At 33.2% G+C, this 56,527-nt stretch overlaps 3 protein-coding genes across 9 annotated transcripts in view; all 3 read right to left on the bottom strand.

The window, feature by feature from the left end:
• The window catches only part of LOC114282945 (uncharacterized), a 9,327-nt gene extending 3,271 nt beyond the window's left edge, over positions 1 to 6,056 (bottom strand). Inside the window, exons 1-7 of one of the 5 annotated variants that reach the window (XM_082899498.1) lie at positions 5,787 to 6,056; positions 5,558 to 5,679; positions 5,257 to 5,392; positions 5,099 to 5,157; positions 4,788 to 4,983; positions 2,362 to 2,475; positions 1,907 to 1,984 (exon numbers count right to left, since the gene is read on the bottom strand). In XM_082899498.1, the coding sequence (XP_082755624.1) occupies positions 2,366 to 2,475; positions 4,788 to 4,983; positions 5,099 to 5,157; positions 5,257 to 5,392; positions 5,558 to 5,679; positions 5,787 to 5,847 (684 nt within the window). In that variant the 5' untranslated portion in view covers positions 5,848 to 6,056 and the 3' untranslated portion in view covers positions 1,907 to 1,984; positions 2,362 to 2,365. Of the gene's footprint in view, positions 1 to 1,896; positions 1,985 to 2,361; positions 2,476 to 4,787; positions 4,984 to 5,098; positions 5,158 to 5,256; positions 5,393 to 5,557; positions 5,680 to 5,786 lie in introns of all 5 variants that reach the window. The other 4 variants (XM_082899499.1, XM_082899500.1, XM_082899501.1 and 1 more) reach the window with 4 other exon arrangements.
• Positions 6,057 to 27,799: 21,743 nt separating this feature from the next.
• Positions 27,800 to 33,273, bottom strand: LOC145803794 (uncharacterized). Its single transcript, XM_082897143.1, has 3 exons — positions 32,614 to 33,273; positions 32,322 to 32,505; positions 27,800 to 28,410 (listed from the first exon to the last, which is right to left on the bottom strand). The coding sequence occupies exons 1-3, from the start codon at positions 33,151 to 33,153 to the stop codon at positions 27,800 to 27,802; spliced, it is 1,335 nt and encodes a 444-aa protein (XP_082753269.1). The 5' UTR covers positions 33,154 to 33,273.
• Positions 33,274 to 36,074: 2,801 nt separating this feature from the next.
• Positions 36,075 to 47,693, bottom strand: LOC114319236 (V-type proton ATPase subunit F). Of its 3 annotated transcripts, XM_082899504.1 has the most exons (6): positions 47,439 to 47,593; positions 43,871 to 43,951; positions 42,970 to 43,081; positions 38,008 to 38,089; positions 37,179 to 37,261; positions 36,075 to 36,490 (listed from the first exon to the last, which is right to left on the bottom strand). In XM_082899504.1, the coding sequence occupies exons 3-6, from the start codon at positions 42,991 to 42,993 to the stop codon at positions 36,326 to 36,328; spliced, it is 354 nt and encodes a 117-aa protein (XP_082755630.1). In that variant the 5' UTR covers positions 42,994 to 43,081; positions 43,871 to 43,951; positions 47,439 to 47,593; the 3' UTR covers positions 36,075 to 36,325. The 3 variants fall into 3 exon arrangements, with proteins under 3 accessions (XP_082755630.1, XP_082755629.1, XP_082755631.1); XM_082899503.1 differs by lacking the exon at positions 42,970 to 43,081 and having other exon boundaries at positions 47,439 to 47,693; XM_082899505.1 differs by lacking the exons at positions 38,008 to 38,089; positions 42,970 to 43,081 and having other exon boundaries at positions 37,179 to 37,283; positions 47,439 to 47,693.
• Positions 47,694 to 56,527: the final 8,834 nt, after the last annotated feature.

The raw sequence follows: 56,527 nt of genomic DNA on the forward strand, positions 1-56,527 counted from the left end.
TATTTGAGATGTTGGGCTTGGTTTGGTAATTTTGGAAAAGTTTTGGGCTTTTGTGTAATTTTACAAAAGTTGGGGTTTAATTCATAATAAACCTAGATGCATGTTTGGCATAGAAAAATGGAATGATTGTTGAATCATTGATGAAAATGGGACCAAAGGGTTGAAATGGTAATTATGGAAAATGGCCTAATTACATTGTTTAATTAATTGGGATAATTAATTGGTGAGAAATGAGGAAATGAAATGTTGATTGAATATCCATTTGTGCATTTATTTTCTGTTTTTAGAAATAACTGCTTTGGGCTATCGATGGAGGATAGTCGAGATTGTTGTAGACAATGCATGATGATTAGGTAAACGGAAACTAATCAATGGAATGTGTCATGGAACTTGACGGTTGATAGAATACATTAATTGTATGTATTGTGTGATTGTATATAGAACCAATGTGTTTATATACGTTATGTGTAGAGGAGGAGATAGGGATGTACTCCGCGGTTTAGGGGAAGATAGGGGATGTACCTCTAAACCGGATAGGTATTGGGAGGAGATAGGGGATGAACTCCGTAGACACAGCTCATATGCTTGTCTAGAGAAGTAAAGATAGAGCTCATATGCTTATCTTTGTGAAGTGTGGATACAGCTTGTATGCTTATCTGTGGATATTGTTGTTATACATATCTGTTGAGAATGTGGATATAGCTTTCATGCTTATCTGAATGTGAGATATAGTTTTTGTACATATCTGTGGAAATGACGATAGAGCTAGCATGCTTATCTGTTGAAAAAGGGAAAATGAAAGGTAACTTAGACTCATAAGTTGTATGACATAAATTTGTGATTTATGTGATTGTATCAGTGTTGACCATCTATCAATTGCTAATATTTTAGTCATTGTCCATGGTTGGTTTAGTGTATTTCTACTGGGCTGTGGCTCACCCTATATGGGAATATCATTTTCAGGTGCAGGAAGCATGCCACCCCCAAGGACTTAGCTGGGAGGCTAGTGGCGGACATACTTTTGTCGCTTAACTTTTGACGTATTACATGTAACTTCAAGCCCAGGGCTTAGTGTGTAATCGAGTTAGTACTCTTTTGTTGTAACCAAGTGTTAACTTGGAAAGCTGTAAGCCCGTACGGCATTTTGTTATGATGTTAACATGTAATACTTTTGTAATGGAATTCGAATGAATAAAGGAATGCGGTTAGTTTAAATGTAAATGCATGTCCTATTTGATGGGTTTAATGTTATTATTTTGAGGGCGTTACATAAATAAAGTACAATAAACAAAAGCGTGCCATCTGGCAAACCTAATCATCAAACTCAACACCACAGGCTACTCACCCTTAGAAAATTGGCTAAAAAATAGATAAAAATAAAAAATAAAAGTTTACCATATGTAGCAAACCTAGTCATCAAAAACTCAACATCCATCCAATCCTAGAAGGCCAGAGGCTAGAAAGTTCTCATACAAACTCCTTGTGTGGAACTCACATTTGAAATCCGGCTCGTAAAGAGAAGGTGCCCAAGAGGCATTATATTCAGAAGGCCAAGCCCCTTTTGTTCCGATGTGGGATCGCAACAAGTTCATATTCTTTTTCATGTGTTGAAATCACAAAGGATTCATTCATTAGCCATGAGCAATGTTTTTATCAAAAAAAACAAACCATGTCAACACAACTCTGTACAACAGGGTTCCACCAGAAGTTTGAAAAGAAAGCCAACAAAACCATCTTTTAATCTCAATTGTCAGTAGCAGCCTGTTTGATAATGTATGTCAGTTACCTATAAAATCATAGATGTGCAGTGAATGGATCTAGTCATACCCATCCGACTCATGCTTAACAAATTTTAATGATCATTTCCATTCTAATCCAAGGACTGAAATTTGCAACCTTCACTTACAGGCTTCGTCAATTCCAATTCACTGCAGAAGAAATGTGTGGGAGCTTGAATGCCAATTTTTTTTGCATAATGTCATTTCTGTTAGCAACAACATTTTCCATTAGAGTGATGGAAAGCCCAAATGCAATAAATAATGAAAAGACAAGTTGCTGTAAATCATAAACACACAGCTAATAACAAAAAAGAAAGTACCGGGTAACTTTTACTAAATCAATCCATTTTCCCTCTTTTTTTTTTTCTTTTTCTTCGGCAGATTTTATACCATAAAGTAGAATTATTCTTTTAGCATATGTTTATTAGCTTTCCTGATGAAGCAGAACTGTCATACACAGCCCTTCCCAAAGGTTTTAGAAATTCATCGCAGACATGTTGAGTTACGGATTCCATTTGCAAATGCTTACAGTCCAAAGACTCCAAACAAATGGGACTAGTGAATATGCTATAAAACAAAATACCTTTCTATTGACATTTTATTTGATTTTGGTGCTGCGCAAAAAAATCTTTCGCGTTACGTGCCACTTCTGCTTCCAAGATCGCTTCCAACATAATGTCAGACCCTTCGGCATTATCTGACACCAAAGTAACAGGTTATTTCTCTGTACAACAATGTGAATGCAAAAATGCAAGCACATGTACCATGCATAAAAAAATCCATCCATATGTATATAAGTTACCTGATGTATAAATAACATATGCACATACAGACACTGATCATGCAAACAAGCAATTACTGAAACAAATACTGCAAATGTATTAAGGTATGACATACTGTAGAATCATGAAAGTCTCATTACTATTGCAGCATAGATTGTACGCTACTGTAATGCCATATGTAACTAAGGCACACGAGCCCAGCCAATTCCTGAACTACTACTTACAGAATTTGATGACTACTTCTTACAGAATTTGATGTAATTTCCCTATACTACTTTTTTAATTCCTTAGTAAGTTACTCCCCTTCTATTTGAGAGGATCAAGAAATTACTTTGATGGAAGCATTAACATTTGAGTTTCCAAGCATGAGAACATGGATTCAAGTCTGAAGGCAGTCACTTCGTGCAAATAATGCAGAAGACTAGGTCCACCCTTCTCAGCACCATGCACTGGCAGGACCAACACTGGATAATAACCTTCATTCTACTTGAAAGACTGGAGGACTTGTCTTGAAGCATTTCCCATGTCCAGTTTCCAGATAACCAAAGACGTATAAGTCCAAGGATGGTGTCATAATCTAGGAAACTAAACTTCCCCAACCTTTACAGGACAGGCTATGGAGTTACTGAATCGAGTTAACTTCAGAGATGTCTGGCACTGTAAGATTAGAACAGTACAGTAGAGAATGCAATGCAGATGGTAAATTGGAGATCTTGTCGCCATTTGGCCACATTGAGTTTCAGCGGATTCTATTTGTGGTTTAATATGTAGCATCATGCCTAGAGACGGTGACCTCTTCATATATCCTCAAGAGACGAAGGCCACTACTACACGCGTAAATTTAGTTGTGTTTGTGATGTTCAATTTCTTCCCGCTTGCAGGCTCCACACAATTGTATGCATGCTTTGCTGTTGTATCAACCTTCTTTTTGATTTTTTTTGTTGGGGATTAGGGGTCTTGAGGCTCAAATTCATTTCAGCAAGAACATCTCCTATTTTCCATGAATAATTTGGGAGACTTCAGGGTATTTTTATCTTCAGAAATTCAACATTCCTTGTGCATACCCTACTAGATGAATATGGAAACATTTCCAGAGGTATTATCACTCTAACATAAACAAGCTTTCAATGAGGTGGTGAGGATCCAAATCTTGTCAATTATTCGTAAGAAATTGCAAACTTCTTCTCAGGTGGTTTTCGTTAATGGACTATAATATCAATATTTGCTGATGAGTGATAGTTGATTGATCCTTTTTATTCTTATGCGCTGGACAATAATATCAAATAAATTGTCTCTCAAACTAAAAACTAATTATGGTCAAATGATACAAGTGTTTATTGGTTTTGTAAAACAGTGATATTTGATGAACAAGAAAGAAATAGCACGAGTTACAAGTTGCAGAGTAATGAATTAAGTAAACTCCCACAAAACTATATATTCTGTGGAAATTTAGAACACGTGTTTGGTGCCACCACATAGTTGGTTCAAACGTCTAACTCAATATGGATAGTGATTGGGTGGCTTTACAGGGAGCAGGACTACTTTTCCTTCAGTGTAAAAATTGTTGAACTTGTAAAATAGCTTCAAGTTGAAATTGGGGTGAATGCTACTTTATATTTTTCTCAAGTCAAAATTTTAAGAGGCGTAATCAACTCACTTCTACAAAGGCTTCCCAATTTGTCCCAAATTGCAGCATCCCTTGAGATTTAGAGTATCATGCAGTGTTGCTTCACTCATCTAAAGGTCTAGTAGCTTTCTAAACACTATAAATTTTCCATCCATCAAAAATCCTCTAAGTACCAAACTTTCATGTGATGTCACATTTCCAGCTTAAAGGAGACATTAAAGTGCTGCTACTCGTCAAAGAATATTTTAGCTCGTTTAAACGGGAAAAAAAGAAAAAGAAAAAGAAAAAAAGGAGACTTCAAAATGGTCCAACACCTTAAAAAATGACAAAATATGAGCCCTACTTGATCTCTTTCTAGATTTTTCGATACATCACTTATAGAAACAATCGCAAGCATGAATTGCTTCAATTACGAGACACACAATTTCATAAATTCAGATATCTAACACATAAAAATTTATGAAATATCCTATTTTAAGAATCCCTGGTTAAACAAGACAGAAACTAACTAAACTATGACTAACAGTTAAACTAAACTAACCAAGAGGCAACGTGGTAAGACAAAAACATGTGATGCTAAATCTAATAGAAGGTTAGTACCCTTGCGATCTGGCAGTAATCCGGTGCTTTTGGCAGATACGGGAAGAACCATAATACCAGATTCATCAGTTAGCTCATTAATAACTTCATTACTTTCCACTGACTCAGAGTTTATAGCTGTTGATTCAGCCAATTTCGCATAAGTTGTTGCTTGGCTGTGCATATCAGAAAATCCCGAGTTTGTTGAGCTATAATTCTGGGAGAAAACAAATAATAATAATAGTAAAAGAAGTTAAATCATTATTGGAATAAGAAAATTCTACATGAAAAGAATGTAATATGCAATGAATGGTGATTCTGCTTAATAAAACCTTAGCGTCTGGGGTGGTTGATCTGTTCGCTGTGTCAGGTTTTTCAGGTTCATTATTACCTGAAACCCATAAAAAGAATAATCAATTGTCCCAAATTCACATGAGAAAAACATAGCCATTCAATTTAGAAATTTAAAGATCTCAAACAAATAGGATACCACTAGCAGCAGATGTTTGGTCAAGATTGTCCACTAGCCTCCGAGTCAATGGACCAGGAATCATGAAAGAGACGGTTCGAATTTCATGACGTATGGCTTCTAGTTGAGCAATTGTATCTTGCAGTTCTTTGTGCACCTGGAAGTTAAAAACCAAGAGAGAGTTAGAGGGCACCATTGTTCCAATATTTTGCACCAAAAAAACATTTGTAACATCTAATTAATGAAACAAACAAACAAAGAACAATACTAATTCTGCAGTTAATGGATACCATAATTGGGAGAGAGAGAAAGAGAGAGAGACCTGGCGAGCTTGAGTTTGGTGCATGATAGTATCGAATTGGCCGCGAGCCAATTGAACGTATCCGATGGCACGGCCAGCTAACTTGCCGGCGGTTCTGGCTATAATTGGGAGATCCTTCGGACCTAATAATCAATCAAAACCCTAATTCGGTTCAAACATTTCATAATTTTGTATATACGTGTATATATATATATATATGTGTGTGTGTGTGTGAGAGAGAGAGGAGTACCGATGAGAGCAGCAGTGGCTCCAAGTAAAAGGAAGAGTTCTCCGTATGAAATTCCAAGCATTTTGTGGATTCTTCTTTTTCTTCTCCGACGGTCGATGGAGACCCGACGAGGACTCCTCCGAGAACAGGAGCCGCAAGCAAGGAAGAAATACAATTGCTAGTATTTTCGTTACACTTTAGGTGACAATTGGTAGCTTCTATTCCCACACAATTTTCTTTCTCCATACAATGGCCTTTTTGGAGAACAACGTTCGGCTAAAATAGTCGCCATCGCCTCGTTTCAACCGGCTATTTTAATAATTTTTTAATTTTTCTTAATAAAAATGTGTAAAAAAATAAAAAAACGTTTGGTTGTGTTTTGTAAATGTGATTTGAGAGTATGAGTTGTATTTTGAGTTTGTGAGTTGTAGAATTATAATTTGAGTGTAGAAAATTTGTTTGGTTATGATTTTTAAATAGAGTGTTGAATTGTGTTTTGAAGATGTATTTTGAATTAAGTTTTAAAAGTTTGATGAGACATGTGAAAGGTGAAAATTTGTTTGGTGATGTGTTTTGAAAATAATTTTCAAAACTTAATTCAACTAATAATTTATCATCAAACACACAACTCATATATCGATATCCATATTTTTTATCAACAATAATAACCAAACTATTTTTAAAATACTGAAATTAAAAATTGATTTTTTTTGTCAATTATTTTTTTTTAGTAATTTTTTTGAATAATTGTTGTTTCGAAATAATTTTTTCATTTTAAAATAAACCGATGTCAATTTTTTTCTGCCAATTAATTTTTCTATCGATATCCATATTTTTTATCAACAATAATAACCAAACTATTTTTAAAATACTGACATTAAAAATACCATTTTTTTGTCAATTAATTTTTTTTCAAATCTTTTTTTTGAATAATTTTTTTTTTCAAATAATTTTGTCATTTTAAAATAAACCTATGTTAATTATTTTGTGTCAATTAATTTTTCTATTAATTTATTTTTTACGCCTGTACAAACATCTTGTAAAATATGTTTTTAATTTTTTTCTAAAATAATTGATAGAAAATCTGAATAAAATCTCACCTTTCTGAACCTTTTGAACCTCACATTTCTATAAAATAATTGATGCCAGTTCATCTTCAGAGATGAGGACAACCGGCCGGTCATCCCCAAGGTCTACTGCCCGGTCATCCCCAAGGTTTGATACAGATGAGGTTCACGTAAAACAGAGACGATGGAGGAGAAGGACATGGAAGCTTTTCAGAAATGTTGAAAATGGAGATACAAGCTGCCAAACGGATTTTCAAAATCTAATTTGAATTAACACGCTGAATCAACTTTTGAACATCCTATCCAAACGTGAAGCAGGAGTTCACATGTAGAATCACGTTTTGAATTCACAACCAAACACGTAAAACATATATTTCAATGTAAAAGAAACGACAAGTCATTTTTTTATTCATACAACTAACAAATTTATGATAAAAGGCAGCCAAGAACTATATGAATTAAAATTTTAAGGAAACATAGTGTAATTAATTATACCAAATTTGTGAAAATTACTGTATTTTTTCCAAACCTCAAGGAGATCTTTAAAATTTATCCATTTTTAATTTGGTACCAAATCTCTGCTTCCCCCTCCCTCCCCTTTTTTTCTATGTTTTTTTGGCAGTTACAAGCGGAAAGTAAACGACAAGGGCTGAAGAGACATACTGAGAATTACGGTTTCTGAGGGAATTTTGCTAAATACGATGACAAGATTATAATCAATCAAATATAATAATTTCTAATAAAAAAATATTGCTAAACGAATCAATATATATATATATATATATATGCGTGTGTGTGTGTGTGTATAAAATTGCAAAATGTTTATTGGTCTCTACCTGAAACTCATTACAGAGTTCTTGCTTCCCTACACCGAGAGATAACCTAGGACATAGAAGGAACCAGCGCATCCACCAAAATTTGGGACAGCAGAGCGTGTTCAACTTTTACTCTTTCTTTTTATCAAATTTAAATTTGATAAAAAAAAAAAAGGTTTAGACAAGTGCTCGTTTGGTTTTCTCCCTTGGTTAAAAAATTACAAAAGAACAAAAAAAAATCACAAAAAGACAAAAATTATAAAATAATAAAAAAAAAATTATCATTTCAAAGTCAAAGAGTTAAAAAATCCAAACAAGAAAATCAAATAAACAAAAAAGTCCTAAGTTAAAAGAGTAAAAAAAAAAAACTAAAAAACCAACTAAAAAAATTATTGCCAAACAATCTCTTATTACTTCTGTTAGAATAGTAGAGAGAGAGAAAATAATATATATTATATTGAATGTATTTTATACAATAGAAGGCCTGTATATATAGGCTAAGAAATAATATCATATTAGGAACCTAATTATGAGAAAGAATATCCTACTAGAAACCTAACTATGGCCATTCCTAAATATACCTAAGAAATCAATACCTAATAAATCTAGGAATACCACATATACATTAACATCCTCTTCGAACTCAAAGAGGATAAACATCTTGAACTTGGAGAGAGAAACTAAAACATGAAATAAAACTAAATAAAACAAAAGGTAAATAGATTGCAAAATTCGAACAGGAGCACAATGGGCGCTTGAAATAGATCAGAGGCCAGAACTAAAGTCGGGAAACAGTTTATGGTCATGTCGGACCATTGTAAGAACTGGCTGAAACTAATGCCAGGACAATTTAAGGTCGTGCTAGACCAATATAAAAACTAGCTGGAACTAACGCCGAGAGACAGTTTATGGTCGTGTTGGACCATTGTAGGAACTGGCTGGAACTAACGCCAAGACAGTTTAAAGGAGTCATGCCGGACCGATGTAGGAGCTAACCGAAATCAATGTCGGGACAGTTTGAAGGGGTCATGCCAAACCGATGTAGGGGCTAACCGGAATCAATGTTGGAACAATTTAAAGGGGTCATGCCGGACTGATGTAGAGACAGTTTAAAGGGGTTATGCCAGATCGATGTAGAGAACTGGATGTTGAACCAGCAAACATGGCACCCACATAACTAATGATGTGGCGCTGAACGATGATGGCATGCGCTAGGGGGCGACTTTGGTGATGCGCCAAGAAGACGGCTTAAAGAGTGCGACAAAAGGAGACGACTTAGGTAATGCGCCAATGGGGCGGTTTAGAGAGTGCGCCAAAAGAGACAGCTTATGGAGTGCACCAAGGAAACGGCTTAGATGGTGCGCCAATGAGACGACTTAGTGGTGGCTTGGGGCTTAGGTGTTTCACATAGTATATCACCATAGGGATGGCAATTTGAAACCGGCCCAACGGGGACCCGACCCCCCGACCCCAATCACAATGGTTTTTCCCCGAAAAATATCCCCGTGGGGACGGGGATGGTATTTGAAATTAAATCCCCGATTAGTTTTGGGCCGGGGACGGGGATAGCTTTCACAGCCCCGGACCCGGCCCGTTCCCGTCCCCGTCCCCGTCCTCGTCCTCGTCCCCGTCCCCGTCCCCGTCCCCGTCCCTAATTTTCTCCCCGAAATAAAATTACTATAATACCCCTGTCTGTATATATTACTCTAATCTCCGTCCCCTTCCTCACACAATCACACAAACACAGAAGATTCACGTGAGAGAGAGAGAGAGAAGAAAGTCACGGAGTCTGATCTCCTTCGCCGCTGTCCTCCGCCGATCTGATAGCACCGCTCCTCCACCGCCCTCCTCAACTCTCTCACTCGTATCTCCTCTCTCGACTCTCTCACTGTCTTCACTCTCTCGTTCTCACCTCTCACTCTCTCTCAACTCTCTCGTTCTTCTCTCTCTCTCTCTCTCAGCTCTCTCACAGTCACGGGGACATCACCGCCACCACCGCTGGCCCCGCCACAGCCACCGTCACCGTCGATCTCGCCAACACCGTCGATCTGTTAGATCTGTCCTCTCTCTCTCTCTCTGATCTGATGTTGTTGTTGTTGATCTGTACTCAGATCTGTGTTGTTCAAAATAATTTTTTTTAATTTGTTTAATTATCTGTATTGTTCAAAATTGATCTGTATTGTTCACAAAATTGATCTGTATTGTTCACAAAATTGATCTGTACTCAGATCTGGTTTGTTGATTTGTGATATTATATTGATTAGTCAGTGTTTTGTTGAACAAAATTCAAAAAAAAAAAAAAAGCCCGGGGATATTTCGGGGTCGGGGAAACTCGATCCCCGTTAGGGGACGGGGATGGGAGGGTGATGGGCTCCCCCACCGAGGATCGGGGACGGGGGCGGGGATTTTGTAATCTTCGGGGATCGGGGACGGGGAGGGTGGTCCCCGGCCCCGCCCCGGCCCGTTGTCATTCCTATATCACCATGCTCACCGTGATATAGGTATAATATCCCCCTTCAAACTCAAATAGGTGTAGAGATAGATACCTATTTGAGGTTGAAGTAGAGGGAAAGATAGAGTGAAGCAGAAGCACAAAATATATATATATATATATATGATAGAGATATTTAGAGTAGGAATAAACCAACGGATAAAAGAAGAGATCACCATGAAGCCATATTGACAAGAAAATATGACAGCGGAATAGGTTGAGCTCCAGCGGGCTGCCAAAGCAAGGCTGTCGCCTGCCGGTAAGGCGAAAACACCAAGAGCTTAACCTATAACTCTGATACCATGTTAGAATAGTAGAGAGAGAGAGAGAAAAAAAATAACATGTATTATATTGAATGAATTATATTGAATGTATTTTATACAATAGAAGGCCTGTATATATAGGTTAAGAAAGAGTATGCAGTAGGAACTTAACTATGAGAAAGAATATCCTACTAGGAACCTAACTATGGCCATTCCTAAACATATCTAGGAAATCAATACCTAATATATTTAGGAATACCACATATACATTAACAACTTCAACGTTAACCTCAAACTAATATTAAATTCACGATTTCTTATACTTTTCATTAAATTAAAGATGTTTGGAGTATTTTATCAAATTATTATAGATAGTCATAGGGACAATACACTAGACACCTGATCGGTTCCTTACTTTATACTTCTAGTAACTTTATTCTAATAAGTTGATCGGTTGGATATCCTTTCGGTTGACTGGTGATTTGATGAAAAACAAAGATTCTTATTTAAAACGCTTGACATTAGATGAATTTTTTATTCAAATTTAATGAAAAAAAATGTAAATATTGGAGACGCTCTTAGTGGGGGTGTTTGGTGTAGCTTTTTTGGCCAAAAATTATTTTGGATTGTTTGGTTAAATTTATTTCAAATATCTTTTGATTCTATAATTTATTTTAATTAAAAAAAACTAATTCTGATAAGATGTTCATCCATTATCAACTTCTAATTAAAGCAACTTATTTATGATTATGCTTTTAGATTTTTTTTTTTTTTAATAGAACAAGACCTAAATAGACTTTGGATTAGTTTTTTTTATTATTTAATTTTTTTATAGGAAATGTAGACTATTAGTTAATAACAAAAAATAAAAATTAATTTAATTTACAATTAAGAAAAGTTAATTTAATTTATAAATAACGGGGGTAAAAAGGACATTTATACATAAAAAAGTTATTTCACAACTTATTTATCAAATACTACTCAGCAACTTAAATCTACAATCTAACAATTCCACCGAATAAATTAACAACTTCTAATTAAAATTATAATCGTTAATCAATTAAATCATAATTTATAAATTGATTTTAATAGTTATACCAAAAGTCCCAATGAAGGGTCCGTGATAGGGGTGCAACTTGGTTGGGTTCGGAGATTGTCCAACCCTAGTCCAAGTTGTGCTGAGACCTATCTAGGCCCGAATTGTAACCCGAGGTTGCCTGCCAAAGCTCGACCTAAGTTAAACCCGAATTGCAAATGAATTTTAATTTTTTGACTTTAATTATTTATTATTTTTTTATTTTTTTATTTTTTTCAGTTACATTATTAAATTATTAAAATTTGACTCTATTTACATTTTTTTATAAAGAAAATCATTAATAACATCCAAACAAATAATTTATATAATGTAAAAGAGATGCTGCTATACTAATCTTTACAATTTATGAGTGAAAATAAAATAAAAAAAAGAGTAAGATTTTATGCTATTTGTATATATAATATATATTCAATATAATTTAATAACTTAAATTACTTTAATATCATGTAATGGTTAATAATGTATATGTATATTGGATATTTTTATATATCTATATATGTATAATTCGAGATTCGGGTTGCTCGGGTTATTTGACATCTTTACCCAAACCTATCCAAATTTAATTTGGACTTCTGAATTTTTGTCCAAGCCTGTACCGAATTTGAAAATATCTTGTCTAAATACTAAAAAAATTCGAACTAGGTTTGGGTTGCTCGGGTTAAGCCCGTCTAAATTACACCCTTAGTCCGTGATTGTTATTAATTGTAGGGTTGTAAAAAAAACTAAATTCTAACTTGTAATTTGAATTGTTAAAAATTGTTTGATATCCTCGAAATAAATTAAATTTGAATATATATATTTTTTAAAATTATAAGAAAGTTGTTTTAAATTAGTAAAAAATGAATATGTTTAGTTAAATTTTAATTTGTCTTTGGAAATTAACTTTAAAATTTTACAAATTATTTCTATTCAAAAAAAAAAAAAAAAACTCATAAAAAGAAAGGAAAATTACAATCACTTTCCTTGAGGTCTGGAGAAACTATAATTAACATTACACTTTTGACGTAATTGCACTAGCACTTTTTCTAATATGATTAAAACAACCAAAACTAACATAAATGATGAATAAATACTAAAATAAATAAATATAAGTATTCATTTTAGTAGGAAAAAAAATTATAATATAATTTTTTATTTATATGATTAACGAATTACTTATAAAAAAGTGCCCAAGTGTATTGTGAATTAAAAACTCGGAAAAAATTAGTGTAATCATATTAAAAATGTGGAACTAATTGTATTTTTCTCAAATCTTAGGAAAGTAAGTGTATTTTATTCTATAAATTATATGTGGTTTTTAAGATAAATTATACTGGCATCTCTAAGATTTAGAGAATATAGTTGGTCTCATAATTAAATTATGATTAATTCTGTGTGTATAATTTTGTAAATTAACATTTATTCTGGTCAGATTGGGATGGGATAGGCCCATTCCATTTATCCGTGTCAAGAATTGAGGCCCACATAGGGCCCATAAGGAGTCTCGCTTTGCTTGTTTCAAAAATTTGGACCTCAACCTTATTATTATGTGGGCTTTTCATGCAAGCCCAATTTCCCAAAACCCAATACTTATTTAGGGCTGGTTTTGAAATTACTTTTATTTATTTATTTATATATAGATAAAATTCTTGTTAAAAAAATGCTAAAAAATAGTTTTTATTATTAGGAAAATTTTAGGTAGATTGATTTTTTTTCACTTTAGCAATTTTTTTTTCACAAAATATTTTACTTTTTAAATCCTTCTAAATAGAAAGGTTTGAAAAATTAAAAAATATATATATAATGCAAGTTTTAAATTTTTTTAAAAAATGTGAATGTTTATTATTTATCAAACAGGTGAATTTTTTACCAATTTTTTTTTTTATTATTAAGTTTTAGCTAAATGAAATGTAACCAAATAACTAAACTATTTTTGACTTAAATAATAAAAAATAGATTTTTTTAATGTTTCCAAAAAAAATTCTTATATCAATATGTGTGTCATCATATGTTCTCAATGGTACAATAGCTACACATAATAATAAACGTTTTATAATACATAAATTTAGTTCTACTGTTATGATTATCCTTAAACTCTAGACGACGTAACTATGGCCAATAATGAGAAAAGTTGTTTAGTGTTCTTGTAGTAAATTTGTGTGGTATTATCAGTTGGTTTTCTTCGATTTAAAAGTGTACCACCTTTTATATTAGTTGTTAGAAGATAACACAAAAGTATTACAAATTGAATGGTCTAGAGCATTGTTGAAAGATTGCTTCAAACCAAACCAAATCTTAAGTCCCATCAAATGGGATCAATTACATGAATCATTTTTTTTCACGCGGCCTTATCAAATTAAGTAGATCCATATCTCTATTTACAACACTAACCAACGTTAATCTAGGCTTATTCCGTCTCCTAACACTTCCATCTACCGTTACAATATCGCATCTCTTCACTATTGTCTCTGTTGGTCTCCGCTGTATATGACTAAACCATCTCAATCGATTCTCTCTCAACTTATCTTCTATCGGTGTTACTCCTACCCATTCCCGAATACACTCATTCCTAATTCTGTCTTGTCTAGTCTTGCCAAACATTCACCTTAGCATTCTCATCTCAGCCACACTCATCTTATCTATATGTTGTTTCTTAGTTGCCCAACACTTCGTCTCATACAACATTATTGGTCTAATAGCTGTTCTATAGAACTTATCTTTAAGTCTAGTGGGTGTTCTTTTATCGCACAGTATCCCAGACCCACTTCTCCACTTACACCATCCCGCCTTGATCCTATGGGCCACATTTGCATCAATCTCCCCTACTATTGTGATAATTGATCCTAAATAACGAAAATGTTCACTCTTAGGCAGTTCTTGATTTTCAATCTTCACTTCTCCTCTGCTTTCATTATTACTGTTACCAAATTTACACTCTATGTACTATGTCTTAATTCTGCTTATCCGAAATCATTTAGATTCAAGAGCTTTTCTCCAAATCTCCAACCTTGTATTAACTCCTTCTCTAGTTTCATCCACTAGCATTATATTGTTTGCAAAAAACCTACACTATAGCACATCATCCTGGTTATTTCTCGTCAACTCATCCATAACTAAAGTAAAAAGATAAGGATTTAAGGTAGATCCTTGGTGTAACCCTACAGTGATAGAAAATTCATTTGTCTCTTCAGCAGGCGATCTAATAGTGGTCACTACCTCTTTATACATGTCCCTAATCACATCAATGTAACCTTTTATCACTATTTTCTTCGCTAACACCCACCATATTATCTCCTAGGGCACTCTATCATATGTTTTCTCAAGGTCGATAAACACCATATGAATGTCTCTTTTCTTTTCTCTATACTTTTCTATTACTCACCTCAAAAGATAAATCGCTTCCATTGTTGACCTGCTTGGCATAAACCCAAATTGATTCCCTGACATCTCTGTTACATCTCGCAATCGGCGTTCTATCACCTTATTTCACACTTTCATTATACAACACATTAGCTTGATTCCTGTATAGTTGTTGCAATTCTAGACATCCCCTTTATTCTTATAGATTGGTACTAAAATACTCTTCCCCCACTCATTTGGCATGTTCCTAGTCAACAAAATTTTGCTAAACAGCCTAGTCAACCAAGCAACCCCCTTTTTACCCAAACACTTTCAAGCTTCAATAGGGATATCATCTGGTCCTTAAGCCTTATTTGATTTCATCTTCTTAAGTGCAAACTCCACTTCAAAGTTCCTAATCCTAAGATAGAACCTATAATCTTGGTTTATTGTATTACTAGTTATTTTTTCCCCTATTGCCGCACTTCTATGTTCCTCATTTAATAGTTTCTCAAAATAGTTATTCCATCTTTCCTTAATCTCTTCATCTCTCACCAATACCTTAGAATCCTCACTCTTGATGCACTTAACTTGATTAAAATCTATTGTTTTCCTCTCTCATATGTTAGCAAGTTTGTATACCATCTTCTCTCCCTCCTTACTATCTAATCTAGCGTATAGGTCATCATAAGCTTTCAACTTAGCCTCTCTCACTACTTTCTTGCCCTCCTTATTAGCCTATCTATAGCTCTTAAGGTTTTTCTCAGTTCTATCATTTTGTTACTTTTTAAAGCACTCTTTTTTTGCCTTAACTACCGCTTGAACCTTTTCCCTCCACCACCAAGTTTCCTTAGAGCTGGGTCCCGTTCCTTTCGATTCTCCAAGAATTTCCCTTGAGATTCTCCTCATACAATTGGCCATCGAGTTCCACATAGTGCTAGCATCATCTTTCAAGTCCCAAGTACCTTCCTTATCCATTCTATTCTTAAAAATTTCTAATTTATCCCCTTTTAGGTCCCACCATCTCGTCCTATGACGCCAACTATCCTTCCTAGCTTGGTATTGCCCTCTAAAACATAAATATAGTACCAAAATCCTATGTTGAGAGGTCAGGCTCTCTCTAGGAATCACCTTACAATCATTGCATTTTAGGCAGTCCACTTTTCTCACTAAGAAGTAATCTATTTGACTCTTAACTGACCCACTCTTAAAGGTTATCAAATGCTCCTCCCTCTTCTTATACATAGTATTGGCCACCACCAGGTCAGAAGCCAACGCGAAATCTAAAATACTTTCTCCAGCCTCATTTTTGTCACCAAAACAGTATCCACCATGCACCATTTCATAGCCTAATTTATCTATACCTACATGGCCATTAAAATATCTACTTCTAACCAGATTCTCTCCTATAAGTATCTCTTGTAAGATCTCATCCATTTGCTCCCAAAATCCCTCTTAGTCTGATCATCTAATCCTACTTGAGGGGCGTATGCACTAATAACGTTCACTATATTCCCTCCAATAACTAGTTTAACTAACATAATCCTATCACCTTTGCTAACGACTGTTACTACATTCTCCACAAGACCCTTGGCAATTAAGACTCATACTCCATTCTTGCGTCTATCCTTATCACTATAATACAATTTAAAACCAGTATCCTCAATTCCCCTAGCTTTCTCACCCGTCCACTTAGTTTCTTGTACGCGAACTATATTAACTCTCCTCCTAATCATAACATCTGCCAACTCCATCGTCTTACCAGTTAAGGTTCCTATATTCCAAGTGGCTACCTTAAACCTATAGTCTTGGACTAGTTTCTTTACCCGCGCTAATCTAGAAAAACACGAGAACCTTTGCCCATGTTTCACCGCACCTAGGCGTCGATGCGGTGCCCTTTGCTCACTTTTCGAAACACTCGGAGGCAAGCGCAACGCGTCACTTGAGGAGAATGACCTAACAGTTAAACAATTCAAAGTAGTATTCATTGTCATAAGGGATCCGAGCAGCTTTTTACGTGTTGCCTGTCGACTACCGAACACACAATCCTCCTCCTTAACCCGGACTTGGGACCGGCGGAGTTGTTAACAACTCCGACGGAGTTGGAAAGATTGCTCCACACTATTTATATTAGAACTCTTGTCCTATTTTCTTAAAAAAGGGACATAAAAATAATAAGACAAATTATATATGTAATTCCTATATTTTAATTATTGTGTCATTTTAATTTGTGTAATTTTAATTGGTTCAATTTTGACGTTTAATTTATGATTTTATGTCAATTTAGTCTAATTGATTATGCGCAATAGCATATTTGATCGAAAATACACACACAAACAACACGTGTCATACTTTTAGAAATAAAATTATGAACATGCTAAATTCAATGAGTTAATTTCAACCAATTTAGCAATCATTTTTCATATAAAATCTTTCTCAACATTATCAATTAGACTAAATTAACATAAAATTCAAAATTAAAGATTAAAATCGAACCAATTAAAAAATGAAAGAACTAAACTGACAATATATATATATATATATATATATATAAGAGTATTTCCATTCAAACTTTCAAAATTTGGTATGCCAAATTTTATTGAAGGCTTAGGTGGCAAATTGACATATGCTAATTTGACATTGAAACTTTCCATCTGATATGTGAAATATTATTATATTATTTTTAAAATTTAAGCTATTTTATTTTACTAATTGAAAAGAAAAAAGAAAAAAAGAAAAAAAAGGTATCAAGTGGTCTTCATGTCAAAATTGATATAAAAAGTTGATACTAAAAATCATATTAGCTTTTAGCACATCGAATAGAGTTGATATTTAGGCCTCGTTTGGGAAGTAATCAGTGTGTTTGATTTGAGTTTTTCGAGTTAAATTTTTTGAAAATTGAGTTTTTTATTTTTCAATTTTTTTTTTGTTTTTAGTGAATATTTTTAAAATTTTAAGCATTTTTTTTTACTTTTTTAGATTCATCTTACTTAGATGTGTCTAAAAAGTAAAATATTTGTGAAAAAATATTTTAAAAAAATAATAAATACACAAAAATATGAAAAATGTACTAAATTTTTGTATTTTTTTGGTATTTTTGGTATTTTAAAAAAATTCACAAAAACTATACTTTTTAAGTGTATTTATATTAAGTGTGTCTAAAAATTAAAAAAATTCAGTAAAAACAAAAAATACGAAAAACAAGAAAGTAAAATTTTCTTTCAAATCAAGAAAAAGTTTTAGTCTAAAGCCAAAAAGTTATTAAAAAATCAAAAAGCTTATAATCTATACTAAAAAAAATCAAAGATTCTATTTTCTCTCTATTTTTTGTACATCTTTTTGTAAAAAATTAAAAAGTCATTCCAAAATACACAACTTTTTTTCACCTCATATTTTAGCTAAAAAATAAAATAAAATAAATAAAATAACCTAATTCTAAACAATCAAATATAACTGTTAAAATATCATATCAAATTTGAAATATGAGATAGAAATACTCTAATCCTCGCATGTATTTACTCCAATAACAATAAATAATTTCCTCACCCAATAACCTCCTCAATGATGGAGTTGCATTGCTTTAGAAAGAATCTGTCAAAGTACCTTATGAGAAGCTTTCCAAAAAAAAAAAAAAAACCAAAAAAAAAAGGTACCTAGGGGTCATGTTTGATGGGGGGTTTGGGAGGAAAAATTAGATTATTGGGACTCACTAAACTCATATTTGTGTGCAAGAAAATACGAAGGGATTAACAATCTCATAGAAGTATAAATCCCCTTTTATGGTGGGATTAGCATTTCCATGGGAGGGTTGGGCCCCTCATACAAATTGATGGCTAAATTATCATTTTGCCCTCCACTTTATAAAACTAACAAAATTATATTATATATGAGGAGGGTTTTTAGGTAATTTTATAAATTTAGTGATAGCTAACTAATATCACCATACTAGTACACAAACAAACACACTTTATTTTAAATCTCTAATTTAATATCATCACACTAATAATTTTCTTATTCAATTTCTCTGTACTCATAATCTCATCTAATTTAATCTTTCAAACAAATCAGGACAATAGGAAGACAAATGTGAGATGATGACAAACTATGGACAAAGGATTGTACAAGAAATGATTTCTTCGTATGTGTAGATTGGGGTCACAATGTGAGATGATGACTGTATAAGAAATGATTTCTTCATATGTGTAGATTGGGTCACTCCTATTGGGAATAAAATGTACTTGGCTACTCAAAGAAAGGAGAGTATATATTGTAAAAAATTCATAATTTAAATTTATAAATTCATTTATAATAATGTAATAAAGTAATTGAGCCATATATATAATATGAAATATATGATAAATTAAAAATTAATACTTATCATATCATTGTAAAACCAATTAGAATTTTAAAACTATAATTAGGAGAGATATTTTAAAAGTATTCTCAAATGTTTTCTATGTAGGCCAGTCCAACTCTCATTGAGACCTAAAGCAAAATTTAAAATGGGATTTTTTTTTGATATTTAAATATAAGTCAAATAATACTATTAGTATTAAGGTTTATCTAAAGCATTTACGAAGATTATTATCAAATTAAAAGAAATAAAATTGTCATAAACTATCTAATAAATAAAAATACTATTTTAGAAAATAAAAATTAAATTTGTAGAACCTATTCTAAATTGGTAATTCATTTATTTTTTCAAAATGGGTTTTCTTATGATAACAAACTTGATACTTTATAAAATACATGGAGCTATTTTCTAATGTAAACCTTCTAAAATATAATAGAAAAAAGAGTTGTTTGAGATTATCTAAATAAGTATAATTTTTAATTTTATAAAAAACATATACAAAAAATAAAAAGGTGATGTGATTTTGTTGGCTTTTTGGCTTTCGAAGGTTATTTTTGTAATTATGAGCGTGCCAGCAAGGATTAATTAGTCCTTACAGAATTTTGATTGCCAACCAATTATCAGACGATTGTGTTGTAGTTCTTTCAGCCTCAATGAAGAGGACTTTTACTGGTAGCTTGATTTAGGAGAATTTAAGTACAAGAACAGTTAAATAAAGAGCACTTGAAGCATTTCATTAGTATGAAAAACTTACAATGACCCAAACTCTGCCTTGTAGAGGTTTACAGCGACAATCTACTTGAAACTACTCCTATAAATGAAGTGCAGTGCAGGAATTTAAAGTACAGGAATGTAAAGAACAGGAAATATAAAAACTGGAACGAAATATGTAAAGTAAGACTGGTTTTTTGGATCTGAGTCTGGGGACTTTTTCTGGGGTCTTCCCTGCTATTTATACTCCTCAAAGATGACCATCGAATTGCACTTCAAACCGTCGAACTGCTCCTCCGTGGTCGCTGATCATGCTGCCTTATTAGTAGTTCTACTACGCCATCACTTGCAATTAGGCTTCCCTCCTATATTTGAATTTGAATGTGAGTAACCGTTGAAGCCACGTCACCTTGCATCTCTTTGTTGATCCACTGCTATTCAGATCTCATAACAACCAATATTAACTGCCACGTGTACGATCAGGATCGAAGACTTGAATGGTCTTCCCATATTACCTTTACTTTGCCACGTGTTGAATTGTAACTGGCTTGCACAAAATATGTAGCCAACAGATTCAAATAAATGCACTTATTTAGGGGATGCCAAATTTCATCTAAGTCATTTTGATCAGCATAAAACACATTGGTGGAAGTCCTTTTAAAATCTATAAAACTTGTATTATGCTTATAGATAAGAATTTTTGTTTTCTCCTTAGTTGTGTGAAGGCCTTTTTTAAAGGGGGCGTTTAAAAAAATATATAGAATTATTTAACAACTATGTTTCAAGAGTATAGAAAATGAGACTTTTTGCAAAATGATTCTAAAGTGAGGCCTAAAACTTATGTTTAGGGATGGCAATGGATAACTTATCCTGTGGGTATCCATGGAAATTCAACACAAATATATGGGTTTTCTTCTTTTTTTCTTATCCATTGGGTAGGGTAAGTGATATTCTTTAAATATCCACAGGGGATGGGTACCCACTAATTTTTCCATATTTTTTTTTTATAAAAAAATTCACAATCAAAATTAAATATATATTCAATCTTTTTTCTTTTATTTATTTATTTATTTTTTCAGGTTCACAACCAACTCTTTTTTATTTTTTTTATTTTTTTTAAGATCCACAACCAAAGCTAAATATACATCCAATCTTTTTTTATTTTTTATTCTTAAGGTTCACAACCATTTTTTTTTTTAATTTTTAAGATTCACAACCAAAGCTAAATATACATTTAATCTTTTTTCTTTGTTTTTTTTTTATTTTTTTATTTTTAAGGTTCACAACCATTTTTTTTTAAGATTCACAACCAAAGCTAAATATACATTCAATCTTATTTTATTTTATTTGGCTCAACAATAAAATCGAATACACATTAATTAAAATTGTCACATTATTCTTGTCAAATTTTATGTATATCTAGAATTGTTTAAATTTATTTAAAAAAATTAAGGACACTGTCTAATGCAGGTTTCGGTTTGCTTTTCTATGTTATTTTATTTTGTTATGTATTGTAATTTTCAGAATGGTTTGCTTGTTCTGAAATTTCAATTAACGAGTATGAATTTATTTGTTTTATGTTATCACACAATTTATACAACATACATATATATATATATATATATATATATGAATGTATTTGAAAATAAGGAAATTGTAGAGAATCGAAACAAGCATGAGTCGTGATTGGTTAGAAAAGATGGGTACAAAGATTTATTTGTTGGAAAAATAAAAAAAGGATACAAAGTCTTACTAAATAATTTTTTTAAAAATAAAAGAATTTTTCTTAGTTATGAATAGATTTAACTAAAATCAGCTTGTTTCCCAATGTTATGCTTCATTTATTTAGATAGAAAATATTTTTTAATGAAAAATATTTTTTATGAAAAAAAATTAAAAATATATTTTTTTATATTTGGTGGTGGTGGTGATGGATCGAAGGTGAAAGTAGAGATTGTGACATAGTGGTGGGTTGGTGGTGGCAGTAATGATGGTAGTGGCTATGGTGATGGTAGTGTGATAGTGAAGGTGAGAATAGTGGTGATGGCGTTGTGAAATTAGTAAAAATTTAATTGAAAAAATATTTTTTATTTTTTAAAAGTAAGAAACAACAAAATTCGTGGAGGACTAAAGGAAGAAGATAAAGGATGGATTGGGTGTGGTAAGGCATAGATATCTTAAAATGAATGGTTCAGATTTGTTAAAAGGTATAATTAGATTTTGGATAAATTAAAATGAATGGTTCAAATTTGCTAAGAGAAAGATGGTTTAATGTCTAAAATGTTCGTGGCTAAGAGATCAACAAACAATTCCTTGTTTATGCCCTGATGCAATTTAATATGGGTCTTATAACACTTTCTTCAAACAGGTTCTTTCACATTTTATTTCTTCAAACAGGCTCTTATAACATTGTAATCATGTTCTTATAACATGTAGGAGAGAGAGTGAGAGAGAGAGAGAGATGGTTGTAATTTTTTTTAATCTTTCACGTTCTTCCACATTTTTTTTCAATTACTAAAACTTATTTGATTGTCTCAAAATTATATATTTGATTATTATAAAAAAAACTTTTTAATTAATTAATTAATGTGTATTTGGTTTTGTTGTTGAACCAAATAAAATAAAATAAGATTGAATGTATATTTAGCTTTTGTAGTGAATCTTAAAAAAAAATAAAAAAAATAAGTTGTTAACATTAAATATATTAAAAAAGAAAGAAAAAAGATTGAAGGTATATTTAGGGGTTGTTTGGGATGACCTAAATAAGTGTACTTTTTGTCTTTTTACGAAAAGATGTGCAGAAAAGTAAAGAGGTGATGTGATTGAAAAAAGATAAAAAGATGAATTATTTTTGGGTTGCCAAACTTGGCCTTAGCTAAAACCTTCAAAAAAAAAAGAAAAAAGAGTAAAAGTTGTTATCATTAAATATATTAAAAAAGGAAGAAAAAAGATTGAAGGTATATTTAGCTTTTGTTGTGAACCTTAAAAAAAAAATGAAAAAGTTGTTAACATTAAATATATTAAAAAAGAAAGAAAAAAGATTGAAGGTATATTTAACTTTTGTTGTGAACCTTTAAAGAAAAAAAAAAAAGGTTGTTAACATTAAATATAAAAAATAAAAATAAAAATAAAAATGGGAATTAAAGTGGATTGGGGAAAATCCAAACCCATTAAGAAATGGGGAGGGTGATACCCATGGGGAATGGGGAATGGGAAAAATTTATTATAGGGAAATGCGAATGGAGAATTAATATCCACGCCATTAATCCCCATTGCCATCCCTACTTATGCTTTGTGCCTTTTTATTACAATTTACATCTAAGCACCTATGAGGTGTGAAAATCGAATTGATCCTCTCTCCAATCCTTATATTATAGATAAACCTTGACAATTGGACTCGGGAATGAAGTTTCTTACTCAAATTAATTAAATATTAGCACTTGAAATAATAACTACATTTGTTGAAAAATCGTTCAGTAATTCTAAAATAACACCACAATATTTATGCATATGATGCTCTCGAGTGCCGACCAATAAGGTAGCACAAAATTATTTTCCACCGAAGCTGATGTTGTCTCTGCTTACTTTAATTAAAGTGAATCAAATGAGTTTCAATCATGTAATTAATGTTTTTATTTGTTCAAAAACAACATGTCAACATATTGATTTGGTGGTTAAGTCATCCTATCCAAAACATATTTTAATTGGAGGAAGGATTGAGACCTTCACCCCTATAAGATCCTTACAAGACTTTTACAAATTTGAACAACTCATAATGTGGGTCTGACACATACTTACATAGAGAGTCAAGATCACTTTGGAGGTGTGAAAATCATCCTCAAAGGGGATCCCAAACATTTTCCTTTTAATTAAGCAAGTTATAATTAGCATTTCTAATGTTTGGATAGGTAAAGTGCTAGTTATTGTTATAATTTAATAATGAATAGTGTTAAAATATTTATTTTAGCAATTTTGCTGCAATGATACAATGTATAAAAATTTAACTTTTCACATATATAAAATGTCAAATCAAAATGTTTTATGTGGATCACAAGAAGAAAGAGAGAGAGACACAAAGATTTTAGCTATAGGTAAAATTTATGCTATATTTGACACAATATTTACATATAAGTAATATATACAGTAAGTCATATGCCTTATTATTAGAGTGAAAATTTAAAAATTTCATGATAAAATATAGCAATAATAAGCCATAAAACACACCATTGGAGATGCTCAGTGTGAGAATCATTTTGATTGAGCCCATTGGCATTGCCTTTGTGAATGATGCACTGGAGGAGTAATTAGGGATGGTTGAGTTCAAAGTTTACCCTTTTTCTTAATGAATAATACTAGTAGGATTGAAAAATAGAAGAAAAAAATAACAACACGCAACCATAAAGTGTTTTAATCCTTTTTAGTAAAACTCATTATCTCACCAATTAACAATGTATTATTTTTTTTTAATATATGCTTTCCTTTTTCTCATTAACAATTTTTAGCAAAAGTAAAGTAACTTACTCACTCCAGAAAAGTCAAAAAAAAAAAAAAGTTAATTCTTTCCTACATTAATGCTAAACGTATCGTTTTCGATGGTATGGTATGAATTCAAAAGATTTGAGTTTCTCTATTGGGTTATTATATAATACATAGCCTCAAATAAATGTATACTATATATATAAGGCATGACATTTATATATATATATATATATTAAGAATAAATCATAAGCACATCTTTTGAGATTTATTTAAAGATTTATTTAAAATACTAGTTGTTCCTTGTAATTTTTTAGTTTTATCCCGCTCCTTACAATTTCTAATCTTATAAGTCATAACAAATAGCCTCTTTTATTAATCAACCATTAAGTTAATTAATAATTTTTAATTAAGTAATTAGCAATATATTTCAATTAATAGTTCTAGTAATTTTATTATTGTATAGAAAGATAGTTAATTTTTGTTTTTTTGTTTTTTGTGAACTCTGTAGAATGACAAATTTTGACAAAAAAATAGTAATTTTCAATACTTTAGAGAGTAATTTATATTTTAGATAAATCTCCAAAAAATTATTTATAATTTACCTATACGTTAATAAAGGATTGGGGCCACAAAATTTTCCGTTTGTATTGTTGTTGAAGTCATCATGGCTCTATAGCCTGGATTTTCTCCACATGAAGTTGACAAGGGTGTGTCCTACAAAAATATGTTACAAAATAGTACTACTGTCTATGCTAATTTGGAAACAATTATTACCACCCCAAAAAAATTACATTGAATTAGGTTAAGTTTGGCAAGTTGTTAAAAAATTACTCAAAAAGTTAAAAAGTTATCACTATTCACCAAAAGTCAAAAATTACGGCTACACAACTCCCAATCCTAATTTTCCCCTACACATTAATTTATATAATTTTTTAATACAAAAGTGCACTTATTTAAGACACTCTAAACAACCCCTTAGATAGAGTTAAGATCCAAATGACTCACAATATTATCATGCAAGTGAAATTTTAGTTGTTTTGTTGGGAGTGAGTGGCCAAATACTAGATAGAAGGCCACGTAATGGACAAGTTTTTGGAAGTAATGAATAGAAGATTCAAAATAAAGCTATTAAGATTATGTTTGGCATCCTTATTTGGACTAAAATAGCTATATAAAATAAAATTGGCTATTTTAATTAAATAGGATAAAATGTTACATCTAAATTATAATCATTTTATTTTTTCTTTCATAAAAGTCAAAAAAACTAAAAAACCTATTCTAAACAACACAAGTCAACCCACATTCCAAACAAAGGCTAAGAATTCATTTTTGTATACTTATTACAAACTCTTTTTTTGACATAAATTTGTAAGTATAGTCATTTTTAGAGTTATAAAATTAATCATTCCCAACCTTATTCTGCTCTCCATGATTTGGATTTAAAAAAGAAAAGAGTGAAAAGAAAATTGTTGATTTACTAAAGGTTCAATTGATTATTGCGTTTACATTGTAAATATGCAAAAATAATAGAAATTAGACTTAACATAATTCCAAATTGAAAAAGCTCAATCATTTTGATTTGTTTCAGAGGATAAAAAGATAGGGTCCCCTAAAAATCCAAATTATTCATGAATCTCAATGATTAAGAATTAACAATAGACAAAGGAAGGATGTTCCCGCTTTGATATGGTAAGGGTTGAGAATGGAATATTACAAGCCCAACTCAACCCACCATGTCTTGTTGCCTCTCTTAATTGTGATAATTAATGAGTAGTCCTAAAATATCTTGTAGCATACGTCGATAAAATAGTACTTTTAAATAATGATGTATCAAAAATCTTTATAGATAGAACAACGTTAGTATACTTTATTAGCTAACTTGCTTAACATATATTATAATTTTTCATTAATAAAAAACACAACATAAATGATGTCATATATTTTATGTAACTTGCATACAAGAGACTAGAGTGACTCACCTTTTACACCCGGAAGTCTCTCCTAAGACCAAGACTTTCAGAACAAGAAGCACTAATGTGTCTCTTATTTTTCTCATGCTTTACATTGTTTGAATTGTCACAACAAAAATTTTAAGACAATTTCAATTTCAACTCGCTTCTTTTTCCTCTTGAACTTTCACTATGGTTTCATTTGGCTTCCAATTAAAATAGTCAATTTTTTTTTTTTTATAATTTTTTTGTTTTAATAATCTTTTTTTAATTTATGTCAATTTTTCCCCAGTTAGTGTAGTATAAAGGAATTAAAAAAAAATTCATTAAAAATAATAAAAGTTAAAAAATAAAAAAAAAATAAAAAATCAACTGTTTCTTCCTTCCTTTGTTAATAGTGAAAGTTTTTTAAATTTTTTTTAAAACAAATTGGTTCATCTAGTGGAGTAAATTTTAAAAAACTAAATTAATTTTATTGAAAACAAGTAAATAAAATACTTAAAGAATAATCCCAAAATGACCTCTAAATTTGCAAATGAAATGGACCGCTACTACGCCCCTGTAGATTAAATTTGGGGACTCCCACAATAGGCCCCTCTCCGAAATCATTTCACATCATTTTTTTAGACATAACCCACACGAATTTAACTTGCTCTTAAAGTCTCTCCTTAAAAAACATTGTAATCATATGTCCCTCATTTTGAAATAACACGTTCGCATTTTTTTTTATAAAATTAAATTTGTAATGATAATATTGAAAAATTTAACTGATAGATCAGACTTACCACGTGGTGGTTTGTACATTTTTTAGTTATGGAAACACATAATTATTATATTTAAAACATAAAAAATAAAAAATAATTCTTAGATGATCCTATACAATTAAAAACAGATCTCACTCAATTTTTCCATAAACATACTATTGTAAAAACAAAATATCCCGAACTTACCAAACATGCCCTATTTTCCAAACAAATTTTTTTTTTCCATGCAAAATAGTTCAATTAGAGAAAGCTGTAATGTCATATTTATGAGCACAATATTGATATAATAAATTTCACCATAATTAGATTGATACATTAAGTGGTGTTTTGCGAAATTGGTAAAAAACTAATTTTTTGATTTTTTTGGTTTTTTGGTAACTTTTTTGTGTTAAAAAACTAAAAAGTCAAAAAACTACTTTTTTTAACAAGCTCCCAAATTGCCTCTAAATGCTAAGATAAACAATGAAACATTATGCTATATTGAGAAAGAGTGATTTAAGCTTGAAAGCTCACACATGCACTTTTCTGATATTTTCAATCCCACTTTTTACAGGTTTTGCAAAAGCTACCAGTTAGATTTGCCTGGTTTCCAAGGTAAAAAACCCCAACGAAATACTAGATTTCCAAATTTAAAAAAATAAACTAACATAAAGAAAATGGCAAAAACAAAAATAAAACTTAAAACACAAGTGTAACTGAGACACACAGAAAACATTAAAAACAAAAACTAAAAAGGCTTCCCTATGCCCTTCGCATTAGAAAACAAATTCCTGCGCACCGAGGATTTTCTATTCCCGGCAAATGCCACCAGATCTCCAATTGTTTCGCTGACCAGATCTTTGAATATCATCCGTTCAATGTCCAACGTCGCCTCTGCCATTTCCACCGGACAATCTCCCCGCCCGGTGATTGCATCTCCTACCAAGTCCTTTCGTGGCACACTGCAACCAATATCAAACAAGTCCTCTGTAGTGTCACGCTCTCTAATTCTCTGAAATTCTGACCAAACTTGATGCAATGAAGGCTTTTCGATACTGGAATTTGACTGTGATAAGACCTTCCACGGAGGCATTTCTCTATCCCTGTCGAGAATTTCAGAGACAGTGTCGAAGATTAGCTTTCTTTCGAGGCAGGAGACTCCAGAGGTATCGTTCCCTTTGAGATACTGTTGCTTCTCTAACAATTGAAATATATCATAGTCTTCAGGGAGGTAATTGGAAGCTCGAAGGATCTTTGAAATGTAAACGAAATCACAGTCGTCTGATTTGTCTTCGCATTTTGATTGAATGGGCGAGATGGCAGGACTCCAGATATCTTCGTCAAATTCTCCTAGTTCATCTGATTACATAGGAACAGATATCACTATTTGTACTCGATCAAAACATTTCATTCTCCTAGTAATTAAGGCTAAAATTGACAAATTCTTACCAAGTCCATAATTTTGCCTTCATAAATAAATTCTTATGCATAGACTTTACAAGATTTTTATTTTATTATTTTTTTATTTAATGAACTAGTTGGTAAATAATATATATATGTATATATTTTTACCTTAATTGTAATAATCCCATTAAAAAACCATGCTATAGTTCATATTGTGACCCTTTATTTTAGTTAGTAGCAATTTACAACATTCACAACAAGAGAACATATAGCCAATCCATTGGCTATATAATTTTTCTTTTCAAGACAAACTATTTAATTTTTTTTTTTTAAGAAATTGGTTGATACGTTCTAAGTAAATATAGATACTAGTTGATGATGGGATGGGAACATGGCTTGCATGTGCCCTGATAATTATTGTTGTTATTAACAACACCAAATAAACTATAATAATGCTTTTTGTTTCATGTCATGAAGCAGTAGTATTCACTGTTCCAAAAAAAAAAAAAGTAGTAGTATTCAACTCAAGGCTGGCCAGTGGTCACTATTAGATAGAGAAAAAAACAACATTTATAATTTAAATTTAGTAGTAATATTTCAGAATAAATTTATTTCATTTAAAAGAACATATAGCCAATCCATTAACAGAGTCTGAATTAATATAATTAACTATATTTTTGATAATCTTTTGTAGTTATATTTTGAGTCTCTTTCGTTTTTCTTTTTTCAAAGTACATCTGTTAACAAAAAAAAGATTAATGCTTGGAAACACTAAAAAGAGACCATTAAGGGGAGCACTAATGAGTTGGATCCCCCCTTGATGTGATGGTTGTCTATATTGTTATTTATTTATTTATTTATTTTACATTTTTCAGCTCATTAGAACTGTTAGTGATTGGTTTTTTTAGTGATCTCAATTATAACTGCAAAAAAAAAAAAAAAATGCATTACGTTTGCATAGAAGTTGAGTGTTCAAATTTTTTCATTGGCAAGACTATCCTCTCCACGTCATGGTCTATAAAGTACCCCCCAAAAAAAAATGTCTAAACAATGTAAAGGGCAAAAACAAAGATAGTAAAAGTTCATAAATTTCTACAAACACGATGTTAAAGAGTTCAACAATACTAGGTATCATGAAAAATCTTTCATGAAAATAATCATGAAAGTTTTGTGACCCCTGGATTACACTTAGAATAAAGCACCACACACTAATCAAGATAATCCAAAAATCATAAATTTTTCATGATCATTTTCATGAAAAAAATTTCATGATCCCTAACTTTTCCCTAAAGAGTTATGAGAATCCATCCGTCCCATGCATCAAAATGGCTTAGCTTTTATGATTTAAAATTCGTTTCTTTTCTTTTCTTTTTCTTTTTTTATTTTTATTTATACATTAAAAAACATGTGTAAACAAAAAAAAAATAACACCCTTCTATTACACAAAAGCGACCCCAAATACGTCTAGAAAAATTGCCACCCCACCTACGAAGGATGACACTTTTTTTTAGAGTCGAACAAAGAGTCACTCTTAATATTTTTTCTTTTTCTTTTTAACATAGCCCTTTCTATTTTTCAATCATTAATGGTAGATACCCTAAAATCTTTCTTAAATTTAAAAAAAAAACTTTCCTGTAAATATCCTCATTGAAATAAATTTAAGAGGAATGTCTTGAAAGTTTTAACTATTTTCCTTTTTCAACTAGAGCTAGCTATCATACGGGTAGGGTTGTAAACGAACCAAATTGTTTGCGAACTGGCTCGGTTTGACTCGTTTACTAAACGAACTCGTTTTTTTATTTAAATTGCATAAAAAAATTCTTATCGAGTCAAGCTGAACCGAATTCAAGTTTTATTAATATTAACGAATCGAGCTAAGCTCTAACCCAATTAGTTATCGAGCTGAGCTTGAATTCAACACCAAATAAACTATAATAATGCTTTTTGTTTCATGTCATGAAGCAGTAGTATTCACTGTTCCAAAAAAAAAAAAAAGTAGTAGTATTCAACTCAAGGCTGGCCAGTGGTCACTATTAGATAGAGAAAAAAACAACATTTATAATTTAAATTTAGTAGTAATATTTCAGAATAAATTTATTTCATTTAAATGAACATATAGCCAATCCATTAACAGAGTCTGAATTAATATAATTAATATAATTAACTATATTTTTGATAATCTTTTGTAGTTATATTTTGAGTCTCTTTCGTTTTTCTTTTTTAAAAGTACATTTGTTAACAAAAAAAAGATTAATGCTTGGAAACACTAAAAAGAGACCATTAAGGGGAGCACTAATGAGTTGGGTCCCCCCTTGATGTGATGGTTGTCTATATTGTTATTTATTTATTTATTTATTTTACATTTTTCAGCTCATTAGAACTGTTAGTGATTGGTTTTTTTAGTGATCTCAATTATAACTGCAAAAAAAAAAAAAAAATGCATTACGTTTGCATAGAAGTTGAGTGTTCAAATTTTTTCATTGGCAAGACTATCCTCTCCACGTCATGGTCTATAAAGTACCCCCCAAAAAAAAAATGTCTAAACAATGTAAAGGGCAAAAACAAAGATAGTAAAAGTTCATAAATTTCTACAAACACGATGTTAAAGAGTTCAACAATACTAGGTATCATGAAAAATCTTTCATGAAAATAATCATGAAAGTTTTGTGACCCTTGGATTACACTTAGAATAAAGCACCACACACTAATCAAGATAATCCAAAAATCATAAATTTTTCATGATCATTTTCATGAAAAAATTTTCATGATCCCTAACTTTTCCCTAAAGAGTTATGAGAATCCATCCGTCCCATGCATCAAAATGGCTAAGCTTTTATGATTTAAAATTCGTTTCTTTTCTTTTCTTTTTCTTTTTTTATTTTTATTTATACATTAAAAAACATGTGTAAACAAAAAAAAAATAACACCCTTCTATTACACAAAAGCGACCCCAAATACGTCTAGAAAAATTGCCACCCCACCTACGAAGGATGACACTCTTAATATTTTTTCTTTTTCTTTTTAACATAGCCCTTTCTATTTTTCAATCATTAATGGTAGATACCCTAAAATCTTTCTTAAATTTAAAAAAAAAAACTTTCCTGTAAATATCCTCATTGAAATAAATTTAAGAGGAATGTCTTGAAAGTTTTAACTATTTTCCTTTTTCAACTAGAGCTAGCTATCATACGGGTAGGGTTGTAAACGAACCAAATTGTTTGCGAACTGGCTCGGTTTGGCTCGTTTACTAAACGAACTCGTTTTTTTATTTAAATTGCATAATAAATATATTTTTTATATATCAAATAACATAAGTATAAATATATTATTTATATATTAAATAATAAAAAAAAAATTCTTATCGAGTCAAGCTGAACCGAATTCAAGTTTTATTAATATTAACGAATCGAGCTAAGCTCTAACCCAATTAGTTATCGAGCTGAGCTTGAATTCAATAAACGAGTTCGACAAATAAATAAACCGAGTTCGTATTCAATAAAACTTGACTCAACTCGGTTCGTTTGCAATCCTATAATCAGGTCATCATTTTGACTATGAGTAAAATTTTCAGAAATCAGGTTATCATTTTGACTATGGATAAAATTTTCAGAAGAGGAGGTTGCAACTCAGTTACAGTTAAATCTCAGTTAATGAGTACCATGTATAAAATTTTAAAAAATAAAAATGAAAAACAAAATAAATAAACAAACAAACAAACTTCAGTTAATGAGTAGGTTGACTAAAGCAAAACCAAACGGCCCTCCGAGTCAAACCACGATATAGCAGTAAAGACGTCATCTGATTACAGTATTAAATAAAATCATTGGATAATTAATTACTAGCAAATTTGTGAGAGACTTACGTACCTTTGAACTCAATGCTGCGTTTCATGACAGGCGAAGGAGAGGATGACTCGTCCTTGTAGAACGACGAGTCGAGTACCGACACTGTACTCTGTTGCAACTCAGTCCCACTCGTCATCTCCGCTATACTGTGTAGCAGCTTATCGCACCTCTCCAACAGACTCCTCCCTCCTTCCATCTTTGATCTCTTCAACCCCCACAAAATTATTAATCAAACTAATTAGAAACAATTAATCAAAATTAAGTGATAATTGAAGTTAATTAATTAAAATTAAACCCAGTTTAATGCATGTACCTCTGCCGGAAATGACGGTAGCAGCTTCTGCATCCTCTTGCGATTTAGTGAAAGTGTCACGGTCTCTTCTTCTTCATCGTCACTCTCGTAACCACAGAAACCACTGTCGGCCAGGGAAGTGGGGATAGAGAGTTGTGTCGGCGTCGGAGGAGGAGGAGGAGGGAAGACCTCGTCTTCGGAATCGCCGGAGATGGAAGTGGTGATAGGCTGTTGTGTCGGCGGAGAAGGAGGAGAGAAGAGTTCGTCGTCGCTGGAGATGGAGGAGCTGTAGTCGCGACGTGGCGTCTCGTCCCACTTGCATGGCGGTGATTCGGGGAGGTTGTCTTCGTGTGTGCGCAACCCACAGACTAAGAAGGAGGAGACGCGGTGCTTGAAGGAGCGGTGGGGTTTTTTGAAAGGGAGGGGGGTGGCCGGCTGGCTGTCAACGAAGAGAGGGCTTGGGGAGAGTTGGATAGGATTATGTGGGATGTTGGACGGATGTTTGGAGCGGCACAATTTGAAGGAAGATGTGACACGGGAGATGAAACCTTTGAATGCCATTGAATTGTTTTGTCTCTCTTTCTCTTTCTCTCTCTCTTTGTTTGTTGTCTCTGTAAGCTATGCAATACAATACGTATATATAGATATAGGGGAACGAAGGTGAATCAATGAAGATGATGGAAAATTTTATTATTAAAGGAAAATATTTTTGTAAGGCAATGAAGGAGGAAAATTTTATTATTAAAGGAAAATAATTTTATGAGACAATCAAGATCTAGGAAAATTTTATTATTAAACGAAAATATTATTATTAAAAGAAAATAATATTACAAGGAATATTAATATTATTATGTATTTTTATTTTGAAAAAAAAAGAAAAGTTTGAATCGTAATCAATCGTGCATTCTGAAATAGTGGAATGTAATTTGTAAAATAAATTGAAGATTTTTAATATTTTACCAATATATATTCTTTAAAAAAATTTTAAAGTTGAGCCCCATTTCTGAGTTTGCTTTGGGTCTCAAAAAATTTAGGCCGACCCTACCATATGGGCCTGGATCATTCTGGCCCATGAGGCTGTGAGTATAAACACAAGAAGTCAAACCACATTTGGTTGTTTAGTAGCGAGAGTGAGGACCTAAACAAGACAACCAACGGATGCTTGAAATATTAACCAACAATTAAATGTCCTATTGAGACACATTTAAGAGAATGTTATGAAATTCCTTAGAAAATTAACACAACACAACAATCATTCAATGGAAATGAGGTAATGTTAATTTTTGGGCAAATTGTAAATATATTCTCTAAGATTGGATTAAAATACAATATCTCCTCTTGTGGTTTTAAAAATTACATTTCAACTCTGAGATTTCTAATTTTATTTCAAATCGCCATTTTTATTAATAAATCATCAAGTCAATTAATAATTTTTAATAATGTTAAAATTATGTTTCAATTAATAATTTAAGTAATTTTATTATTGTATTAGAGAGCAAATATAAATTTTATTTTTTTAGTTAATTCTGTTAAATAAAAAATTCTAATAAAGGGTTACTTGTAATTTTTCAAACCACAAAGGGCAATCTGTATTTTAAAAAAATCTCAAGATGTGTATTTGTAATTTATCCTTAATTTTTTTAGTAATTTTCTGACTTTTTTTCTAAAACACTCGCATGCCAAATAAAATGAGTTGAAATAGTTAATAAAATAAAATATTTTATTTTATTTATAATTATTATTTTATTTTTTTCTCATAATCCGCAAATTAATTATTAAAAAAAAATTAATCAACTTCACAAACGTGGGCTTGTTTGGTTTGTTTTTGAGAGAGTTATTTTTGAAAAAAAATTGGAAGAGTTATTTTAGAAATTTTTTTGGTTTGTTTGGTTGTATATTTTGAAAGAAAATTTTTTTGTGGGAGTTTGAGATGATTTGATATTTTGGACAAATTGAGTAGATGTGTGTGAGAGAAAAAGTGATTGAGAAGGAGAGAGGAGAGAGAAAAAGTAATTGATTGATGTGTAAGAACGAGAAGTGATTTTGAAATTTTTTTGAGAAAAATCTCAAACCAAACAATTTTTTAAATTTTTTTTTCTAAAACTCATCTCTAAAACTCAAACCAAACAAACTATGTTAAAATAATTAAAAATCTAATTAAAATAGTTAACTTCTCAAATAAGGCTAAATATTTATTTTTTTTAAAGTTAATTTTGGAATAACACTACATAATTCAAAAATTAATTTTCTCAATGACAATTAATCAATTTTTGATATTGATTTTCAAATCATCTAATAATTTTGTTCATAAAAGTAAATTAAAACTCACTTTTCTTGTAATTTAAAAATAATATAGTTAATTTCACACTTTTGACATAACTCCCTCAAAATTTTATTTCACATCATACTTACACTTTTTTCATCAATAATTTATTAGTCGTATGATTGAAAATAATGATATTATCTCTTTCTTGCTAAAATGTATATTTATTTCAGTGTCTACTTACTATTGACTTTAGTTTCAGAAGTTTTAATCATACTAAAAGGGATATTACTGTAATTATGTCAAAAGTGTAAGACTGTCTGTATTTTCTTTAAATTTCAAGGGAAATGTGTGTAATTTATCCAAAAAAACAAAAGAAAGTATGAATTAAGATAATAGGGTTTGTGTCATTTTAGTATTTTACCCTCTTTCATCTTTAAAATTATCAATTTTGAATAATTATTCATTAAATCATTGGCATTAATTCATTAATATTTTTCTGACCAGATTTAAAAATATTTTTATATACATAATTTGTTTAATTTAATTGAATCTAAAAATAATAATTTGTCACAATTGATTTTTACTCTATGTTTTATTAAAGAGAGAGTCTACCATTCCAGATATAACAACTATCCAAATTTTTCTGGATATTGTCTTATGTGATAAAGATTAAATTAGTATAAATGTGGCGGCATATGCAAATGAATCTAAGTCATAAATTAATGTATCTGAGTAAAATTCATGACAAAATTTTTGAATAGTGTGTTTTATAGTAAAGATTGAATTGGTATTAGTGTAGAGGCCATATATAAATAAATGTAAATCGATATTTCCAAATAAAATTTCTAGGTTCATACTATTGATGTTCTTAAATATTTTTAAAACAACTTATTTTGTTACATGGTATGTCAATATCTATTTATTATGGGCAAAATGAATAAAAACTTTCAACCAATCGAGTGAGTCAACATATGTAACATTGTGGTAAAGATACTAATTAATAATTTAAATGAAATAAACACACACAGTTTTAAAAAATAATTTTTCAAATTCATAATTTGAATTAAGTAGTAGAGATTAATTTCATAAAATTTATCTCACAAAATAAGCATAGTGATGTCCATGTCATCACAAATCTTACTCAGGATTAGAGATTATGCCAGTTTGCTGCTTCTGAGTAGTAACTTGGGGTGAAACATATATCAAACATATGACATTTGAATCAATTTTCACTATAGATATAAATTTCCAATAAATGGTTTCATAAATATAGCTTATTTGAAATTACAATCAAGACCAACAGCTACGCCGCATCTTAAACAAGTTTCATGAAAAAAAGAAAAAGAAAACAAACAACTCAAGTGCAAAAAGATAAATGATTCAGGACACGATACGCAACTCAAGGGAAATGGTGCTGAAACATGATATAACAATGGGCGGAAATAAATCAACTATGTAGGTGAGAATTTAACGCCTCCCAGATGCCACTGATTCAGCAGAGAAGAGGTACTTCACTCGTGAAAGAACAGAATCATGTGTAGGATCGTAAGGATGGTCCTTGGAAGGAATCTCCAAAATTGCTGGCACTGGCTTATTGTAGCTATCCACTAGAAACCTTATCATGTTTGCAACCTGAAGATGAGCAGAGGGTGATGTTTTGTTTCAGAAATCAGATGAGAACTGAAAAGGCACAGCAATGCAAAATCCAAGTCCTCACTTGCCTCTTACTACCATTACTACTAACAAATGTGTGGGACTTGGTCATTCATCTGCTAATCAGCTTTTTGATAGTCAGGTTTTTTCAACTTATTTAAATTATTTATGCCCAATAAACTGTAAGCATAAGCAACACTAAACAATCTAACATAGACTTTCTAAATAAAATAAAAACTATAAGCAGCTTAGATAATTTGCACCAAATAGCCAGAATATTCTGAAACCCTGACTGTTGAGCAAACAGAAAAGTAAAAGTGAATTGTGACCTATGATAAGTGAATGTTATGTCACTAACGAAGTTAAAATTATAGCCATAATGGCCTGTAGCAAAGTCATTGACATTCACTAATTGCCAGAAAATAAATAAAACCCACTGTCAAATGCCATACGATATTAGTATGTGTAAAAAGTGCATGTTTAAAAATTCAATTTTTCCATGATGAAGAAGAAGAAACAAAGAGCATCTTATGGTTCTTGTGACATGTCTGATATGATATGGACTTTCACCATTTTAGTCAAATTTCTTAATTATCATATGCATAACCACAGAGAAGGAGCATATAAACCAATTCAAAAATTGACATTATAGAATAAACAAACTTACAAATTGACTGATCATCACTATTGCAATGTCCTCTCTTGTTGTGAACTCTTTGAATGCATCCTCAATTTGTTTCACCGTTGTTTCTAAACCATAATAAAATAATCTCTGTAAGCCAAGGTAAGAATATCCACAAATTCAATCAAATCAACACTGGAAAAGAGAAGGTTATATACATTGTGAAAAGGATAAAGAGAGAAAGAACAACATTTGGAATCTTATAACGTTCGTCCAAGCCCATACAGTTATCAAGTCAAGAAAAGAAAAAGAAAAAAGAAGTCCCCTTTCTCGTCAACTTAAAAGAAAATTTTGAATTTCCTTAAATCAACTTTTAGCTGTTCATCTTAAAGGAAGGTGTAACATGGCTGCCGCAGGGGAAAAAATCTACAACACAAAGGACCCTGGGTAACAGGTAGGTGAGCTTGACTGAGAGAGTGAATCCATTGTTGGGAAATGATAAAACTCACCAATAATCCAAATAGGGTATGCTGACCAACCAGTTGCATTGGGGATAGTTTTTCATATTGGAGGCTAGTATTAGCCATTTGTTCTAGTGAGAATCACTCTGAAGAAACAACTATCATCAAAAGCCATTTATATTATTACTGAGTTCAATCTTTCAGGTAAGAGGGATTGTTCATTCTTTTAGACTTTAGGGCCACCCAAAAACCAAAAGAAAAGGGAATGTTCATTCAAAAAAGTGGAACCAAAGGAAAAGTTAAAACAATGAACAAACAACTTCCTAAATAAATTATGGTTGATCATATAAATTATATGATATTACGCACAAAATATTAAAAAAATTCGTAACATTCATAGCTAAAAAACGTACTCGAGTCCACAATAAGATAATTTGTCTTCCTTCGCAAATCCACATTGCCTACTCCAGCCAGTAAAAATCCAGTTACTGTGTCCTACATCAGATAAGTTACAAATCTGTAAGAATTTATGTATTATTGATTGATGTTATTGATAGATATCTGATATGTTGTGTTGATTACAAGGATTCCTATTATATAGGAGAGGATTTGTGTAGTAGGTGAAGAGTAGGTGGTGGTAGGTGATGGTAAATGGGGGGTAGGTAATGGTAAATTTTAACAGCCCCCCGCAAACTCAAGGAGGATAGGAACTAACCAACTTGAGTTTGGAGAGAGTAACAAAACAAGAAAATACATAAAAATAAAAAAAGATAGGAGACACTGTATGGTCGTGTCAGACCGTTGGTGAAGGCACTGTATGGTGGTGTCATAACGGTGTAGAGGACACTGGATGGTGGTGTCATAACGTTGTAGAGGACACTGTATGGGGGTGTCATAACGTTGTAGAGGACACTGTATGGTGGTGTCATAACGTTGTAGAGGACACTGTATGCTAACCGGAATCAATGTCGGGACAGTTTATAGAGTCTTGTCGGACCCATGTAGAAACTAACCGGAATCAATGTCGGGACAGTTTACAGAGTCTTGTCGGACCCATGAAGGAGCTAACCGGAATCAATGTCGGGACAGTTTACAGAGTCTTGTCGGACCCTTAAAAAGTCGCACCCTCAAAAGGTGTGCCCAATCTTTCAAAAGGCGTGCCATCAAAAGGCGTGCCCAATCCATAAAAAGACGTGCCATCAAAAGGCGTGCCCAATCCATAAAAAGACGTGCCATCAAAAGGCGTGCCAAGTTGTCGGCGAGCGCCGAGCGACTCATGATGCGCGTGTCTGCCTCTTCGTCAAGGTCTTTATAAATCGAAGCGGAGGCTGAGGCTGAGGCAGAAAACCCGCTAAAAAACTCTGAAAAAAAACTCTTCGTGTTGCTGAGAGAGATAGTTCCTTTTGCTGAGAGAGTGTCTCTAAGAGCTGCAAATCTTGAAACACTCTGTAATACTCGGTTGCCCAGAAAATGGCCTCTTCGTCCCGTAGTCTGCTTACTCTCTTTCCAGACCTCAACGAGTCAACAAGAGAGATAACTGGTGCGGTGGCCCGTGAACCTCAACCAAACACCTCTGATTTTGCTCCGTTGAACTTTCCGATGCGGTCGGTGGAGCAAAAAATGGCGGTGCAAACTGATATTGAGGCCAATCAGTATACTCTGAAATCATGTGTGGAGACCATGACGGCGGTCACAAACTTGTCGCACCGGCTGCAAAGTAGAACAAATGAGGTGCAGCAGCTAAACGCCCAACTGGCTCTGCTCCAACGCATGTATAAGGATGCGCGAGCAGAGATAAGTGTGCTAAAGGCAGAAAACAAGGAGCTGAAGCGGAAGGCCACCGTGATGTTCCGATTTGGAGGTCCGCCATATGCGGCAGTGGAGGAGCAGGGAGGAGGCAACTTGCTTGGTGGTCTAGGAAGCAGCGAGGCTGGGCAGTCACGGGACAACCAAGAGAAAAACAAGAAAAAGAGACCCGCAGCAGAGTAGAGAAGAAAAATCCCTCTGTGGGTGCGGTTGTTTTGTTTTTTGTGTGTTTTTTTTTTTTTTTTTTTTTTTTTTGTGAATGTAAAATGGTGATCGGGGTGAGCCCCGAGATGAATAAAATGAGTTTGGTCTGCAGTCCGTCTTCGTCTGTTTTGTTGTTGTTTTTTTTTTTTTTTTTTTTTTTTTGTTTTGTTTTTTTTTTTAACTTTGAATATCAGAACAAATAAAAAAAAGGGAGATGTTTGTTTTGGAAGGGTAATCAAAATATATTTGTGGGTGTGTGTAAGGGTGGAGAAAAAGTGTCAAAGAGCACATGGAGTCTGAGTGGGTGCATAAGAAAAATAATAAAAGGAATGAGTGGAGAGAGGGTGTTATGTTTAAAGAAAAGAAGAGTGGTGGAATAATAAAATGGTTTTTTTTATTTTTTTTTTATTTTAATAATAATAATAATAATAATATATTAATTGAAGGCATGTGCGCTGGGAGACACAACCTTTGGAGAATCAACCCAAATGGCAAAGAACAGCTTGCCGAAGAAAGGGCCCCATGATTGATACCCACTGTTTATGGCATAGGAAACACCGGCCACTATACCCACCAAGTTAAAAATAAGGACTGTGGTGGGAGGGATGAGAAGAGACGTCCATTTGAAGAGGTGGGGTTGACGTGGCCGCCGGAGATGTTAGCTCCGATCGAGACGGCGACGAAAAGAGCAAAAACATGGACGATGGCAGCAGGGATGACGCCGGAGGGGGTGGTGCAGACGCTGGGGAGGCCGGAGGCGATGGCAGCAGAGATGACGCCGGAGGGGGTGGTGCAGACGCTGGGGAGGCCGGAGGCGCGTGCGTAGCCCTCGACTGTTAAATGTTCTTGATCTGCACCGGAACAACTCCATCGGCGGGAGAGATGTATTGCTGCTGCTGATGATACTGATGAGGCCATGATGTCGAGATCCAGATACGGATTAATATCAGCGAACAGATATTCCGAAGACTTGAGATCAGTACTGTTGTCGACGATCTTATGGTTCGGATTCGGAAGCAGCCACAACGCCGCTTCGGATTCGGGAAGAGGAGATTGGTGCACTGGTATGTGGGTGAAAAGTATGAAGGAAGGAAGGAGAGAGAGAATTAGAAAATTTGGGTTTGTCCGGCGGACGGCCAAGGCGAGGCTGCCGCCCGCCGGTGAAGCGGAATCACTAAGTTCTTAACTTGGCTCTGATACCATGTAAGAATTTATGTATTATTGATTGATGTTATTGATAGATATCTGATATGTTGTGTTGATTACAAGGATTCCTATTATATAGGAGAGGATTTGTGTAGTAGGTGAGGAGTAGGTGAGGGTAGGTGAGGAGTAGGTGGTGGTAGGTGATGGTAAATGGGGGGTAGGTAATGGTAAATTTTAACAAAATCAGATAAACTCTAACAGTAGGAGGACCATTTCAGGAGACATCTTAAAGAACTCAACAATGATAACACGCTGACACAAAGATGAAACAATGAGCAAATTGAAACATAGCTGATGATAGATGTATGAGCAACTTGCCAAGCCATATGATTAATAATGTATCTACAATCTACATTTATCCCATCATGAAATCATAAAGAGAAGAGATAAAATAAATCAACCCCACAGACTGACAGAGTACTTGCGGCATGCTAGTTTGCACTTGAACATTAGAGAGAGAGAGAGAAAGATTAAGGCTCCATTCAATTTAGTTTTTAAAAAGAGTTTTGAGTTGTATTTTGAAAGATAAGTAATTGAAAAGAGTTTTGAAAATTGAAAATTTGTTTGGTTATATGTGTGAAAATAGTTTTGGGATGATTTGTAGTTTATTTTTTTAATTTTTTTTAGTTGAATAGATGGGTGTGAGAAATTTGATTGATTGATATGCAGAATGTGAGAGAATGAGAGAGAAGAGAGAGAAAAAAAATTTGAAAGGAGTTTTGAAAGTCGGTTAACCAAACATGTTTTTTGCTTTTTTGATCCAAAAGTTAATTTGGAAACTAAACCAACAGTACCTAAGACATTCATAACCACTTCCTCTATGTAGAAGGGTCGTACTTGAAATTTGAACATACCACCAAAATTGCCTTGGCGGGAAGAACACTTTTGAAAAGGGAAATGGGCAAAATTCTAACAAAAATGGGTCAAAAGCAAACCGCAAATAGTCTGTGAACCAACCCATATGAGAACCATTGCAGGAACCGCAAGGCCACCCCAAAAGGAGAGGTGAAACTAACTGAGGTAAGACTTGCTGAGGTGAGACCAACTAAGAGAAGACTTACCGAAGTGCAAACAGCTGAGGGAAGACTTACTGAGGTACAACCAGCTGAGGTGAGACCAACCGAGGCACAACTAGCCGAAGTGAGACCAGCTGAGGCAAAACCCTCTGCGAGAAAAGCCCTTGAGGTAAATTAAGTTCCTGAGGTGCCCCCTAAGGGCCAAGGTCCCCTTAGAGCTGATAGCAGGCTCAGGGTATCAAAATGACATAATTCAGAACCACAACTCTCATGAAGATGCAGAATGCGAGATATGAAAGTTAGGAGTCTCCTTCCCATAAAATTATCCAGGCCAAAGGAGCCTACCCCGGTCAAGATGGCAAGACCCAGGAAGTCCATGAGGTATAGTCTAGTTGATACAAGGCTACACTATGATACTTTACCAGGATGTTGGGGAGCTTGTGGCTTGGTGGCTAAGAGTAGGGGTTTGCTGAAGTAGTTGCGAGTTTGGCTGATACAGGCTACATTTCCCAAGTAAGGTTTTACCGGGTGACGTCTTACCAAATGAGTTCCTAGTGAGAGACTTAGGTAGTGCCTAAAGGGAAAGACAAAGGGAAGCACGTACTCACCGAGGCGTTGCATCTAGGGAAAGGAATATGCCCACGTGATCTCTGAGACAGGTAGCATCACCCTATTAGCCACTTGGCCACTTGTGAGCCAGGGAAACGCCTACAAATAGGAGTCATTTCCCACATCTCTAGGGTGATGATTTGGGGATTCCCATAAGCTTGAGAGACTCTTTGGGATCCTCGTAGCCTGATGAGAGTGAAACTGGCAAAAAGAGGGAGCCTCGCCACTGCCATTACCTTTCCTGATTTGCTTGCCCTGCTCTCACCCAGCGACTCTCTCCTCTGTCCCCTGCTTACTATTCAGATTACTTGCCTCACTGATGATACATATTGTTGTATGAACACCATACATTTTCCGACCTCCTACACTCCAACACAGTCGACTACCCTATAACACATGAACGTAATTGCTATGAGCAACTAAAATCATGCAGTAAATTATGTAGTTAAGACCATTCAACTTGGCTTATTTGAGGTCAATTGAAAAGGATTTGAAGCCAAATGGACATAGCTTTTCAGGTTCATAGGCTCATACCCTCATAATACATCTTCTGCACATGGGCAACTGTGAGAGCCAAGTTTTGTTCTCACTAACTCAGCCACAGCACATTTGCAACTCCAGTTTAGAAAATGACGGTTGATGAGGACTGCATGAAAGAAAAAAAATTGTGCAATGAAAGGATAACTCATAAAGAGAAGCCCTCAACAAGTCACACTCACCAAATCTTCTTTTGAAAGAAAAAACTTGTGCTGTCTTTATTACGTGAAGAAAGATAACCACAAACTCAATCGAGCAAAATATTAAGCTGGCACAACGACAAGATACGCCACAAGGTAGCATCTTTTGTAAATAGAAATGACAACAAACTCAATCAAGTAAAAAATAAAACTAGCCTAATGCGAAGATATGCCACAAGAGAGCACATATATTTTTGTAAAATTAAATAAAATAAAGGAGTCACATACCACATAAAATTCATCAACTTTAGCATATTTTAAACAATGGCAGACCCAACACGGCAACACACCTTAGCATATTCCACTTCTCTCTCTCTCTCTCTCTCTCTCTCTCTCTCTCTCTCTCTCTCTCTCTCTCTCCTTGACAGAATGTTTGAGTATATATTGCAAATAAAAACAACCACCGATCTATATCAAATGATTCTATAATCATCAAATCTTTCAGTTTTATTTTATTCTACATATAAACCCAAGTAGAAATCTCTACAAGACAAACATAATGCAGATACTCTAAACACTGAGATTCTAAAACCTTTTCCTTCAATTTTTCTGCTATGCACTAATATTCTAAAAAAAAAGTATGATAACCACATTAAAACTATAATGAATATTAGTATCTAAAACAATTATATTCAGAAACATCTACGGCATATAATTTCACTACTAAAGCACATAGACAGCAAGTGCAAGATTCTTACCTCATCAGCAATCATAGCAATGAGTGCTGAGTTTCTTGAAGGAATTTGAGCTTTGTTGGCCATTCAAATAAATAATAAAAACTACAAAAGGAAAATTTATGAGAATGTCAGATATTGCTGTGAATAACTCACGTAAAAACTCAAGCTAAAAGCTAAACATAGAAAATGTGCTAAAGTCATATTGTACATCCAATGAAAAAGAAGCACTTTAGAAAATAAATGTGAAGGCATGCAAGTGCATCACTTCAAAACTCAAGCTAAAAGCTAAACATAGAAAATGTGCTAGAGTCATATTGTACATCCAATGAAAAAGAAGCACTTTAGAAAATAACATGTGAAGGCATGCAAGTGCGATTCTTTGCACAAAATAAAGTGTATAGGCATGAAAGTGCATTGCCATAGATGATTTTTGAGCAAAGCACCAAATAGCCATGAAAAAGAGGTGTCAACAATCCATAATAGATGAATCCCCTGCAGTTCTGGCATATTCAGAAACTTTATTCTATTTGCTCTGGAAAATTATATCTGTTTGGTTCAAAGCCAAAATCAATAACTTAGTTTTTATCAAAACAAAGTTTGTTTTTATTTAAACATACTATGAAAGTTGTTTGTATACAATTGTGGGTGGGAGAGAGACTTGAAGAGGGATAGAGAGGAGGGAAAAAAAATGATATTAGAATGCAACATTTAAAGAAAAATTGTGAATTTATTTGGCATATTTGTGTAGAACAAAATAAAGAATAAAATAAAATTTTCCATAGTAGTAATTTTTATTTTATTTTTTTTGATAAATAAAAATTAAATAAATTTCCATAGTAGTAAAGTTGATGAGTTTTAGTACATATCATGTTGGGAATCAAGAAAGAGGTGGATTGAAGACGAATATTAGGAGCAAGAAAAATCAACTGAACGATTACGGATTTGATTAGGAACTTTAGGAGATTTAGGTCCTGTTTGGTGGAGCTTTTTTTTAAGTTAAAAGCTGATAATCAGAAAGCAGAAGCTAAAAGCACCCCTATCCCAACTTCCAAATGATCAGTTTTTTTCAGCTTATTTACGCTATTTTTGTCTAATAAACTATAAGTAGAAGTTGCACCAAACAGTCTGGCACAAACTCCCAAATCAAAATAAGTTATAATCACCCCCAAAAACTGTAACAAACAGTCCCTTAGTCTTATTAGGATGTTGATTCTATTTTTTGACTTATTTCTAGTTTATTTTCCCTTACTATATAACGCTTTTAAGCTTATATGTGGTGTTGCATCACTTCACCTACAAATTAATTGGAGAAACAAGGAGTAGAACTATTGAACAGCTATGTAAATATGAATTATAATGTCAAATAGGAGAAAATTGTGTATGTGTGTGTGTGTGTGTGTGTAAATAGAAAGCATTAAAAATCTAGATCCACAATCTGTCGGCAAATTCAACCCTTTCCCCACAAATCTAATTGGAAATTTCAAACCAAAAACCTAAAGAAACCTTCCATGCCAAAACCCAATAGAAACATATATATATATGTATACATATTTTTGAAAACAACAGCAATCTGTCACCAAACTAAAAACCATAACAAACCCTAGATCATGATCTGATATATAAGCCGCATGCCTGCAATCACCAGGTATGAATGGGAATGCAAAGTTCAGCTTATGGTGGCCAATCACTAGTGTGATGAGAAGAAGCTTATCGTGAGCAAGTGGATTTTTAAGTGAGAGTAACACGAGTAAAGGAGGGTGACCATTGGTTCGATGGTAAAAACCTAAGCCTAATAACCTTGAGGTTATGGGTTCAAGTTTCGGGGCAACTTCTTTGTGCCCTATGCCAAAGGTTAGATATGTACTCAATCTTTTCCTTCCCAAACACAAATTAATGTTTACTAATTGGGTTTTTTAGTAACACAAGTAATGAAGAACTACCTCCCCCGTGTTTCGCATGTGTCCTCATTTCCACCCATAATAAGGGAAGTTACCAAACAAAAGACACAATTTCAACAAACTAGTTTTGGGGTTTACCAACAACCCTTTATAAGAAGCTTTGTTCTATAGAATTAGACATTGCGGATACTTTCTTTTTTTTTTAGTCAGATTCTATGTATACTTGAATACTCCATCATCATCGATCTCTCCCTAATAAGAGTAGATCTGTTATTTCAAAATTGAAAACTCCAATTCTTTCTACCTATAATAGACAAACATACACATACATATACATGCATATACATATGCGGAAAATTATTAGGTACTCCAGGAGTATCGCGTGGCTATACTCCCTCACTAATCATCGTTCATTATGCCCCTCTTATTTCTTAATTACCCAGCACAATATCAAATACCTCACTTTCTCCACCAATTATACTACCAAGAAGTACGACATGGTTGTACTCCCGAACTACCCAATAATCACTCTACATATGCATACATGTGTATATATATTGTATACACTCATAATGAACAATTTTGTTTTTTGATAAGTTAACAGTCAATATTGGTCAATGCTATGTTACCTAAAACATGGATCATTCTGGTATATGAAACTAGAATGGGAACGTGGTATGCCACATACTCTAAAATGTGGTACTATACTATACTTAAAAATTTAAGATATATGTAGAGAAATTTTCTTTTAACTATTAGGCATCCAATAAAATGTATTTTTAATTTTCTTTTCCATTTTTGATATTTTTGTCCTGTGAAAACTTAACTCGCTTTATATTTTAATTCATTATATTTGATTTTTTTTCCTCTTAAGAAAATATTTAAGGAAATATATTGGAAAAAAAAATTTGTGATCATTTTGGATCACTAAATTTACTGTTTTAGAATAGAAGTGTACCATGTTTCGGAACGAACGTACCAATACATAATTTGCTAGGGTATTAACGTTTTCTAGTAACACAGAGTCAATGTACATCCGCGTATTCACACACACACACACACAACAACAACAACAACAACATAATACTTGGGGAAGTGTAGATTTGAAACACCAGAACTCAGTAGGGCATTACACTAAGAAGAGGGCATAACTCAGATCAAGTAATGGCAAAGTGCATCTGTAAGTTGGATTATGGACCGAGGGTCTAAGCGCAACAGAGCTAAAGATGATCAAGGCTTTCTTTATGTTTTTCCCTTCATTTTTCAGAGACTGCTTAAACTATTGTTTTCTTTAAAACATGCTTAGATCTTCGATTAGGGTACAAATTTGTGAAACATAAGGAAAAGAAAAGGAATTTGTGAATGAAATATTTTCACAAATCCCATCCTTTTTCTTTTTTTTTTAATAAATTTAAATATTTAAATACGGCCATAAGAAATCGGGTTTTCAACATACAGGAGAGACAAGAGTATCAAAATTTTCAACACTACAAAAAAGAAAGCGAAAATCCTGTATGTTCAACCAATTAACTGTAAATTAATCACAATTGTAAGCACATATAAAAGAATGATAAAAAATTGGAATAAATTCATAGGAACACGCATTCGACAAACAAGAAGGTTTGATTTGAATCTACAACATTGGATTTAAAACAAACAAACAAATAAAACAACGAATTTCAGAGGCAAACCTGTCGTTTCGATTGTTGTACTCGCCTCTGATTGCTCGAAAATCAACAAGAGCGAGTGAGCGAGCGAGCCAACTTCAACTGATCAATCGATCCAGAGAAAGAGAGTAACCGAACGACAGCGTCTGGGATACCCTTGGGCAAATGATTATGGAACTGTTTTTATATTAGGACTTTGCCCCTAAATTCTGGTCTAATTCCCACTTTGGTTGTTACATTTTTTTTTTAATTTTATTCCTAAAATTGTCTAATTTTCTCAATGTGATCTAATTAGCAATTGATATTTGGGCAAGTTCGAAAGTTACAATCCGGCAAAAAAAAAATTTAAAAATTTAAAAATTTAAAAAAAAAAAAGAAAGAGTCAAGGTAGTGTTTGGTAGAGTTTTATAATTTGATAATAGAATTGTATTTTGAATTTGTAAGTTTTGAAATTATGATTTGACTGTGAAAATTTTGTTTGGTTATGAGTTTTGAACAGAGTTTTAAATTGAGTTTGAATTAAGTGATGTGACATATGATATTTGATACAAAAATTTACAATTTATAAATAAATACACAACTCAAAATTATATTCATAACTTATAACCAAATACATAACCCAAAATTTTATTCAAAACTCATAAAAAATTTCACAAATATTTTTTTTTAATATAAAAATAATAGGTGAAAAAATATATATATAAGAAAAAAAACCGAACACTGTTCCGGTCAACTGGTCAAACGACCAATAAGATATCCTGTGGAATGACCAGTTAGTCCAAATTTTCCTGCCTTGGAAAGAGTTTTCAAAAATGAATATAGAATTAATTTTTAAAAACACTAAACAAACACCACACTTAAAAATGAGTGTGAAACTATATTTTGAAAATTTCAACAAACAGAGCCACCTTTAGCATATTTAACTTTGGTGGTTTAAGTAGTAGCTAAATTACTAAACGTATTGCTATATTTTAATAATAAATAGTGTTAACAAACTAAAATTTAACAAATGTTGTAAATCAGATCCAAAAAAAAAACAAATGTTGTAAATGTTATTTTTTCTGTTTTTCCCAAATAAAAAATATTATACACAGATCAAATCTTTAAAACAGGGTGACAAAAGAAGTTGCCAAATTTTATGCCAAATTTAATTTGCAATGTTCAAATCTAAGAGTTTCTTTGCTTTAAACCAATAGTAGGAAGCTCAACTTTTTTTTTTTCTCTCTCCAACAACCAAAGCTACCATATATTAATAGGAGTAGCTTCCAGACGGAAGGGTGTTGTTGGACTCGTGGGGGCTCAATCGTTCAATATGTAAAACTCATCGAGTACTAGATGCTGTAAAAAATCACGTAAATCAGATATCGATAACTATGTGATCAAATTAGTTTTGTATAAAAAAAAAATGACAGTGAACAAATTATCTATTGACAGAAAACTGATCCAATAAGATAGCTATCGATATCCAATCAACGTGATTTTTTACAGGCATATAATACTCGACGAGTTTTACACATTGAACGGTTCAAATTATCGAAACGAGACGCATGATAGACCCCCACAAGCCCAACAACGTTCGATCTAGGATTGGAGGAAAGGTGCTGCCCACTAGTACTTTTTTTAACTTATTTTAAATTTAGCTCAAGGTTTATCTATATATAAATTTTGACAAGGCCCATTTATCTCTGCATCTCCCATGGAAAGACTCACATATAACATTTTAATTCCATATCATGTTAAAAATAAATAAATAAAAAGTCATTCCATACAACATATAACAACAGTTAATTATTTTGCTATTGAACCGTTGAAGATGATCAAATACAAGATTTAACTAGTCATTAACAGTAATAATAAGCTTTTTACTATAAGCTTTTTACTATGTGTCACGACCCAAACCCGGCCCTATGGGTTTAGCACCGTAACCGGCCAGTAATCCGAGATTACCGAAGGCCTGCAGAACAGTAATACAGTAAAACAGAGTACAGGGCCTGGCGGAAGCCAATACAGTAAATAAATAGTGTCCATTGAGCTGTGACATTCTGTATGCAAAAAGGCTTTTCATACATTTATACATAAACAGTACAGAACAGTATACACAATATTTACAATCATTCAGACTAGGGACTCGACCCTATATAACAGTACAGTAACACTCAGTCTATACAGAACAGTAAAACAGTACAGAAGGGGGATTTGTAAAAGACCCCTAAGCCTTAACAGATAGGCTCGGAACCTCGCAGTGAGGCACAAAGGCTGGCTTGAGAAAACTGGAGTCTAACCCACGCTCCTAGCTCCGATTTGGTGGCTGAGCACCTACATATATATATAAACAGTGAGCTAAAGCCCAGTGAATAACATAAAGCGTAAAGAGGTTTAGAATGAATGTCCTTACAGTAATGAAAACAGTTCAATTCAATCAGTATTTCAGTTGTTCAGTGCAGTAAACAGGCATATGTGGTACATCCATTAGCATAACAGTAACAGTTGGTCTTAAAAGACCGAACAGTAATGATGGCCATCAGTCAGTAAACAGTAGTGGTTCCACGAGGGAACCGACAGAGATCTCTGTAACAGTAACAGTAACAGTAAACAGTAGGTACTAAGGATGCCACAGTACAGTTCAGAAATAAAGGACATACATTCATTCAGTAATACCAGTTCAGTAAACAGTTCAGTTCAGTATTCAAAAGATATCAGTTGAACATATCTTTACACAATTGTTACTCACAGAGTTCTGGGCTACAGTATGCTAGAGCGTGTCTCTCCAGTCGCCAACCCTACACAGTTAACAGATTGAACACACTAAGCTACACAGTTGGGAAATATCATAACTCAATCCCTAATTTGCCTTGGCGTGTTCTACAACGATATCCTCATTAAGATGTCTTAAACTAGGCCTAACAATGCCTAGAATGGGATGAGGATGCAAAGATGCGACCAGAAAACAGTTTCAGAATTTTCAGAAAAACAGAGTCCCGCTCGAGCGCAGGTTTCCCCGCTCGAGCGGTCATGCAACAAAGGTACACGCTCGAGCGTAAACTTTCCCGCTCGAGCGTACTGTGAAAGTACTGGATGGGTGAAATCTCCGCTCGACGCACGCTCGAGCTTGAGACAAACTCCGCTCGAGCGCCCAATCCTCCGCTCGAGCGGACAGTAAAACAGTGCAGAGAGATGCTGGATGCTCGGATTCTACGCTCGAGCGGCATTTCCCCCGCTCGAGCGGAAGTGCGAAATCTGGAAAACCCAGATTGCACCTCCAAGCTCAAAACCAAGTTCAAAAGCATCAAAACTCGACCTCTTGGGCTAAATTTCCAGAAAACACATGTAAGCTCATAGTTAAACATGGTTCAAAACTCAATTTGAAAAATCAAAGCCCAAGGGTGTTTAATTCAAACCCAATTTCAAACCAATTTCAAATCATTTTCAAGAACAATCTTCAAACATGACATGCATGATCTTAAATCATTTTCAAAGCTTCGATGCTGTTTCAAAAGAGCTCAAACCTTCAAAAACAAGATGAACTCATGGAGTATGACCAAAAGATGGACATGCATGTGAGGCATTATGAACTACAACCTCAAAACTTCAATATATGTACATGCATGCAACAATTAAGCTACAATTCAACATCTAAACCATGTTTTGGCTCTAAACTCCATCAACATGACATGAACCATGCAAGATTCAACTTAAAACATGAATAAGAAGACAATGGAGCTACCTTAAGTCTTGTATTTCAAGAAGGGAGTTCAAACATGCAATATCCTCAACAATTTCTTCAATTCTCTTCAAATTCTAAGCAATCTTGAGATGAACTCAAGACTCTCACTTCCTCTCTCTCTAAGTTCGGCTGAGGGTCTCACCAAAAGGCTAAAGAAATGTTTGATTCAATGTATAAGGCTCAAGTGTGCGTGTGAGATAGTGGCCCACTCAAGGGCAAAACGGTAATTAAGTCCAACTCCTCAATTAGCTTATTTAATCTAATTTAATCATACCTAATCAATTTTCAGATAATTATACTATAAAATCACATAAATTATGAGGGTCATAGAACACTAATCGGTTTCGGATTCGGCCGCCGATAAGGCCTTCAATTAGCAGCTTAAGCATATGAACATGGACAGATAATCATACTGTCAACAGATAAAATGCAATTTAACTAACGTATACTCAATCAATTCGGTTTCCAATTTCAGTCAGTCAGTTCAGTACTTTAATCAGTTCAATTATCAGTCAGTTATCAGTCATTATCAGTTCCGTTTAGTAGTAATCGGTGGTTATCGGTAATCGATCAGTCATTAATCAGTAAACAGTATGAGGGTTGCTACACTATGCCATTGGGGAAGCTCTTACAATGTCAAAATGTCATAATTTGACAATATTACTTCAACAATGCATACATTTTTACTTCATTGTTTTTTCACAAAAAATCAAATATAAATAACAATTTCGAGTCCATCATAAGAGATATGGAGAGAACTCGTGACTTCACATGCCATCTTGGTCAATGATACACCTATTTAAATGCCAGAAACAATGAAACCTTAGAACATTGATACTGAATCACCTTTTTTTTTTTTTTTTGGATTCCAATATCATATATAGAGAACCCATATACAAACAACAGTAAAGAACAAGCAATACACAAATTTCATATAATGTTCACACTAATTTCCTTTTCTTTTTTTTCCCCCTTTCTTTTGGGAGGTGGAGATGCTAAGCCGAATCAACCGAGTAATACAACAAAATTACATCAGCATACTACAGAAAAAATGTAATGTTCCAAGCGACCGCAACACAAAGTAAGAACGATTACATTCTACAAGTTGAAATTTATCAATGCTGGATTTTGAGGCCAGATTGAACACCCGATTGAACTTTGCCAAAGAAATGGGTTTCCAGCCTGCGCAACAACCGGTCTAAGGTTAGAATTACAATCTTTCATCTTCTTCTTGATGAGTATAATAACCATGTAATAGTATCAGAGTGAAAAAAATAATCAAAAAAGTAAAAATAAAAAAATCTGGGGAGTGAAGAGCACCATGCCTGCTTGCGCATTTATAATAGATCGTTTCAGGAGAGTTGTAAGTGCGTGCATTACCAAACATCCTCTTGACATCAGCAACAAACATCTCAAAAGTTACATAATATTGCTCCGACTCCACTCGCTTCGACATTGTTTTCAAATCTGCATGAATATCCCAAGCATCACAATTTCAATACACAACGGGCAAGCCAAACTTTAAAAAATATATATATAAATCTCAAACGCAACAGCACAATAAGTGAAGATAAACTTAATGTGCCCAACTATTATCACACCTCTGTGACTTTCAAGTAGACCTCAATTCACAAGAACCGCCAGTTCAGAGAATCTTTGAACTAAAAGGCCTTTAAGAGACCAGCAGTTATTTTAAGCAACCACCAGCTCAAACTATGTAGAGGATGATTCTAGATGGTTATAGTTTGACTCGTTTATGTTATTATGACAATTTTTTTGCACCAAAGTCACATATTACACTGTCGAAGGCAGATGGCCATGAACAAATTTTTAAGCTAGTTGAGCTGCATCTAATATCCATGGCTGAAATAAGATAATTAGTTCATTGGCCACACACAACCATACTTCAATAAACTTCCAAAATGTTTGGACCAAATCAAGATAGAGAGGGAAAATGGTATCAGTTTAGTTGAACTGGTCTTATAGTTCAAAAATTCCACAAGCCTGTTGTTGATATTTTCTTTTTCTTTTTTTTTTGACTTTTTTTATTTTTTTCTTTACCCTCTCAATTAACTAATTGATGTTGTAGTTGACCATGCATAACGTTTTATTAAGTAATCCCACAGCTTGAGCAACTGAACTTTCACATAAAATTGAACTTCAAAACTTTGATTACAAATTTTTCGTGTCATCCCAGGAATGGTTGTTAAAATCATACAATTCACGATTCAATTCATACGATTTGATATGAGTTTCATATAAATGATTTGAATCGTGCTATTGAATTGGAAACTGAGTGAATCTTTCAATTTAACTTGTGATTCACTACAATTCATTGCGCCTCTATTTTTGTTTTTGTTTACATAATGCATAAAATGATGTCATTTTCACTAAACTATTAAGATATATAGAAGAGATTTATTAGTTATACTAACATACGCGATTTTATAAGTATACACATATATACAATTTAGTTATATTGCTAATTTACTTTATTTTAAACAGTGTATTTTTATTAGTATATAAATATATAAAATTACATATCATATTAAATAAATGAATCTTACGAATCATGATTCGATATTATTCATGATTCACTATTTTAGCAAACAATTCACTATTTGATTTGCGATTTGACAACAATGATCCCAGGTGTATTGCAAAGATTGATGATTTTCAAAAACATGTTAACAGGATAGGCATCTTAGTAACTAAAAAGCGAATCAACCAGTAATAACTATGCAATTATACATGCCCCAAATGACAACTGGCTACTAGTTCAACAGCAAAAAATAAAAATAAAAATGACAACTGGATAAATACAAGAGAAACTTCGATGACATAAGCCTACAATTCCAAAATAATCTCATCAAATCAGTAAATCTTAGTCAGACATCATTAAATGGGAAAAACTAACATAGGTGGTTAGAATGAGAAACATTGTTTTTACCCATGGGATCTTTAATGATGTCATAATAGTCAGGCACATCACGTGCATCAACATTATTCTTACCCAAAGATGAATATTAAAAAATAGAGGGGTTGCCAAATTTTTGTTCTTATCCAATAGCTGACCTCATAAAAGGGGTTCAGAAAATATATAATTAAACAGAAAAGAGAGAAAAGAAAAAAAGAGAGAGAAAGAAACGGAAACAAAGAAAAGAAGAAGACAACCATACAAGGAGAAGAACGAAGACGATGAGACGAAGGAGAAAAGAGAGAGAGAGAGAGAGCTACCTGCGAATCTTCAATTGCTTCAATAGGGACATTCAAAAGCTTTAACAACTTCGCCTAGGGTTTACAAGTGAGCGACTTCTTCTCCCTCTCTCTCTCTCTCTCTCTCCACTTGCAATGTCCCTCAAGTGTCTGTGAGTGTGTCCGCAAAGTGTCCGATTGGAAAAATAAAAATAAAAATAAAAATTCTAGAAGCGTTAGAAAGAGTGTCCGACACGCGTTCATCGCATGTCCGTGTCCGACACGTGTCGGACACCCATACGTTGCTGCTGAAGAGGTGTCCGTGCTTCATAGGGCATCAACATTTTCCACTTTGTTTCAAGAGTGAAAGCATTACGTTTTATTCAAAAGCTTAATACATCTAATTAAGGCTTACCAAAGTTACTTCATGCAAAAACAAACTCAACAATTTCAACATCAACCTTAATTTTGTGAAAAACATACCCATGCCACCGTTTTTTCTCTAAGTGAATCTCTTTTGTAAAGCCCTACAAATTGATACACAAAGTAGATACATTATTTAAATGAAATCCTCTATTCAGGACTGTGTACATAAAAAATTCTCGACCAAATAAGGTTAGCAAACAAATAATACAGAACTATTAAAACTGAGAAGATTGACCCACTTTCCTAGCAGTTAGCTGTTGCCCACGGATATTAATGCAGGACATCAGTATGCTTCTATTCACAAATGACAAAACCCCATAAGGAATTATTCTTCTAACTCACATTGTAGGGGGAAATTTTTTTTTCTTACTTCGTTGCTCCCTCCGTGCTTCTTCCTTTTAACAGTAAAGCATCGATAAAAGGGAGGCATCCTGAGTCGATGTTCATGCCAAAAAAACTTTAACCCAACAAACTCCCATTTGGATTCTCAAGAAGGAAAGAAAGTTGGATTCATACAGGGCCAAAAAAAGAGTGGAATCTTATGAATCCAAATTAGATTCCAAAGCAAACGCCAAGAAGAACAATAAGACAAGTATTTTACCCCCACAAGATATCTCCAATCACGCAGAACATCAACTTGAACCAGACACTCTCACCTCAATCACAAGTTCAGTAGATGCCGAAATACACTTTATTACTTAAACCCTCTCCTTTTAACAGTGCAGTAGGTGCTACTTCACAGCCATTTTAAACCTTCTGACTAGCATTTAACGCAAGAGAATAGTTTTTTTTTTTTTGATAAGTAAACCAAAGAGAAGAAAAATTGATCTGAGTCCAATTTGAACATGGATGGTGAAAAATCTAGAAATCCCCTAGATGTTGATTTGTGATTGTGTATCAATTTTAAGCAGAATATAACAATCCCAATCAAACAAACAAACAATCAAGACAAAGAAACACAACGATTTTACGTGGAAAAAACCACAATTGGACACCTCCAACTGTGATAAAAAAACCACGGGCAACAGCCACAAGACAATCCACTAAGAAGAATTAAAGGAATTACACAGGTATACTCTCAATTACCTAGCGAATCCACAACGCCTAATTGAACCAACCTCTATGTGCCTCTTCCAACCCCATCTTCACCACGGAATTGTCTTTCTGATGAGCCACTCTGGATTCCACCACAGCTTCAGGCTCGAATTCTTCAGAATCCACAACTGAAGAACAACACTCTCTTTTGTAGAACAAAACACAACCTTTGATGTACTCTCTTTAGAACATGAGTTGAAGACTCAATCAAAACATCAAAGAAAAACTAGCAAAATCTCTCCAGATATAAACCTTAAGATCCAAAAATAAGATCTAGAGCAGTTCCCCTAGTGTTGGGAGAAAACCAACTATTTATAGAAAACCAAAACAATCCTAATTTCAGAAGAAAACCAACTCTTTAATCAAATCTGGAAATCTGGGATCGCGCGGTCCGCTCGAGCGTGGGTATTCCCGCTCGAGCGGAGACTTCAAATCCTGTGATTTCATACAGGCTCCACGCTCGAGCGTCCCTTTCCCCGCTCGAGCGGGAAGGCCAAAACTGGAAAAACTGGAAAAATATAACATGATCGGACAGGCAACTTTGAATGCATTTTTGCATTTTGCTTCGGGCCACGAGCTGACCGGGCAGCTCGACCCCTGTAATAATCAGCGAAGTGGCAATCTTGAAAATATTTGCATCACAAACTTCTCTGAAAGGCTCAATTCGGGTTGG

Source organism: Camellia sinensis, chromosome 12 (genome assembly GCF_055761805.1).
Source record: "Camellia sinensis isolate YWXY chromosome 12, ASM5576180v1, whole genome shotgun sequence".
NCBI lineage: Eukaryota > Viridiplantae > Streptophyta > Magnoliopsida > Ericales > Theaceae > Camellia > Camellia sinensis.

Coding starts and splice junctions, on each gene's coding strand:
- LOC114319236 (XM_082899503.1), bottom strand. CDS start 43,933: ATGGCCAACAAAGCTCAAATTCCTTCAAGAAACTCAGCACTCATTGCT. Junction 37,262..38,007: donor TTATCTTATTGTGGACTCGA/GTACGTTTTTTA, acceptor ATTATGGTTTAG/AAACAACGGTGAAACAAATT. Junction 36,491..37,178: donor TAGTGATGATCAGTCAATTT/GTAAGTTTGTTT, acceptor GCTCATCTTCAG/GTTGCAAACATGATAAGGTT.
- LOC145803794 (XM_082897143.1), bottom strand. CDS start 33,153: ATGGCATTCAAAGGTTTCATCTCCCGTGTCACATCTTCCTTCAAATTG. Junction 32,506..32,613: donor TACCGTCATTTCCGGCAGAG/GTACATGCATTA, acceptor TGGGGGTTGAAG/AGATCAAAGATGGAAGGAGG. Junction 28,411..32,321: donor ACGCAGCATTGAGTTCAAAG/GTACGTAAGTCT, acceptor CTATGTAATCAG/ATGAACTAGGAGAATTTGAC.